The sequence below is a fragment of the Pinus tabuliformis genome, chromosome 1_2, assembly GCF_031772625.1.
Source record: "Pinus tabuliformis cultivar Carrire ecotype Pingquan chromosome 1_2, CPIR1, whole genome shotgun sequence".
NCBI lineage: Eukaryota > Viridiplantae > Streptophyta > Pinopsida > Pinales > Pinaceae > Pinus > Pinus tabuliformis.
In genome coordinates this window covers 846993178-847065266 of record NC_142298.1, presented here as the reverse complement: position 1 = coordinate 847065266, position 72089 = coordinate 846993178, and positions in this window count along the sequence as shown.

Below are 72089 nucleotides of genomic sequence, written 5' to 3'. Positions count from 1 at the left end.
TCTTGAAGGCATGATATTGTTGATTTGAGGTAGTATCAGATGTGCTCTAGGCCTCAAACTTTGCAAGGAGGCTCGGGGACATGTATTCCAAAGAACCCAGAAAGTGTTTTGGGAAATTCCACCCAAAAACAATTTTATTAAAATAATTAATATTTTTAATGGGCCCCTAAGTCTAAACTTGGGAAATTAAAAATATTAATGGGTATTAATCTAATCATAGGTGAAACTTCTAGAAGAAGAAAAGGATCAAGCTAAAATGATCTTAGCCATTGATTAGCTTTTAATCTGGGTCGTTGAATGTCAACGAGAAGATTATTTAAAGAAGCTTGTGGGTCATTTGCAAAACACACCAAGAGATCAAAAGATGGAATTTCTGAAGTGAGAAGTTCTCAGGAGGAAATTCTGATAACACCTTGTCATCAGTCAAGCGCGTCTCTGTTGGGAACACCTTGTCGTGGTCAAGCACATCTAGGCGAGCCACGCCTTGTCTTCAGTCAGGTGCACCTTGACTAGGCACCCTCATCATGTTGACTCTCCAATTTGTTCCAATCATTCCACCAAACTCATCTCGAGTGTGTTCTTCTTGTACTTGTCTCACCGAATTCTTTCCATTGAACACCCCTCGGACGAGCTCTGTTGAGAAATCTAGGGCATTCAATGTTAACAAATTCTCCGCTTGATAATTGCTTGTGATATGCTTGTTCTTCAATTACTTATGATCTTTCACTTTGTTAGTCTATTAGCGTATTCTTTTTCATCAAGACAATTACCAAAATAAAGACAAGTGACACAAAATATAGGCTTCTCCAGCTAGGGCCAAAACCTCTCACCTCTAGAGACGAAAACCCAATAGAATTCTTCTTCTAGATCTTCAATTGATAAGTACCAAGACCATGACACTGATCCTTGACTCTTAGTATCCTCTTTCAAGAACCTTGTCACTAACCTAGTCTTCCTTGTCCTTCCTTCTCTTGCTTCTTCTAGAGATACTCGATCTCTACTTCTTATGGTGCACCTTTCCAATTGCCCTAGAGAATCTCGGTCTCTAGGTCTTCTAGGGAAACTCAATCTCTACTTCACTATTCCAGAGGATTCCTTCCTTCGCTATCCCAGAAGAAACTTATTCACTGCCTTCCAAAAGATTCCTTATTCGCTGCCGGAGAAGATACTGCTGCCCCAGAAGAATCTACTTCATTGTCCTAGAAGAATCTACTTCGCTGTCCCAAAAGATTTTGCTTCGATTTTCCCAAAGGATTCTTCCTTCGATACCCTAGAAGGGTGTCCTTTTTATCCTAGAGTAAACCCTTTCTTACTGCCTCCTTTTCGCACTTCCTTCTGCACTTCCTTGCTCGAATTGAGTTCAAACTTGATGCTTAGAATGGAGGGCAAGTTCCCCTACTTATACACCTCTTCTCTGGGTCTTTAGGCCAACTTTACAACTGGATGTAGGCAAACTTGTCTTGGCCGCTTCTTTAATGTTTGTAGGCCGACTTGAAGAGATTTGGTGACGAGTTCTTTAGAGGATACTTTACATAGACAAGATGAGCTTTTACATAATGTAACATGGCTTCATTTACATTACAATGACTCTTATATTTTATGACTAGACGACACATAAATCCTTATGAATCTCAATGGGAGTCTTGACTCAAAAACAAAATCCTTGCTCATGAAACCCATGAAGCAAGTCAATATAATAATTTTCATTTATTTACATCTCTTTATATAAAATCATAATTACATGTCATTATGAAGACCGAACCTAGTTACAATTTTCAACACGCTCTTCGTGTCGACCAAGTCATTCCATCGAACTCGACTCCCCGTAAATTAGGCGTGCTCAAGTGCCTAGCCTAAGGGCTTCATATCCCCCCTCCCCCCCACTTCAAAATGGTTGTCATCCTCGACAACGCACCCCTTAACAAACTTCTTAAGCAAAGCCCGAAGATTGTCCTCATCATGAACAACCTCTACGTCAACTATCTTCATCAATACAAAAGAATCTCATCTCCAACATATATACCATGTCTATCATGTATCGCAACCTGTAAGAATGACATGTGTTGTATCCCCTCGTGTAATCGATTAGTCAGGTACGTAATTTGACAGTAGCATCAACTCCACAACAACACATGCACCCAAACATGTGCATCCATTGTCACCTCTTCCCTGTCACACAATCTCTCCTCTGGTTCTGCTCATCATGAGGTGCCATTCAATGGCATCTCAATCTCCCAAGGGTCTCAACATCTCAAGCAAGTTCTAGTGAGTCTATCTCCTTCATGAGCTCCAAAAAGATGGTGGTGTGGGGAAGTCATACGACTTCCCTTTCTACATCACATGGCCATCTCTCTTCATCTCCGAGAAGAATCCACCCATACCTGGTATGACCCCTTCATACTTCTCTACAATACAATTTATCAAAGGAGGATAGGAACACCTACCCATACTCTCTTCCATCAACTTCATCGAAACTAGATCGTTATGTCTTAGTGTCTTCAGACTTCCACCCCAGTCAACGAACATCACTCCATCTTCATCCTCGTATCGGTTTGATTATTACTCCAAACTCTCAATCCATCTATCAACATCTTCTTCCTCCAAATCGACACTAGGGTGGTACTTGAAAAGTCAAGGAGCAAAATATTAGAGGAAGGATGTGTTGGATAAATGATTAAGCAATCTCATAGATGCAGTCTACAAGATGCAACAACCAAAACCAACGTCCCAAGGAAGTAACAAGGAGGAAGGAGCATGTTGACTAAAACCATCTAGGAAGAAGTATCTCAAGTTGGGCCCTACTCATGATAATGACTTAGAGGGAATCAATCACTAGTGTGGTGACCAAAAATAGATTTGAAAAAATGAGAAAATATAGAGAGAGTCAAGAAGAAAAAAATGGAAAAGACTAATTCCCGCCATTGGCATGAATGATTCACCAGCGGGAGACTACTATTGCATGCGAAAAATTCAAGCATGGTAATCTCATTGTCCAAAAAACCTATATACATCCACTAATAATATTTTTGGGGTGGCTCAACTAGAGGCAAAGTCAACACCGACTCCTTAACCTAGAAAATTTACAAGAAAGTCACTTGGAATCCACAAGGTAAAGGAGATTAGGACAATAAGTGTTAAAATTGGCAACTAGGGCCAAACTCCATGTGGGTCATCTTATTTATGGCAGCTGATATTTTTCTCGGATCCCTCTCATCGAGAGGTGTACGATTGATCTAAGGATCATATGATTCCGATAAGTATTTATGAAGATATGAATTTATTTTGATTATGGACAAACTGTCAAGTCGGCCAGCAACTTATGTAGGCTCAGAAGCCCAACAGTCATGTCTATTCAACCTCTACGTTTTAGTATAAATAGAAGGGGACTTGAAGTCATTCGTCACACACACACTCACTCTTGTGATCTCACTTCATCCTGTTTTGGGTTTGATGAAGATGAGAGCTAGAGGGAGTGCCCTACGGTATACGCTGCCCTAGATAACATGCCCTAGATCTAAATGCAGTCATGGGAGAATAAGCTCTATGTTGCCCAAAAAGCCGAAAAAGCCGGAAATGCCGAAAACGTTGGAACTGTGATAACTATCAGAAAAGCCAGAACGACTGGAACTGCCGGAAAAGACGACACTGCCGAAAAAGCCAGAAAAGCCAGAAATGCCTGAAATGCCGGAAAAGTCGGAACTGCCAGAAAAGCCGGAACTGCCAAAACTGTCGGAAAAGCCAAAACTACCGGGACTGCCGGGAACAACCGAAACTGTCGGGAACAGCCGGAACTGCCAGAACTGTCGAGAACTATCAAAACGGTCGGAGCATCTGTCTCCGAAGGAGAGCAGCATGCAAGGGACAGCTAACTAACATTGGGACAGTTGTATGGTACTTAGCAGCAAATACACCAAGCATGCAATGTTACAGCTACCATGCAACAACAAGCATGCTAGGGACAACAAGCAAGCAAGAAATACACCAAGCATGCAATGTTACAGCTACCATGCAACAACAAGCATGCTAGGGACAACAAGCAAGCAAGAAATACACCAAGCATGCAATGTTACAGCTACCATGCAACAACAAGCATGCTAAGGATAACAAGCATGCTAGGGACAACAGGCAAGCAAGGGACAACAAGCAAGCAAGGTGCAACCAACACATAAGTCAGGATGGCAACATGGTGCAGCAATGGCACATAATGCAGTACAGTCATGGGTACAGTCATGATTAATGAAGCGTGATGAGATGCAACATAGTGATGATGGGTGCAACATGGTGCAGCGCAGTGAGGTGCAACATGATGACGAAATGCAACACAACGATAGATGAAGGAGTCACCTTGGAGAATTAGTTGAAGCAGCATGTCTTCAACTGATCTCATGTATCATCTTCTTAGAGATGATCTATGCTCTTATCTAGATAAGTCAAAGTGTTGACTTCTGTTGTAAATGTACTATCTCTCTCTCTCTCTCTGTATTGAACTATTGAAGAACATATAAGAAGAATTGATCAAGGGTTCCCCACATTAGGGTTTGTCCCTGGCTAGAGCCCATCTTGTGTCCTCTTGTCTTGGTTTGTCTTCTGCGATTTATATTTATGTCCTATCTGCAGTTTACTTTAATGTTGATGTGATTGCTAATCTGGAAAAGATATTGAGCTAACTATGAAAATTGAAATAAATTGCTCTAACATAGAACATACCTAAAATATAACATGGTATCAGAGCTAAAGTGAAGACAATGCCCAAGCAAGAGTGAAAGAGCAATCACCAAAGACAGTTGGGAAAGGACAAAAGAATCAGTGGATTCCTCATCCCTCTTCAAATTCACCGAGGGTGAAGTCGAAGCAGAGAATATTATCAGAATGGCACAATGGAAGTTTCTGATGGCCTACATAAAGATCACTTCATTGGGAAGTTCGGATCTAAGGGTGGAAGGAAAGGCGGATGCCTTGGTTGCAATAAGTTCGGCCATTATGCGAAGGAGTGTCCGAATGGCAGAGACACATCTCTTGATGAAGATAACAATCATTCCAGGGACATCTTCAATGATCAAAGGAATGAAAGGTAATGTAGGTCATCAAGGAAATGGTCGACTCTTCAAAGAAAGCAAGGAACCACAGGTATGAAGAATCAAATGTTGTTTCTGACAAGATAAAGAAGCATTATCTTGTATTGGCCCTCTCCTTCAGATTCTTTGGGAATCTGGCTTATTGATTGTAGTGCTTCAAGGCACTTCATCGAATAGATGGGTGCACTCTCTAATTTGGTAGAGATGGAAACAATCGTGGGATTATACTTGGAGCCAATGCCACCTATCCCGGAAAGAGTGTAGGGAATGTCATCCTCAACTGAATGAGGGTAACTCAATTCATTTACAGAATCTCTTTTATGTACCTGATCACAAGAAGAACATGGTGTCCATTTCAGCAATGGAAGTCAAAGGTTTCAGGGTGGCACTCATCGATGGAAAGGTACGTGTTTGAAAATAGAATTTTCAAAAACGTTTTTGAGTTCAGGGTTGTATCAAGTTGCAAGAAGTCCACTGGGGACCATGTCCATTGACACATAGCACCGAAGGTCTGTGAGTCAGATGGTGACAGGGATGCCTGAATTCAAAAAGAGCATGAAAGTACATGTCTGAGATGTACCAAAGGAAAATCTTCCAAGGGGACCATTCCCCTCATATAGCGGGTCCACAGGTTTGGAACAACCCGAGGAGTTTGTGTTAAATTGGCAACTAGGGCCAAACTCCATATGGGTCGGCTTATTTATCACAGCTGATTTTTTTATTGGATCCGTCTCGTCGAGAGGTGTAGGATTGATCCAAAGATCATCCAATTCCGATAAGTATTTATGGAGATATGAATTTATTTTGTTTATGTAATTATTATCAAGCCGACCAACTATTATGTAGGCTCTAGAAGCCCAACCGACGTGTCTATTCATCATCCTTGTTTTGGTATAAATAGATGAGGATTTGTTATCATTTAGCACTCACTCTTCATGTGATCTCCTCTCCACGTCTGGGTTTTTGGAGATAGAGAAAACACTAAGAGTATTTGCTATGATGCCCTAGCTGCAGTAGCATAATGACCTAGATCTAAACTCTGCTATGGAAGAAACCCTAGATGTCACTAAATACGCAGCAACCGGAAGGCTAGATTTTATAACGCAGTCCAAAAGGGAACCTACGCACCAGGCAACGTGTAATCTGGGCAGCCATGACATTTATGGTGACAGTCAGGATCACGCTAAACCATCACATATATGGAACGCAGATAGATAATGCAGTCCTGGATAACACCATCGTGAAACAAAAGGTAGCTGCAGTAACATGGTGAAGCCATAGTTAAAAGAAACGTTGTTCTAATGAAGAATCTTACCACGCTGTCCCTACACGCTGAGTAGACAATCCATACGCTGTGATGAAGGCATATCCACGCAACAGATGGTGACCATATCCACGCAGGGCACAAGATTATTAACATGCAGGTAGAGACTCATACGTTGGATCATGAATTCGCAGGCACTAGATATGCTGGTCTCTGATGATGCTTATACGCAGAATCATACACGCTGTAAATACACGCTATCATGGCACTGGGCAAATACACAGGCATAGAACACAGTCTATGATGACTCAGACCTAGCCGCAGGACATAATGAAGAATCAGTCACGCTGGGCATATTCATGGTTATATATATATACGCTGGTAATATACCGCACACTGGGCAGTCACGTTGGTGCCGCAGTGATGAAGAGGTGTCGCAGTACAACACAGTCTACACGTTGTTCATAATTTGGATTCAACGCAGTCAATGAAGACTCCATCACAGCAATAGCTAGATATACGAGGGCTATGATATATGAATATATATACGCATAGTATTCTTGGATATATATACTCGCAGGTGGAAAAATATAAATTGTTATACATAGCAAATGTATGTGGTTGACAGAATGGATATATATATACTTGCAGGTGGAAACATATAAATTGTCATATGCAGCAACTTCATAATAAAGGGTCTATACGCTGTCATGATAACTACATGATACATTGGTTCATGGAGAAACCCTATATGAGGAGACCTGTTAACGCAGTAAGAACCAGTTTAAGAAGTCTGCCGAATTAGAACTATAGTCTAGCTGCTTTGCTAGGCTGCAAGCCATAGCAAGCAGATAAGGCTGATAACAGTATTATAGCGCTGCAGCATGATGATGCACAGGCAGCATGATGACTATGATTCATACTAGCAGGGACAGCATATGCACAGGCAGCATGATGACTATGATTCATACTAGCAGGGGCAGCATATGCACAGGTAGCATGATAACGATGATGCATGGGCAGCATGATAATCATGATTAGTGCAGCATGATGCAGTATGCAGTGGTGCAACTTGAGAACCTGATGTAGGATGATGATAGGTGAAGGAGTCACCTTGGAGGATCAGTTGAAGCAGAATGTCTTCAACTGATCTCATCGTTATAGAAGATGATCTATGCTCAGATCTAGACAAGTCAAAGTGTTGACTTCTGTTGTAAATGTATTCTCTCTCTCTTTCTCTGCTGAACTTTGAAGATAAAAGAAGAATTGATCAAGGGTTTCCCCACACATTGTGGGGTTTGTCCCTGGCTTGCGCCACATCTTGTGTCCTCTTGTCTTGGCTTGTCTTCTGCGTTTTATATTTATGTTCTATCTGCAGTTTATCATAATGTTGATGTGATTGCCAACTGTGAAAATTTAAATAAATTGCTCTGGCATAGAACATACCTAATCTTAACAGTTTGAGATTCATGATCGGAAATCTCATGTATATAGGTGGAAGAAAGCCCTCTATGGCTTGAAGCAAAACTCCCCGGGCATAGTATGAGAGGATTGATAGCTATCAAATGAAGCTGAGATTCACTAGGAGTGAAACCGATCCAAACCATTACCCGAAGGTTGTGGATGATAGACCTCTCATACCAACACCTTATGAAGACGAACTATTTCTGACAACTGCAGACCCTCTCATTTGCAGAAGTAAGAGGGAGTTGGATTCCGAATGTGGAATGATAAACTGCAAACTTGTGACTACCTCGAGGATATTAACTTTCAGAAGTTATATGGTAGTGATGTCGGACCAGATTTGGGAAATGCCTCTGAGTTTCATAAACTCATTTGCGTTGATGTTCTTGGTGAACTTCCGTCCGGACATATGTTTTGCAGTTAGCATGGTGAACTCATATTTGGTTGAGCCTCACTGGATTGGTGCCAAGAATCTTCTAAGATATCTTCGGGGTACAATCTCTCATGGATTGAGATACACTGCCGGAAATATGAAACTGCATGATTATTTGAATGTTGAGTGGGCAGGCAGTGTGGAGAATCACTAAAGCACTTCCCAGTGCTGGTTCTCTTTGGATTCTGCTTCGATATCATGGATGATCAAGAAGTAGAAATCAGATGCTATAAGCACCGCTGAGACTGAATACACAGCTACGAGTATGATCTCGTGTGAAGCTGCATGGTTGCAAAAGCTCTTAAGTGAGCTGTTTGTACACATGATGAATACCACTGTGATTCTCTGTGACAACCAGAGGTGGGATTCAATTATTGAGGAATCTCGTATTCGATGATTGCTCCGGCAGATAGACATCAGATACTGCCTTATCTGGGATATGGTAAGTCGATGAGCGAGGAGGCTCCATCACATTGAGACTGATGTATAGGTTGCAGACATTTTTTGTCAAAGCCCCAAGGAAAGGTCAAATTTGTAACTTTCCCAAACGACTTGGAGTCGTTGAGAGACCTTCTTATGAGGGTCCTGCATGTTGCATGCATTGAGCTCTGGGAGCTCTGGGGGGCTTGGGGTACTTAATGGAGCAACATGCGACCACAAGGCCACTCACCCTCCCCCCGTGGTGCGCTATGGAACAGGATGATTCGTTCTCCGTGGCGACTGTGGAACAAGATAATTCGTTCTCCTGTGGGCCAGGATGATTCGTTCTCCGTGGCGACTGTAGAACAGGATGATTCGTTCTCATGTGGGCCATGATGATTCGTTCTCCGTGGCGACTGTGGAACAGGATGATTTGTTCTCCTGTGGACCAAGATGATTCGTTCTCCGTGGCGACTGTGGAACACGATGATTCGTTCTCCTGTGGGTTAGGATGATTCATTCTCCGTGGCATCCACTGACAAGATGATTCGTTCTCCTGTGGACAGGATGATTCGTTCTCCTGTCGAGACATCCTACCCACGCAGTCTGGGACTCATGGGAAGTACCTCTCATCTGATCAATGAGCAAGGAAATGAGGATAGGGACCATAGTAGTTCTATCGATGGACGCATCGTTGTATCTACCGTACTCCCTATGCTAGGATGACCTCCATTGATCTGGGATCAATGAAACTGATTTGGGATCAGTATGAGTGGTTTGAGACACTCTCTTGTGATATTGATCCGGGATCAATAAAACTGACTTCGGGTCGGTAAGAGTGATGTGACACACTCTCTTCAAATGAAACTGACTTTAGGTCAGTAGAGAATGGTATGAGATATTCTCGATCAATTCTTCTTCTTCATGGTTCAGCAAAGCATAGCAGAGCAGAGAAAAGTAGAGCTTAGCAGATCAGAGCAGAGCAGAGCAGTGCAGCGCACTGATGGCAGAGATAGTACAGTCAGGCATATGGATCAACGGATGGAGTTCTCCCTAGTTGAGAGGGAGTGTTAAAATTGGAAACTAGGGCCAAACTCCATGTGAGTCATCTTATTTATGGCAGCTAATATTTTTCTTGGATCCCTCTCATCGAGAGGTGTACGATTGATCTAAAGATCATCCGATTCCGATAAGTATTTATGAAGATATGAATTTATTTTGATTATGGACAAATTGTCAAGTCGGCCAGCAACTTATGTAGGCTCAAAAGTCCAACAGTCATTCTATTCAACCTCTATGTTTTAGCATAAATAGAAGAGGACTTGAAGTCATTTGTCACATACACACTCACTCTTGTGATCTCACTTCATCCTGTTTTGGGTTTGATGAAGATGAGAGCTAGAGGGAGTGCCCTAGGGTATACGCTGCCCTAGATAATATGCCCTAGATCTAAATGCAGTCATGGGAGAATAAGCTCTACGTTGCCCAAAAAGTCGGAAAAGCCAAAAATGTCGGAAAAGCCGGAACTGCCAGAACTGTCGGAAAAGCCAGAACTACCGAAACTACCAGAACTACCAGAAAAGACGGAACTGCCAGAAAAGTCGGAACTACTGGAAAAGCCGAAAATAACAGAAACGCCGGAAATGCGGGAAAAGTCGGAACTGCTAGAAAAGTTGGAAAAGCCGGAAAAGCCGGAACTGCCGGGACTGCCGGAAACAACCAAAACTGCTAGGAACAGCCGGAACTGCCGGGAACAGCCGGAACTGCCGGGAACAGCCAGAACTGCCGGGAATTGCCAAAACAGTCGGAGCATCTGTCTCCGAAGGAGAGCAACATGCGAGGGACAGCTAACTAACATTGGGATAGTTGTATGGTACTTGTTACATAGTAATTTGTCACTGGCCTCATATCCCCTGATCCCGGGTAAAGTCAGTGTCTGAGCGACATCTTCTTTGTGTCATACATCAAATAAATATGTCCACATCTTCTCAATCATTCAAGAAGATTAACAAGTGCTCTTTATCCTGAAGATTGACCCCTTTTTCCCATGTTTCAAGATTGTCGCAGCTAAACCTTATCCTCCCTGCGAAGATTCTTTGTGATGAACCAGAACGTCACAACGTCATCGCAAGGGTACATTTGTTTCCTACAACGGTCGAATTTTAGGGCTCGGCGCAAGTTCTCAAAATCTTTCTTGCGACGATGGCTTTGAATACACTGTCTCCTTGAGACGTTGTCGCTAAGCCCCAGTGTATGACTTGCGACGATCCAGATATGACGAATTAGTTCGAACAGAATGCTTCTGGGTGGTTCTGGAACTGGTTGTTGGGTCAAGGAAGTTCGCCTTTCCTCCTCTGGGATGGTGGTTCCGCCTTTTGAGAAACCTCCCTTGAGGATAAGCTCCCTCTCCCTCATTTATGGAGGCTCTTCCTCTTATAAAACCACTCCCCATTGCTATGATCAGCTAGTTTTTTGGTATTGAGAAAATTAGCTAGCTTTGGTGTGAGTTTGATAGTTTGTAGTGTGAATCGCTGATAGTTTAGCAATTGGTTGTGGATTGCCTTAGCGTTGTAATAGTGTTTTGAGTGATAGAGAGAGTTGTCATCTTCTTGGGAGACCCTTTTGAGAGTGAATGCTTGAAGAAACATACTAGTTGGACCCTTCGAGAAAAGCTTGCGACATCAAGGCTTGGTTGTAAGCTTTGCTTTTGTTCATCTTAATACAATCAATGGTGTTTTCCTATGTCATGTGTAAATGATAGCTTATGATTCCTTGACTTTGTAAGTAAATAGATCATTGTTGTACTTTGTTACGTGTTCTATTGTTCTCTTGTGTTGTTTCAGGTGAATCGCTCATCGAGGAGAAGGAAACTATAGCTGAAGCAGTACAATGAAAACTCCATCGAACACTGGTTTGAGGTAGGCTCTTTCAACAATCACTGTGTAAGGAAAATAGTTGTTGCTTTGTTTTGTTGTAACTAGATCCACTCTAGGGCTAGAGGGGTTGCCTCTATCCGCAAAGGGAACATTACCTACATCACAAGTTGGCGACTCCGTTGGGGAGTCCTTTGTGTGTTGTCTCTTGTTTTGCTCTTGATTTGTTTTTAATTGAATTATTTAGTGTCTCTTGATTTTGGGGCTGAGCCATCAGTGTTCTGGGTTACTTGAGTCAATCTGGTAGTCCCTCTCACTGTTTGAGAGATTAGTCTGGTGTCCTTCAGGTGTTTTTGCTTTGATTTTTCTCTTAATTGAGATCGTCGTTGTTTATAGCTTAACAGCTGTGACGACATCGCGCCTGTCCTCTTTGGTTAACCTGTACATCACGGATATCCAGTCATACAGTTGCGACAATTCCCGAAATCAGACCATCGCAGAAGACATGTGTACACCTGCGACGACGTCGCCCAGTTGCTAGTTTTATGCTTGCGACGATTTACCTTTCGTCTCAGGTTGCTAGTTAGAGCCTTGCGACGATTCCTATAAAAGTTGTTTTTCACAACTTTACTTCCTAAATCAACCAGTGCTGCTTGTCCCCTGCTGTCTCTTGTCTCTCATCAACTTGTTTTGGTTGTATTTGGTTAAGGCACTTTCTTCTTGGTATCTTTTGGCGAGTCTTGTGTTTTCAGACCATGTGACCTGGCTCTTTTCAAGGTTTTGTCAAGAAGTCGTTTGTTTGGGTTACTCGTCCGTCCAAGATTCATCCACAACCATCTGATTGATTTGTTTAAGGTTGTTTTACTACTTGTCTCCTTTCTGATTGGTCTCTAGTGTTTGGTTATTGAACCAGTCTCTAGTATTGATTTGATTTCCATACTATCAAACATAGATTACATTTGTTTGGATCAATCAGGCTTACACTTGTTTGTTTGCCATTAAAATCCCAAAATAAAAAATATTGCATTCATACAGCGTACGAAAGTGAAAGCTCATTTACATTACTGAATTTTCATGATTGAGAAATTAGAAAGCAAAGTTCAAATCTTTCATTAGTAGTTGCGAGATAAGTGTATTGATGCATTGTGTTTCTTAGTGCTTGCATTTGCTTGTCTTGGTTTGTGTTCGCTTGGGAACGAACTTCTTACGCTCATCTAGGTAGTTGTCCATAACTTCATCGAAAGGAATGGTGTTTTACTCATTGTAGTTGCATCCTAGGAATTGTTGAAATACATTTGGTAGGGCCTGAAAACCGAAACTTAATCCAAGATTAACTCTTAAAATCAATTGAATGAACCTAACAATGCATTGGAACTTAACGCACATTTATCTAGAGGTCTAGGCTAGAGACGTGCTCTGGCGTCGTTAAACCTAGTCACTATTGTTTTCACTAAGGTTGGGTGATTCCTCCTTCTGTGATTCAATAGCCACTAGTACGGACTTGTGCTCCCCGTACCGTCGAGTATATATTGGGAGACCCCACTAGGTTATCAGCCTATTATCCATAGGAAGCTAAGTCTGCCGCCTTACGAACCGTAATGCACCGAACACGGCATTTGGGAAGATTGACTGTTGTACGGAAAGTCTATGGTCATTTTTCTTTCATTTTGATCACCAAAGTGTATATGCAGTTTTGTGGTTTGTCTGGTAAACCTTTTGTCTAGTACTCCATAGTAGTCACTTTCGTTCCTTTTCGACTCCTTAAAAGAAAAGGATCATCTGAGCACTTGTCCTTTCAGGCTCATTAAACATTCAAAGGCGACTAGAGTCATCTTTTGTCCTTTTTCTCGACTCTTTAAATATGAAAAGGTCAAGTTTCGTTCCTATGTCTTAAAAATTTATTTGACCACGCTCACATTTTCCCTGTTAATCTTGACTATGTTTTTGGTTCGCGTAGAGTTGTGACCCTACTCGATTATCTCTTTTCCTCGGATTTTGAGTTAAGTCATCCTAGCGGACTCACCGATCTCGTCCCCTTTACCAAGCGACCAAGACTCTGCATCCCCTTTTTCTTCTGAGGTATCGGCTGTTAGTGACACCCTTCCTATTATCCGAGCATTCAACCTCTTGACTCTCGAACTCCGAGAAGGGAACCCTACAATATCAATTGGAATCCTCTTTGGGAACCTTCAGAAGAGGACCTCCCGTTTACTCCCCCTGGTGTTTTGGTTGCGATGTCTTCTTTCGACATGGATGAGACGAGCCCCATTGTCGGTGAAGAGAACCATGTGTCAAGTGGACGAGCCCCGTTGCCGGTGAAGAGAACCATGTGTCAAGTGGAGAAATTCCTCTTTCTACGGAGGGTTTCCCTTTTCACTCGGCTCTTGGCGTGACGTTACCCCTACGTTATCGCACCTTGTCCAACGTCATGAGCTCCTTGTCTCTAAACCGGAGTTCTGTGTGGTCTCGTACTATAGCCCCAACCTCAAAACCTTTCATACCTCATATTCATAATCTATCAGTCACGTATGTTCCGTCAATACCTACAGTCTGTGTGGCCTCTACAGCTCTTGCTGTTAGTGTCGTTATTGCGTCTTCGGTGGTTACCACTGTTATTGGGCCTTCAGTTGAACCCACTAGTGGTGGTCCTTCAACCTCGACGTCCGGAGTTGTAAATCCTACAGGTAGTATTCCGCTCTCTTCCGGTTCCATTCCAGCAGGGTGGTCGTATAAGCAATACATGTTTTCTCTTCAAAACCCGGATCCGCACAATTCGTTGCATTATTATGATTCTCGAGGGGCTCATATTTATCATATTGGGTCCCACCCTCTTCAGCCCACGATTGAAGTTTCCGTTCCATTATCCATTCCCTGGGCTCATACTGCCTACCATGGTTTCCAAAGGCTGCCATATCAAGGGCAACCGTATCAAGGGCAACCTGCAGGCCTACAAGGACAACCCTTACAGGGACAACCTTCGGCCCTTACAGGTTCCTCTTTTGTTTACTTAGGGCAACCTTCTGGTCAACCAGGTCAGCCTCAATTCCAGCCAGGCCAACCCGTTGCTCAGCAAGGTCCACCCTCTGGACAAGTAGGCCAGCCTCAGATCCAGCAAGGCCAACCTACTGTCCAGCCAGGTCCACCCTCTGGACAAGTAGGCCAACCTCAGATTCAGCAAGGCCAACCTACTGTTCAACCAGCTCAACCCTCTGGTCAAACGGGCCAGCCTCAGCTTCAGCAAGGTCAATCTATTACCCAGCAAGTTCAACCTTCTGGGCAAATAGGTCAACCTCAGTACCAACAAGGCCAGCCTTCTAGCCAGTTGGGTCAACCCCAGTTTCAACAAGGACATCAGTCCGGTCAAATCAATCCATCTCCTAGTCAACCGGGCGCTCAAGCACTCGTTGTTTCTCAAGCCCCACCCGGTTTCCAGACTCAGGCTGGACTCCAGACCCAACCTAGTCTCCAAACTCAAGTTGGATTTCAAGCCCAACCTGTTTATCAAATGCAGCCTGGGCCTCAGGCACAGTTTGGAGCTCAACCGCAATACGGTCTCCAAGCACTTCAGCAACCCCAAGGGCAACCTCAAGCTGCTCCGTATCAAAATTATCAACAACCGCAGGTCAATCCTTATCAAAATTTTCAGCAGCCTTATGCTGCTCCTGTTGGTCAAGCTGGTAACCAATGGGATGCTAATGGTCAAAACCCGGGTGAATCGTCCGGTTATACTTATAATCCCTATGGACTGAACCCTTACGGACAAAACCTTTATGGGCAAAATCCTTCTGGCCAAAACCCATGGGGGCAACAAGGGGCTGGACGAAACCCTAATGCTGGCTTCTATCAGAAGCCTATGATGTCCTTTAATCCTCAATTACCTTTCCTGGCAACCTTGAACTGCCTGATGTGTCCAAACTGACGAACGATCTAATCCTTCATAATCCGTATTGGCCACCAGTTCCGACCAAAATTCCTGGTGATTGTCCTAAATTTGATGGTAAATCTGGAGAGGACCCTCAAGCGCATGTCATGACTTATCACCTCTGGTGCTCATCTAACTCATGGCTTGACAATTCTATCCGCCTCCATCTTTTCCAACAGACTCTCACTAGTTCCGCCGCGAAATGGTATATTGAGCTTGCTCGTGAAACTTTCAATGATTTCAATTCGCTTGCAATGGCATTTCTTACTCACTTTCAGTTACCGATTCGTTATGAAACAAGCACACACCTCCTTACGTCTTTAAAGCAGGACACGGCAACGCCCATCTCTGATCATATTCATGAATGGAGAAGGTGGCGTCGTTTGATTAAGTTCTAGATCCCTGATCAGCTTCTGACTGACTGGTTTACTACCTCGTTTGTCGGCCCGATAGCCCGCGATATTGCCATGGGGGCATGTGTTACTGAAGAGCAAGCTATTGCGCGTGCTCAGTATCTCGATTTGGTTTATTCCCAATCTGGTACGCTGTATGATTATTTGCCCGATGCTCCACGACCCGGAACTACTAAGGCTCTGTCAACGCCATCCGTCGACGATGTCATTGGTTCTGTTACTTCATCCTCCCGAAAGTCTTCCGCGACCCCTACGAAGCAAAAATCTACTGCTCCTAGTGAAAATGCTTCTCAGGCCCCGTCTAATACTGGTAAAACTTCCGAAGTCAATGTCGTCCAGTCCACCGCGGCAAATAAAGCTTCGAAAGGTAAGAAAAAGGGGAAAGGAAAAAATAAAGCCGATCCACCGAAGCAGGACCCTCCTAAGCCTCCGGCCGATGATGGTACTAAACGCAAACCCAAGTACCCTTGTCTCATCTGTGACGAGGATCACTACACTAAAGATTGTCCTAGACAGTCTGAGGTTAGTCATTTGCTTAAGGGGACTCCTGGAACTCCTGCTGTGCTTAAAGAGCCTTTTCCCTCTCAACAAACCCAAATGGTGGTCGATCAACCTCAGTGCTCTTCCACTTTTGGCTCTCAAGTTTTTATGGCTGGGATTATTCCCATTCATATAAGTACTCAATCAAAAGAATATCCTCCACCCACAAGCAAGGAACCTGAAGTCCCTTCAAGTGCTCCTTCATCCAATTCTGACCCTCTCCATATTGAATGGCCTAGCACTGAGTCAGTCATTCGACCTCCTCCCAAAGGAGTGCTTTGGAAATCTTCTTATAACCCCAATGCTCGTGCCACACAGCACTATAGCATTGTTGAGGACTTAGCCCAAGCCCCTTCGGCTATGTCTGCTTTGGAAGTCCTCCAAAGTTGTCCCTCCCAAAGGAAGTCTCTGTTCTCAGCCATTGGTGGCATTGACTTGACCGATTCGAATTTAATTACCTTTGATCTTGACAATCATGTACCACGATTGCCTCATCAGATTGCTTTCCTCATTCAAGTCATCATTAACTCGAAGAATATTCACCGTACTGTTATTGATGAGGGCGCCTCCACTTGCATCATGTCTGTTGCTTGTTGGAAGGCCATCGGTTCCCCGACGTTGAGTCAATATCCTAATACTTTGGAAGCCTTCGATGGAAGAGATTCCTGTCCTTTCGGTATCCTCCCGCGCTTTCCCATCACTCTAGAGGGGAAGACAGTTGAGGTTGAAGTCGAAGTTGTTGACGCAAATTTGACTTACAACCTTTTGTTAGGACGAAGCTGGACATATGCCATGCGCGCTGTGGCCTCATCTCTATTCCGTGTCCTTCGTTTTCCCCACCAAGGGAAAATTGTCACGGTTGATCAACTGTCCTTCTTCGCCTCTTCTTCTTCAGATGGCAATGTTCCATTTGTGGAGCATACCTCCGTTCCCTATGAAAGTGTGGGCGCTAGACTTTTCAAAGATCCTGCCCTTATGGGTGTCTTTTCGCTCCCACCTCCCAACGTCACCCCCATTAACATGATTTCTATCCGTTCTGATCCTTGGGTCGTCCCTCCCGTCGATCAGGTAGACTCCTGGGGTGACGTCATGCCGTTGAGTCCTGCCGAGCTCAACTATGTAGAAATTGTTTCGCATCGGCTTCATCCTCCGATCCTGCTCCATTGAGCAGATCTCTCGACACCTATGTGCAATCCCCTTGGCTCAGAGATATTGTTTCTTCGGATCCGTTACAAGAGACTTTTCCTTCCGATGAAGCAATTTTAGAAACTATGTCTTTTGAGGATCCTCCTTGGTCTGATCATCACCATCGTTCCTCGTTTCTCCCAAGCCATGGGGCCATGACTACTTGTCTAGAGAACTTTGCTTCCTGTATTCCCTCTCAGCCACTTCAGATGCCTATTCAAATTCATGAAGTTTTCTCTGAAGGCAATATGGGGAATATTACGCAAACTATGCCCATCGACATCTCTGTCAAACCAGGGATTGTTGAGAATATTCACATTGGAGTTACCTGTACTCCAGAGGAGATTCAACTTTATACCGATCTTTTCAGAGAATTTTGCGACGTGTTCGCTTGGTCATATGAAGAAATGCCCGATATTGATCCTAGTATCGTGGTACACGAGATCCCTACGTATCCTGGTGCCAAGCCTGTTCGACAACATTTACGCCCCGTGCACCCGAGAAAAGCGCGGCTATTAAGGGAGAAGTTGAAAAACTTCTCAAGGCAGGGTTCATTTACCCTATCCCATTGATTGATTGGGTCTCTAATATTGTCCCTGTGACCAAAAAGCAAGGCACTATTAGGGTTTGTGTTGATTACCGTGACATCAACCGTGCGTGTCCAAAGGATAATTATCCTACCTGCTTTATCGACCAGCTCATCGATGATTGTGCTGGGAGTGAGATTTTCTCGTTTATGGACGGCTTTTCTAGTTACAACCAGATTAATATTTCGCATGCCGATCAACACAAAATGGCCTTCATCTGCCCGTGGGGTACCTTTGCTTACAAGAAGCTTCCTTTCAGCCTTAAAAATGTCGGTGCCACCTTCCAGCAAGCAATGTCCAACGCCTTTCATGACATCCATCACATTGTTCAACCATATCTAGATGACCTCCCAGCTCATTCAGCTAAACGTTCTAACCATCCAAACCACCTCTGTGAGATTTTTCTTCGCTGTCGACATTATCGTATTCGTCTCAATCCGCATAAGTGTGTCTTTTGCGTCGAATCTGGCAGACTTCTCGGGTTTTTCGTCTCTAAAGAGGGCATTCGTCTCGACCCCCTCAAAGTTGAGGCTATCTTGAATCTCCCACCTCCTACTTCTTTGCATCAGTTGTAGAGTTTGCAGGGAAAAGCCAATTTCCTACGTCGTTTTATCCCTAACTATGCCGAGATTGCTAAAGGTTATACGCGTCTCCTTAAGCGTGACACTCCCTTTGTTTGGGATGACACTACCCAAAAGTCATTCAAGCAACTCAAGACACTTCTTGTTTCTACTCCCTTATTGCGTCCACCTGATTACCATTGTGACTATACTCTTTATCTCGTTGCTGCCGATAGCACTATTGGCATGGTTTTGGTTCAAGACGACAACGATGGTTCCGAGCACGTTATCTATTATCTTAGCCGCAACCTCCTTGACATTGAGACTCGATATGCTTATGTCGAGAAGCTCGCCTTGGCAGCCATTCACGTTGTCCAACGTTTCCATCACTATATTTTTGTTGCGCACGATGACAGTGATTTCGAATTGCAACCCGATGACATACATCTTGTCACGTCAATTGCTGGGGGGCAAGTACTCGAAATGGATCATTATCCTTCAAGAGTTCGATTTGGAGTTTACAACTGCAAAGTCCAAGAAGTCCCTCGTCTTCATTGAATTGATTTGCTCGTTATCCTCTGCTGTCGCTCCCTCTCGAATAGAGGATCACATTCCGGACGATACCCTTTTCTTAATCAGTACCCTCGATTATTGTCTACCTCCAGACGTCTTCTTTCCGTCCTGATTTGTCTAAGGACGCTCGGCGACGTATTCATCACCATTCTCAGCGTTATCGTATTGTTGGGGACACCTTGTACCGTCTCGGCGTGGATTCAGTTCTCATTTCCGTGGTCATATGATGGCTGAGTTAACAACCCAGTTAGGCTTGCGTCACGATAGTTCGACGCCTTAATACCTTCAGGCCAATGGCCAAGTCGAAGCCGTCAAAAAGGTGTTGGTTACGATGCTTCAGTGTACCATTGGAATGCACAAGTCTAATTAGCATTTGATGTTGTTTTCTGCCTTTTGGGCCTACTATACCTCAGTGAAGGATGCAACCGGATTCACACCGTTTCAACTCATTTATGGTCTGGAGGCTACCCTTCCAATTGAATGCGAGATACCTTCTCTCAAGTTAGTTGTCGAATTACTCCTGAATACTACTCCTGTAGAAGAATGTCTTCTTTACCTAGAGCGGCTAGACGAGACTTGTCGACTTGCTTCTTTAGTCATCGAAGCACAGAAGAAGAGAGTGAAAACTCACTTCGACCAGACTGTTACTCCTCGTTCTTTCATTGAGGGAGATTTAGTCCTATTGTACGATCAAGCGAATGATAAGCTAGGGGCAAGCAAATTCGAACCTATGTGGCATGGGCCTTATATTGTGAAATGTGTTTTACAAAAAGGGGCCTATGAGCTAATTGACTATGAAGGAAACCCTTTAGATAAGCCTCGAAATGGGCTTTATCTTAAAAAATATTATGCATGAGTTTTTCGTGCATCTGCTGTGTACATACATGTGTTTTTTCAGTGTGTGCATGTGTGGCTTGGTGTGTAGGCGTTATTGCTGCTTATTGTGTCTATTTACTTCTTGTGCAGATAGATGTTTGTTGCACCTTATATATATTTCGCTGATGGTGTTTGTCGCAGTACCCAGAATCTTTCCGTCGCGGCATGGGTGATCTACGATCCTCACGGTGAGTTAGTAGACCTTCAAGGTGTTTGTCTAGGGTGTACCACGAACAATGTCGCTGAATATAGCGTCATCATTGAATTATTGGCTAAGGCTGTTGACCTCAATATTCATGCATTGATTGTGAATCTGGACTCTCAACTTGTTGTTCTTCAACTTAACGGGCGTTATTCCGTCAAAAACCCTCAAATTTTAAGATTGTATTTGCGTGTTCGCTTACTGGAAAGAAATTTTGATTTTATCACATATCAACACATTCCTAGAAGGCTAAACACGTTAACTGATGCATTGGCAAATCATGTATTAGATAGACATTTACGCAATTTATAAAAAACATTATATGCAAGTATTCAGACACAATAATAAAACATAGATAGTTGTATATCGTGTGGCGCACCAAGGCACTCAAAAAATAATGTATATGTTCATGTTACAATCTGAGACACATGTCTCCCAAAACAACAGAAAAAGAAACCTAGGAGACTACTGTAGGTGCTGCTCTATATAGGAATCTACGAATCCTGTTTGACACACCCGCGGTGTGTCGCTAGTACTGTCTAGGGATCTCATCAAACCCTCGGTAATCAGGGATCCCTTCGGTCAAGCCCTCCAAGTTCTGGGCTATCTCCTCCTCCACGTCACCTCCTGGAGGTGGTAGGGCTAGCTCTCTATTCTCCCTCCGTGCCATAGGAGTGAGACCCACCGGTCTCTCAGGTCCAACATCTGCAAAGTTGAGCATAATTATTAGGGCATATATGTTTAAAATCCAAAAACAATAAAAAATTGAAATATAAAAATTTCGGTGATCAACCCAAGTATGTTACCTCTCTCGTCCCACTGCTCTCCGGGCAGAAGCAGCATATTCGTATCTCCCCTGAAATCTATACCTACATAGGGCCAGTCCTCAACCACTACCTGTTGACGATGCAACCACTCCATGAAGTCAGGACCCCATGATACTGGTTGACCGCCACCTCCTCGTGGCATCACAAGGGCCCACCTAGTGATTCGAATCTGCCGTGGTCCCAGCAACGGGACTCGCATATCCTGCAACTGAAGAATGGGTACCCGCTCCAACATGAGCGGTACCAGAATGAACCCGTACTCGAACTGCTTTGTCTCTCCTCGCTGGCATTTAGTCAGTTGCCTCTTCATATTCAGAGACACTACCTCTACCCAATCGAACATGGTAGGATTGAGGCAATCTAAAGCCAACCGTAGTTGGGTTTTGGTTGCCTCATGTTGTACCTGAGAGCCTGCTGCCCTCGTTATAGTGAACAATAAAACACGCAGTGACAGGTCGTTCACTGTAGGGATCTGTAGCTTCCCGCTAGTGGGTGACTTGTGTGCCCCTAGGCACAGTCGTGCAATTAACATGTCTAACGACTCTCCAATGACCCGCACACCACCCATGCGGGGTCTCTCTCCTCGTCGAGATAAACCAGTGAGGAAATATATGTCTGTAGAGTCAAACTCAACCTCCTGCCCCAGATGATGAATTTACCTTCAGTCGGGTTCCATGACCGAAGCAAGAACTCAAGGAGGTCCAATTTTGCTCTTAATAGCAGCGTGAGGAAGAATTTGAGTAGTCCACAGTTCCGGAGTACCTGCATGCATTGAGGATCTGTTGCCCCTCTTTCGTCATCGGCATCATGTGTATGTTCTTGCCACAAAAACGCCATTTTACAACCTGCATATGCAAACATCCTCTTCTTAGAAACTGTTTGGACCATTTTTATATGCTTTAATGATGTATGATGACGTAGAAATAAAATTTGTCTGTTTTCTGCGCTCGTCGCCGCTGTTTCTAAAATAACTGCGACACGCTGATATGAGCAGTTTAAATTTTCTCGGCTCGTCGCAAGAGTACACCACTCTTCTGCGACGATGACAATTTTGGCCAGTTGTAAATTCACGGTCGTCGCAACCACGTGGGGAACTTCTGCGACGACCAAAGCGATTTTTTGGAACAAAAAATCCTTCCAAACTCAGCCAAAATGCAGGAAATTAGAGCTAAAAGCACTTAAAATACAAGGGCAAAGGCGAGATACTTACTTGGCAAAAGATTGGCACGAAATGAATCAACCAGGCTATATAAATCGAACCCCAAATTTCAACAGGTACGCGTTGTTTTGAATATTACCACGATTAAAAATTAAAACAATGTAAATTATGTTTTTTACCATGTCCCTTATATAACCTTTTTTTTTAAATTTAGGGTTTTTAACTACAGGATTTTGGGTTTTACTATAGATTTTTTTGGGTCTTCCTTATGGTTTTAGAGTTTTTGACTTAGGTTTTTTCTAACATTAAAACATGTATCCTTGTCGAATAGGTCTTATGCTTGGGTTTCCCTGTGCAGGAACAGGTGTGTCGGATGCAGGTACTACTCGATACGTGCTTGGAAAAATGCCACGAGTCCTCTTTAAGCTCTTTTTTGACTCGTAAAACATGAAAAGATTGCAGTCTTTTTCCTTCTTTGACTCGTTAAAGAGAATAAAAATTTCAACTCTTTTCCGACCGTTTAAAAACAAAAAGATGGTCGAGCTCTTGTCGTTTCGAGCTCGTTCCTGGATACGAAACGTCATGTATCCAGTAAGTTTTCTACTTTTTTAGACTGGAAACATTATTTAATAAAAGTACCCCTTGACCAAAATGGTCAAGCGGTTCTCTCGAGTATTATTTTCTACCTTTTCGGGCTTGAGAAACACAAATTTACAAAAGGGCCCCCCCCAAAGTTTTCTTTTCTGTGTCTTTTTCAAACTCTTTAAACATGAAAAAGACTCTGAGTTTTACCTATGTCGGACTCGTTAAACCCTAGCGACATTGGACTCGTCACCATGATGAGACCCGAGCTTCCTCCCTAGGGCTCGTTAAAATTTCAATAGGTTGGATTTGTCCGAAGGGCGAACTTATATCGCAAGCATATGCTATCCCCTTCAAGCTTGTTTTGCAAAAATAATTGGGGTAATCGCCAGCAATGGTGGGGGAAAATTTTGGAAATATATCATTGGTTACCTACAGCAGCTAGTCACTCTTGAACATCGACACTTTTGCCTCTTATCGGGTTTGGGATATCCTCACATTGTCATTGGCCTTCCAGGGTTTGGGTTGTCATTTTGCCTCATTCCATTTGATCCTTGTCCTCTCCGTCGGACCTTCGATCCCTTGGTACCAAAATGTTGCCGCTTTCTGGAGTCGTGTCGCCGATATGTTCAAGAGTTTAATCCATCTGCAGTTTGTACCCTTACCTCCTCCTCTGATCCTCTGCTTCATCCATCGTCATCTTGTTCCTTGTCTCGTGTCGTTGATGTGGGAAACATTATGGCCCTCCTACGACGGGTCGCTTCCTGTCGACATCAACTCATTATCCAAGAAGTTGATCTAAAGATTCCTTTCGGTACCTTGGAGCTTGCATGCCTCAATGGCAAGTTCTTCGCACTCGACAACAAACTTGCATTATTGGTCTTCGATCGGGTGATTCCACGAGTGTTCGACTCCAGATCATTCTTCGCACTTTGTGGATTGTATTAGCGGTACCTTGAGAACCATTGACATTACAGGTGGTCCCTCTCGCGCTTGTTAACGGTTTACATCATTGGCCGGTAATCAAGCGACTTTCTAGTATGTTCGACTTCAGCACATCTATTCGCATATTAGAGATTGTACCATGATCGGTTGGGATTCAAGACCCCAAGCTCAAATTACATAAGTTCGGGTTGCGTGAATTGGTTCGTGATTGCATACATGACTCTTTGATTGGATGGTTGCGACCATACCTCTATTTTTATATATGGTCTTATCGATTGGATGGTTGCGTCCATACCACAGACCAATTCTATCTATCTTTTGGATCTCTGCACCCATGCCTAGACTTCATGTATTTCTTTCACTGTCAGAGATATCAGTTGTACTTGCGCCTGCAGGCTCTCAACGATGGTGTTCCAGTTCGGTTATGATTTCATAAAGCATTTCACCCCTCCCACTCTCTCGGCCTTCATGCTTTAGGGGGCATCTGTTACACAGTAATTTGTCACTGGCCTCATATCCCCTGATCCTGAGTAAAGTCAGTCTCTGAGCGACATCTTCTCTGTGTCATACATCAAATAAATATGTCCACATCTTCCCAATCATTCAAGAAGATTAACAAGTGCTCTTTAATCCTGAAGATTGACCCCTTTTTCCCATGTTTCAATATCGTCGCAGCTAAACCTTATTCTGCCTGCGATGATTCTCTGTGATGAACCAGAACGTCGCGACGTCGTCGCAGGGGTACATCTGTTTCCTACAACGGTTGAATTTTAGGGCTCGGCGCAAGTCCTCAAAATCTTTCTTGCAACGATGGCTCTGAATACACTCTCCTTACGACGTCGTCACTGAGCCCTAGTGTATGACTTGCGACGATCCAAATATGGCGAATTAGTTCGAACGGAATGCTTCTGGGTGGTTCTGGAACTGGTTGTTGGGTCAAGGAAGTTCGTCTTTCCTCCTCTGGGATGGTGGTTCCGCCTTTTGAGAAACCTACCTTGAGGATAAGCTCCCTCTCCCTCATTTATGGAGGCTCTTCCTCTTATAAAAGCACTCCCCGTTGCTATGATCAGCTACTTTTTTGGTATTCAGCAAATTAGCTAGCTTTGGTGTGAGTTTGATAGTTTGTAGTGTGAATTGCTAATAGTTTAGCAATTGGTTGTGGATTGCCTTAGCCTTGTAATAGTGTTTTTTGAGTGTGAGAGAGAGTTGTCATCTTCTTGGGAGACCCTTTTGAGAGTGAATGCTTGAAAAAATATACTGGTTGGACCCTTCGAGGAAAGCTTGCAACGTCAAGGCTTGGTTGTAAGCTTTGCTTTTGTTCATCTTAATACAATCAATGGTGTTTTCCTATGTCATGTGTAAAATATACTTAATAGCTTATGATTCCTTGACTTTGTAAGTGAATAGATCATTGTTGTACTTTGTTACGTGTTCTGTTGTTCTCTTGTGTTGTTTCAAGTGAATCGCTTATCGAGGAGGAAGGAAACAATAGCTGAAGCGGTACAACGAAAGCTCCATTGAACACTGGTTTGAGGCAGGCTCTTTCAACAATAACTGTTTAAGGAAAATAGTTGTTGCTTTGTTTTGCTATGACTAGACCCATTCTAGGGCTAGAGGGGTTGCCTTTGTCCGCAGAGGGAACATTACCTACATCACAATACTTAGCAGCAAATACACCAAGCATGCAATGTTACAGCTAGCATGCAACAACAAGCATGCTAGGGACAACAAGCAAGCAAGATGCACCCAACACATATGTCATGATGGCAACATGGTGCAGCAATGGCACATAATGCAGTACAGTGATGGGTACAGTCATGATTAATGAAGCGTGATGAGACAGAGCATAGTGATGATGGGTGCAGCATGGTGCAGCGCGGTGACGTGCAACATGATGACGAAATGCAACACAACGATAAGTGAAGGAGACACCTTGGAGAATTAGTTGAAGCATCATGTCTTCAACTGATCTCATGTATCATCTTCTTAGAGATGATCTATGCTCTTATCTAGATAAGTCAAAGTGTTGACTTCTGTTGTAAATGTACTATCTCTCTCTCTCTCTACTGAACTATTGAAGAACACATAAGAAGAATTGATCAAGGGTTTCCCCACATTGGGGTTTGTCCCTGGCTAGCGCTACATCTTGTGTCCTCTTGTCTTGGCTTGTCTTCTGCGATTTATATTTATGTTCTATCTGCAGTTTACTTTAATGCTGATGTGATTGCTAATCTCGAAAAGATATTGAGCTAATTGTGAAAATTGAAATAAATTGTTCTAGCATAGAATGTACTTAAAATTTAACAATAAGCAAGGTATGCCAAATGTAAACAAAACCATCGAAGATAAAGGGTCATCCACCAAAGGATGAAATCTTTTAGGATCAATAGGCTCAACATCCCTCCAGACGGAATGTTATAACCCTCAAAACATGGTGAGGTTTCCCTCCTAAAAATAACTTCCCTCAAGCAAGCTAATTAGTAGCCTCAAAATCTAGAAGTCACGCCACTAGGGCACACCTCTGAGCTATGAAATTCATGAGTCCCCTGACGTGTGCGACACCAACGCACTTTCTCCTCAATGGTGAAACCAACTTGAGTTTACTAATGCTCGTACTATGCCTCTAGCCCATGTACCCTATGCCGAGACTGATATCTTATAATTGCGAAATTCTTGTTCAATTAAATCTCACTACAATAGCCACTTCAAAGCTTAACTTCAATTATAGTTTACTTCAATTAACTTAATTTCAGCTATAATCGCATTCACTCATAAACAACACGAATCATGTACATAAATAACACTTCAATAAACGAGAGGGGGAACTCCCAAAACAATTTCCCAACTGCTCTATGACTATAAAACTTCCATACACAAAACTTCGGTTTATAATGGACTTCAATTCGATTGGGAAGAACTCCAAACAATTCGCTGACACAAGCCCTCACAGATACAAATATACAATAACCCAGTTACAACCCTTCAACTAGCAACACACAACCAAACCCAATAAATATCCAAGTTGTGGCCTTTCAACCTACACACAACCTCAATACACAAATACCCTACGGTGTACCACTCTCAACAATAAACAAGCTTGCACAAATTCCTTCCACAACTTTCTTTAGAGAGCGAGCTCCTTCGTGAGACCCAACTCTCTTCTTCTTTCATTGTCTCATTTTCTAGCGATGACAGGTTGTTGATCTTCGATTGATTGATGTTCTAACTCCTTTCCTATCATCTTATATATATGAGTCACCCTCCATGAACAGTCGTGTCTCTTCCAAGAGACGTGTCGATTGGGCGTTCGAGCCAACCTTCCTTCGTTTGAGCCAACCATAAACTCCAAATTATGTCACATCATTTGTCGCATACAAACTTTCCTTCAGTTCACCTTCGGTCGTGTGCCTTCGCATCTCATCCTCGGTCGTGTACCTTCACAACTCGGGCGGACGCGTCTCATCTCGGCACACCTTACCTTCGGTCGGGCGCATCTTGGCTAGGTGCACCTTGTCTTCGATTGGGTGCGCCTCGACTAGACACCCTCGTCGTGCCGACTCTCAAATTTGTTCTAATCATTCCACCAAACTCATCTCAGGTGCGTTCTTCATGCACTCGTCTCACCAAAGTCTTTCCATTAAACGTCTCAAGCGCACCCTCCATGCCAACCAACTCATTCCATCGAACTCGACTCGGCCTAACTCAGGCGTGCTCAAGTGCCTAGCCTACGGGCTTGACATCCTCCCCCACGTCAAAATGGTTGTCGTCCTCAACAACACACCCCTCGGAAAATTTCTTAACCAAATCATAAAGACTCTCCTCATCATGAACAACCTTCAATTCATTTGTCTTCATCAATACAGAAGAATCTCATCTTTGACATATATCCCATGTCTATGCATGTATCGCAAACTGTAAGAATGACATGTGTTGGATCCCCTTGCGCAATCGACTAGTCAGATAGTTGATATGACTGTAGCATCAACTCCACAAGAACACATGCACCCAAACATGTGCAACCATTGTCACCTCTTCCATGTCACACAATCTTTCCTCCGAATATGCTCATCGTGAGGCGCCATTCAATGGTATCTCAAGCTTATAGAGGTCTCACCATCTTGAGGAAGTGACAATAAGCCCATCTCCTTCATAAGCTTCAAAAACATGGTGGTGCGTGAAATTCATATGACTTCCCTTTCCATAAAACAATGCCATATCACCTAGTCTCCGAGAAGAATCCACCCATACCTAGTATGAACCCTCCATACTTTTTTGCAATATACTCCTCTTCACTTGATCCTCGGTCATGTTCCTTCACAAATCGGACGGGTGCATCTCAGTTGGGCGCATCTTATCTTCAGCTAGGTGTGCCTTTTCTTCAATAGAGCGTGCCCTGGCTGGGTACCCTTGTCGTGCTAACTCACCAAGTTGTTCCAATTGTTCCACTGAACTCATCTTGGGCTCAACATCCCTCCAGAAGGCATGTTATAAGCCTCAAAACATGGTGAAGTTTCCCTCCTAGAAATGACTTCCCGCAGGCAAGCTAATTAGTAGCCTCAAAATCTAGGAGTCATGCCACTAGGACACACCTCTGAGCTATGAAATTCATGAGTCCCCTGAGGTGTGCAACACCAATGCACTTTCTCCTCAATGGTGAAACCAACTTGAGTTTACTAATGCTTGTACTATGCCTCTAGCCCATGTACCCTCTGCCGAGACTGATATCTTATAATTGCGAAATTCGTGTTAAATTAAATCTCACTACAATAAACACTTAAAAGCTCAACTTCAATTATAGTTTACTTCAATTAACTTAATTTCAGCTATAATCGCATTCACTCATAAACAACACTAATCATCTACATATATAACACTTCAATAAACGAGAGGGGTAACTCCCAAAACAATTTCCCAACTACTTTGTGACTATAAAACTTCCATACACAAAACTTCAGTTTATAATGGACTTCAGTTCGATTGGGAAGAACTCCAAACAATTCGCTGACACAAGCCCTCACAGATACAAATATACAATAACCCAGTTACAACCCTTCAAATAGCAACACACAACCAAACCCAACAAATATCCAAGTTGTGGCCTTTCAACCTACACACAACCTCAATACACAAATACTCTACGATGTACCACTCTCAGCAATACACAAGCTTGCACAAATTCCTTTTGCAACTTTCTTTAGAGAGCGAGCTCCTTCATGAGACCCAACTCTCTTCTTCTTTTGTTGTCTCCTTTTCTAGCAATGACAGGTTGTTGATCTTCTGTTGATTGATGTTCTAACTCCTTTCCTATCATATTATATATATGAGTCACCCTCCATGAACAGTCGTGTCTCTTCCAAGAGAAGTGTCAATTGGTCGTTCGAGCCGACCTTCCTTTGTTTGAGCCAACCATAAACTCCAAATTATGTCGCATCATTTGTCACATACAAACTTTCCTTCAGTTCACCTTCAGTCGTGTGCCTTCACGTCTCATCCTCAGTCGTGTACCTTCACAACTCAGGTGGACGCGTCTCATCTCGACACACCTTATCTTCGGTGGGGTGCATCCTGGCTAGGTGGACCTTGTCTTCGATTAGGTGCGCCTCGACTAGACACCATCGTCGCGCCGACTCGAAAATTTGTTCTAATGATTCCACCAAACTCAACTCAAGTGTGTTCTTCATGCACTCGTCTCACCAAAGTCTTTCCATTGAACGTCTCAAGCGCGCCCTCCATGCCAACCAAGTCATTCCACCGAACTCGACTCGGCCTAACTCAGGCATGATTAGGTGCCTAGCCTAAGGGATTGACATCCGCCCCCACGTCAAAATGGTTGCCGTCCTCAACAACACACCCCTCAGCAAATTTCTTAACCAAATCATAAAGACACTCCTCATCATGAACAACCTTCACATCAATTGTCTCATTAATATAGAATAATCTCATCTTTGACATATATCCCATGTCTATGCATGTATCGCAACCTGTAAGAATGACATGTGTTGGATCCCCTTGCGCAATCGACTAGTCAGGTAGCTAATCTGACTGTAGCATCAACTCCACAAGAACACATGCACCCAAACATTTGCAACCATTGTCACCTCTTCCATGTCACACAATCTTTCCTCCGACTATGCTCATCATGAGGCGCCATTCAATGGTATCTCAAGCTTCTAAAGGTCTCACCATCTTGAGGAAGTGACTATAAGCCCATCTCCTTCATGAGCTTCAAAAATATGGTGGTGTGGGAAAGTCATACGACTTCCCTTTCCACAAAACAATGCCATATCACCTCGTCTCCAAGAAGAATCCACCCATACCTGGTATGAACCCTCCATACTTTTCTGCAATATACTCATCTTCACGTTGATCCTCGGTCATTTGCCTTCGCAAATCGGACGGGCGCGTCTTGGTTGGGCGCATCTTATCTTCAGCTAGGTGTGCCTTTTCTTCGATAGAGCATGCCTTGGTTTGGTACCCTTGTCGTGCTAACCCACCAAGTTGTTCCAATTGTTCCACCAAACTCATCTTGGGCGTGCTCTTCATATGCCCAACTCACCGAAGTCGTTCAACCAAACTCATCTCGGGGGCACTCTTCGTGTCGGCCAAGTAATTCCACCAAATTCGACTCGGCCTAACTTGAGCACATTCAAGTTCCTAAGCCTGAGTGCTTAACGGTGGGAGGTCCACATGCATCAAGTGAAAAGGGCCAAATATGTTGAAAGCTCCTCCAAAATAGCTCATAAGTTCAAGTAGAGGTTTCGAACATAAGAACGTATACTAAAAATCATGAAAGTGACCACCAAAAATTATGAAATGACCCTCTCCAAGTCAAAAATAATGAAGCCACATGTTCGCAAATAGCAAGTAGATGTGTCCACAAAGCGTTGGGAGCTCTATTCCAAGGTAAAATACCTAGAAAGATGATGAAATATGAAGGCGTTCAAGGATATTAACCATGAAATGTCAAGAGGATGTCCATGCATGCAAATTTTGCCTAAATGGTCCATAAATGAAGTGACCAATGTCGTCGCATATGTGTACTACCATGTCAACTATGAAATTGCCCCATGAAATGTGATGCCACATGAACAATCATAGAATCATCTCCCATTGTCCCAAGCCAAAACATGTCAAATACATAAAATGGGGTCCATGCTAAACAAGCCAAATAATAAGAGTGTTAAGCAAGAAGCATACATGAAATGCAAAAAGCCAAGCAAGAATAGTTAGAATTGTGATACTTATAATTCACTAAAAAAAGAGATGTCTTGATGTTGGAGCTTGTTCAAGGATGTTTCCAAGGTAAGAATATATCCTCATAATCATCCAAGTGACCTCATCAATTGCAAAATAGATGGAAATAAAGGTCATCTAAAGTGGCAATGTCTGTGAAAAAGCTATGAAACTATGAGATAGCTATGCCCATTTGTAGCTACCTAGGGTGCAAGAGATACAAACACTGGTAAAGCACCAATGAAGGCAAGATCTGGAAATATGATCACCATTGTAGCTCTAGCATGAGAAGAAGTGACTTTGGAAAGGCAAAAGCAAAGGCTACATGAGATAATGCTATCACAAAACAAGCAAAGATGTGAGCTGTGTTGAACTAGTGACATACTAGTGAAGACAAAAATATCTAAAATGAGTATGTAGATGTTGAGAGAATGAGAAAAGAAGAAAGAAAACAATAGAAAAAGGTAGATATAGAAAGAGAGAAAATCGGTTACCACACTAGAGTGGTACTAGCTAAGTCAAGAAGCAAAATATTAGACGAAGGATGTGTTGGATAAATAATTAAGCAATCCCATAGCTACAGTCTAAAAGGATGAAACAACCAAAACCAACGTTACAAGGAAGTAAAAAGGAGGAAGGAACATGGTGACTAGAACCATTTAGGAAGAAGCATCTCAAGTTGGGCCCACTCATGACAATGACTTAGAGGGAATCAATCAGTAGTGAGGTGACCAAAAATAGAGTTGACAAAATAAGAAAATATAGAGAGAGAACCAAAGCGAAAAAAATGGAAAACACATTCCCACCATTGCCATGAATGATTCAGAAGTGGGAGACTATTATTCTATGATAAGAATCCAAACACAGTAATCTAATTGTCGAAGCAAGTTGTATACCTCCACTAATAATAATTTTGGTTTGGCTCAAGTAGAGGCAAAGGCAACACCAACTCCTAAGCATAAAAAAATTACAGGAAAGTCACTTTTCATTCACAAAGTAAGGAGACTAAGATAATAAGCAAGGTATGCCAAATGTAAACAAAACCATCAAAGATAGAGAGTCGTCCCCCAAAGGATGGAGTCTTTCAGGATCATGTGACTCAATATCCCCCTTGAAGGCATGGTATTGTTGATTTGAGGTAGCATCGGATGTGCTCTAGGCCTCAAACATTGCAGGGAGGCTCGTGCACATGTATTCCAAAGAACCCAGAAAGTGTTTTGGGAAATTCCACCCAAAAACAATTTTATTAAAATAATTAATATTTTTAATGGGCCCCTAAGTCTAAACTTAGGAAATTAAAAATATTAATGGTTATTAATCTAATTTTAAGTGTAACTTCTAGAATAAGACAAGGATCAAGCTAAAATAATCTTAGCCATTGATTAGCTTTTAATCTGGGTCGTTGAATGTCAACAAGAAGATTATTTAAGGTAGCTTGTGCGTCATTTGCAAAACACATCGAGAGATCAAGAGATCGAATTTCTCCAACCAGGGCCAAAACCTCTCACCTCTAGAGAGGAAAACCCGATAAAATTTTTCTTCTAGAACTTCAATTGATAAGTACCAAGACTGTGACACTAACCCTTGACTCTTAGTATCCTTTTTCAAGAACCTTGTCACTAACCTAGTCTTCTTTGTCCTTCCTTCTCTTGCTTCTTCTAGAGATACTCGGTCTCTACTTCTTATGGTGCACCTTCACAATTGCCCTAGAGAATCTCGGTCTCTAGGTCTTCTAGAGAAACTCGGTCTCTACTTCACTATTCCAAAGGATTCCTTCCTTCACTATCCCAGAAGAAACGTATTCACTGCTTTCCAGAAGATTCCTTATTCGCTGCCCTAGAAGATACTGCTACCCCCAGAAGAATCTACTTCGTTGTCCCAGAAGAATCAACTTCGTTGTCCCAAAAGATTTTGCTTCAATTTTCCCAGAGGATTCTTCCTTCGATACCCCAGAAGAGTGTCCTTTTTATCCTAAAGAAAACACTTTCTTACTGCCTCCTTTTCACACTTCCTTCTACACTTCTTTGTTGGAATTGAGGTTGAACTTGATGGTTAGAATGGACGGCGAGTTCCCCTACTTATATGCCTCTTCTCTGGGTCTTTAGGCCGACTTTACAGCTATATGTAGGGAAACTTGTCTTGGCAACTTCATTAATGTTTGTAGGCCGACTTGAAGAGATTTGGTGACAAGTTTTTTGGAGGATACTTTACACAAACAAGATGAGCTTTTACATAGTGTAACATGACATCATTTACATGACACTAACTGTTATATTTTATGACTAGATGACAAATAAATGCTTAAGAATCTCAATGGGAGTCTTGACTCAAAAACAAAATCCTTGCTCATGAAACCCATGAAGCAAGTCAATATAATAATTTTCATTTATTTACATCTCTTTACATAAAATCATAATTACATGTTATTATGAAGACCAAACCTAGTTACAACTTTCTACATGCTCTTCGTGTCGACCAGGTCATTCCACCGAACTCGACTCCTCCTAAATCAGGCGTGCCCAAGTGCCTAGCCTAAGCGCTTGATATCCCCCCCCCCACTTCAAAATGGTTGTCGTCCTCGACAACGCACCCCTTAACAAACTTCTTAACCAAAGCCCGAAGATTGTCCTCATCATGAACAACCTCTACATCAACTGCCTTCATCAATACAAAAGAATCTCATCTCCAACATATATACCATGTCTATCATGTATCGCAGCGTGTAAGAATGACATGTGTTGGATCCCCTCATGTAATCGACTAGTCATGTAGCTAATTTGACAGTAGCATCAACTCCACAACAACACATGCACCCAAACATGTTCAGCCATTGTCACCTCTTCCTTGTCACACAATCTCTCCTCTAGTTCTACTCATCATGAGGTGCCATTCAATGGCATCTCAATCTCCCAAGGGTCTCACCATCTCAAGCAAGTTCTAGTGATCATATCTCCTTCATGAGATTCAAAAAGATGGTGGTGTGGGGAAGTCATACGACTTCCCTTTCTACATCACATGGTCATCTCTCTTCATCTCCAAGAAAAATCCACCCATACCTGGTATGACCCCTTCATACTTCTCTACAATACAATTTATCAAAGGAGGATAGGAACACCTACACAAACTCTCTTCCATCAACTTCATCGAAACTGGATCCTTATGGCTTTGTGTCTTCAAGGTTCCAACGCGGTCCACGAACATCACTCCATCTCCATCCTCTTATCGGTTTGATTCCTGCTCCAAACTCTCAATCCATCTATCAACATCTTCTTCCTCCAAATCAACACTAGGGTGGTACTAGCAAAGTCAAGGAGCAAAATATTAGAGGAAGGATGTGTTGGATAAATGATTAAGCAATCCCATAGCTGCAGTCTACAAGATGAAACAACCAAAACCAACATCCCAAGGAAGTAACAACGAGGAAGGAGCATGTCGACTAAAACCATCTAGAAAGAAGTATCTCAAGTTGGGCCCTACTCATCATAATGACTTAGAGGGAATCAATCACTAGTGTGGTGACCGAAAATAGAGTTGAAAAAACGAGAAAAAATAGAGAGAGAGTCAAGAAGAAAAAAATGGAAAAGACTAATTCCCGCCATTGGCATGAATGATTCACCAGTGGGAGACTACTATTGCATGCGAAAAATTCAAGCATGGTAATCTCATTGTCCAAAAAAGCTATATACATCCACTGATAATATTTTTGGGTTGGCTCAAGTAGAGGCAAAGGCAACACCGACTCCTTAACCTAGAAAATTTACAAGAAAGTCACTTGGCATCCACAAGGTAAAGGAGACTAGGACAATAAGCAAGGTATGCCAAATGTAAACAAAACCATCGAAGATAAAGGGTCATCCCCCAAAGGATGAAATCTTTTAGGATCAATAGGCTCAACATCCCTCCAAAAGGCATGTTATAAGCCTCAAAACATGGTGAGGTTTCCCTCCTAGAAATAACTTCCCTCAAGCAAGCTAATTAGTAGCCTCAAAATCTAGGAGTCACGCCACTAGGGCACACCTCTGAGCTATGAAATTCATGAGTCCCCTAAGGTGTGCAACACCAACGCACTTTCTCCTCAATGGTGAAACCAACTTGAGTTTACTAATGCTCGTACTATGCCTCTAGCCCATGTACCCTATGCCAAGACTGATATCTTAAAATTGCGAAATTTGTGTTAAATTAAATCTCACTACAATAGCCACTTCAAAGCTTAACTTCAATTATAGTTTACTTCAATTAACTTAATTTCAGCTATAATCACATTCACTCATAAACAACATGAATCATCTACACATATAACACTTCAATAAACGAGAGGGGGAACTCCCAAAACAATTTCCCAACTGCTTTGTGACTATAAAACTTCCATACACAAAACTTCAGTTTATAATGGACTTCAGTTCGATTGGGAAGAACTCCAAACAGTTCGCTGACACAAGCCCTCACAGATACAAATATACAATAACCCAGTTACAACCCTTCAACTAGCAACACACAACCAAACCCAATAAATATCCAAGTTATGGCCTTTCAACCTACACACAACCTCAATACACAAATACCCTATGGTGTACCACTCTCAGCAATACACAAGCTCGGACAAATTCCTTCCGCAACTTTCTTTAGAGAGCGAGCTCCTTCGTGAGACCCAACTCTCTTCTTCTTCCGTTGTCTCCTTTTCTAGTGATGACAGGTTGTTGATCTTCTGTTGATTGATGTTCTAACTCCTTTCCTATCATCTTATATATATGAGTCACCCTCCATAAACAGTCGTGTCTCTTCCAAGAGACGTGTCAATTAGGCATTCGAGCCGACCTTCCTTCGCTTGATCCAACCATAAACTCCAAATTATGTCGCATCATTTGTCACATTCAAACTTTCCTTCAGTTCACCTTTGGTCGTGTGCCTTCGCGTCTCATCCTCGGTTGTGTACCTTCGCAACTCGGGTGGACGCATCTCATCTCGGCACACCTTATCTTCGATCGAGCGCATCTTGGCTAGGTGCACCTTGTCTTCGATTGGGTGCGCCTCGACTAGACACCCTCGTTTTGCCGACTCTAAAATTTGTTCTAATCATTCCACCAAACTCATCTCAGGTGCGTTCTTCGTGCGCTCGTCTCACCAAAGTCTTCCATTGAACATCTCAAGTGCGCCCTCCATGCCAACCAAGTTGTTCCATCGAACTCGACTCGATCTAACTCAGGCGTGCTCAGGTGCCTAGCCTAAGGGCTTGACATTCTCCCCCATGTCAAAATTGTTGTCGTCCTCAACAACACACCTCTCAACAAATTTCTTAACTAAATCATAAATACTCTCCTCATCATGAACAACCTTCACATCAATGTCATCTGGTCTCATGGCCAAGAGGAGTTAGATCTCTTCTTCGATCATCTCAACAATCAATCCTCGGCCATTAAGTTCACTAAGGAACAAGAAGTCGATGGTTGCCTCCCTTTCCTTGATATTCTTATTTCTAAGAATAGTGATGGTTCCCTCTCCCACCAGGTGTTTCGGAAGAAAACACATACGGAACAGAATCTTCGCGCTAGTTCCCACCATTTCCCGGCTTAGAAGATGGGTGTTCTCAACACCCTTGCTACTCGTGCCCTAAGGATCTCTGATGAAAAGAGCTTCGAGAGGGAGAAATCCCATCTCCTCGATGTCTTTGTCGAGAATGGTTATAGTAGATTCTTGGGTCAGAAAGCTTTCCTCAAAGCTACCAAGAATTCACTAACTAAAAGAGAACCGAAGGAGCGGATTCCAGGTGTCCATCTTCCATATGTTCAGGGGACCACTGAAAAGATTGCAAGGATTTAAAAAGCATAATGTCCCCGCGACCTTTAGGCCCCTTAACACCATTCGTAAGTCCCTCAGATCAGTGAAGGATCCTATTGACCCTAAGGATATGAAAGGGGTATATATTATCCCTTGTTCCTGTGGGGCCCCCTATATTGGTGAGACTGGTCGCTCCATTAATCAAAGGATTAGTGAGCATGCAGTGGACCTTAAACACAGGAGAACCAAGTCTTCCGCTTTAGCTGAACATGCGGAAAGAACCAAGCATCATGTGTGTATTGAGGAGGCTACTGTGATTGCTAGAGTTTCACAATTCCAACATCGGAAATTTAGGGAAGCCCTTGAGATTGAAAAAAGGTCGAGCAATCTCAATAGAGAAGATGGCTGGAAGATTAGTAGTAGCTGGGTCCCCACACTCTCTTCCTAGTCGTTTTCTTCCCTTCCTCCCCTCCCTCGTTTTTTGGCTTGCTCATGTCCTTTGGTGGTTTTTTTTTTTTCCAATTTAATTATATGTTAATTTTAACAATTAAGATAAACAATTAATTATACTATTTTCTGTCTATCATTATATTTTTGTTTATACTAACTTTTATCTTAATAAATTTATATATATATATATATATATATATATATGTATGATATATATTAATAAAAAAAAAATATATATAGATATATAGATATTTATAAATGAAAATTTCATAAAATAGTGAAGACCTTTAGGTAAATTCATATAAACAATTAAATTAGTTAACACCTCTAGGTTAATGTGACAATTAATTAAATACGAATATTTAAAATCTTATTTTTTCTAACACTTGACTTATTCTAATATTTATATTATATATTTTTATTAAATAGTTAATACTTTTTATAACTAACTATCTACTTAATAATCTTTTAAAATTAATTTATTATTTATATATATGTTTAAAACCCCTAAGATAATTATTTGTCGCTTTGACCTTTAGTTTAATAATAATATAACTAACTAGCTATGAAATTAACTTATTTTTATACCCCTGGTCTAGCTAACTATCCCCCAGTCATATATAGCCGTTAGTCAATATCGCCATTGCCTAGTCAAGGATTATAGCCGTTGGAGGTTCTGCTGGGACTATTTAACATGCAATGCTGGATCTGATTCTTCAACTTGCCCTGACGATGAACCACACGAGTTGGTTCGAAACGCGTCGACAAATGAAATATCATGTGATTTATGCCGAAAAATCTCTCATAAATTTGATATGGATCACAGAAGCCTCAATTCAACAATCAATTGTCTCATCAATAGAGAAGAATCTCGTCTTTGACATATATCCCATGTCTATGCATGTATCGCAACCTGTAAGAATGACATGTGTTGGATCCCCTTGCGCAATCGACTAGTCAGGTAGCTAATCTGACTGTAGCATCAACTCCACAAGAACACATGCACCCAAACATGTGCAACCATTGTCACCTCTTCCATGTCACACAATATTTCCTCCGACTATGCTCATCATGAGGCGCCATTCAATGGTATCTCAAGCTTCTAGAGTTCTCACCATCTTGAGGAAGTGGCAATAAGCCCATCTCCTTCATGAGCTTCAAAAAGATGGTGGTGCGCGAAAGTCATACGACTTCCCTTTCCACAGAACAATGCCATATCACCTCGTCTCCGAGAAGAATCCACCCATACCTGGTATGAACCCTCCATACTTTTCTGCAATATACTCCTCTTCACGTTGATCCTTGGTCATGTGCCTTCGCAAATCGGACGGGCGCGTCTTGGTTGGGCGCATCTTATCTTCAGCTAGGCATGCCTTTTTGTAATGCTCTAAATAATTTAACCAGATATTTAATCTAAATAGAATATGAAATCTACATGAAACCTGCTTTAAATTTTGACCAAAATTCATATATCAAAATTAATTAATTTGATGTGGAATACCTACTTGGGTTCCTGTGGATGAAGATGCTTCAGAATTGCTTCCGCTCTCGCTCCCATTACCAAAAGACCATAACCTCCCAGCGAAATTGGGTACAACCTAAGTACTCAGTCCAGAATGCTTCTTAATTGTTGCAATCTGTTTCCCCCATGCCCAAAAACTTCAGAACAAACAAGGCCCAGTCCTTACTGTCGGTATTCTTGTGTTACAAATTTTCCTCCTCTCAACTATGCTTCCTCCAACAGTAAAAGATTTTCTCCCCGTTCTAGTCCTCCTTCCTTCTCCTTTTATTTCTTATGACCACCGCTCATTCATCCTTCATTGCCTTAGTTGTATGCTCCCTGTCTAATACGTGGCTCCTCATAGTGAATTAAAGAGGTAGTCACACTTACTATGAACACTCATCACTTTATAAGGTTGTAGGTGATATCAACTATATTACGTAGTCCTTTTGTTAATAAGTTTTATTTAATATTTTATTATATTATACCTCATTTAATGTTTAACCTTTAATTAAGAGTTAGTATTTTTATAATAATATAACTCCCTTTAAACTTTTATAATTTAATTTAGAACTTTTGGATAATGTTCTATGGTTACCTATTATGAATGATGACTCATACTAAAATACATATTCCAATATGTTTTGCCAGTTAGATATTTATTTAATATCTTCAACAACTACATATTTTATCCTATATTTGGAATTTCTTCATAATTTAATACCACTAGTGCAGTGCAGGAAACGAATGCATATGTAGCTATCATATGCATGCTAATAATTCACATTTTGTTTGTGCTGGTAGATGGGTCATTACACTTTTCTTCGATAGAGCATGCTCTGGCTAGGTACCCTTGTCGTGCTAACCCACCAAGTTGTTCCAATTGTTCCACCAAACTCATCTTGGGCGTGCTCTTCATATGCCCAACTCAACAAAGTCGTTCAACCAAACTCATCTCGGGGGCACTCTTCGTGTCGTCCAAGTAATTCCACCAAATTCGACTTAGCCTAACTTGAGCACATTCAAGTGCCTAATCCTGAGTGCTTGACGGTGGGAGGTCCACACGCATCAAGTGAAAAGGGCCAAATATGTTGAAAGCTCCTCCAAAATAGGTCATAAGTTCAAGGAGAGGTTTCAAACATAGGAACGTATCCTAAAAATCATGAAAGTGACCTCCACCATTGCCATGAATGATTCAGAAGTGGGAGACTATTATTCTATGATAAGAATCCAAACACAGTAATCTAATTGTCGAAGCAAGTTGTATACCTCCACTAATAATATTTTTGGTTTGGATCAAGTAGAGGCAAAGGCAACACCAACTCCGAAGCCTAGAAAAATTACAAGAAAGTCACTTTTCATTCACAAAGTAAAGGAGACTAAGATAATAAGCAAGGTATGCCAAATTTAAACAAAACCATCGAAGATAGAGAGTCGTCCCCCAAAGAATGGAGTCTTTCAAGATCAAGTGGCTCAATTCCCTCTTGAAGGCATGGTATTGTTGATTTGGGGTAGCATCGGATGTGCTCTAGGCCTCAAACTTTGCAAGGAGGCTCGGGCATATGTATTCCAAAGAACCCAGAAAGCATTTTGGGAAATTCCACCCAAAAACAATTTTCTTAGAATAATTAATATTTTTAATGGGCCCCTAATTCTAAACTTAGGAAATTAAAAATATTAATGGGTATTAACCTAATCGTAGGTGTAACTTCTAGAAGAAGACAAGAATCAAGCTAAAATGATCTTAGCCATTGATTAGCTTTTAATCTGGGTCGTTGAATGTCAACAAGAAGATTATTTAAGGTAGCTTGTGCGTCATTTGCAAAACACACCAAGAGATCAAGAGATCGAATTTCTGAAGTGAGAAGTTCTTAGGAGGAAATTCTGATCACACCTTGTTGTCAGTCGAGCGCGTCTCCATTGGGAACACCTTGTCGTGGTCAAGCACATCTAGGCGAGCCACGCCTTGTCTTCGGTTAGGTGCACCTCGACTAGGCACCCTCGTCGTGTTGACTCTCCAATTTGTTCCAATCATTCCACCAAACTCATCTCGGTGTGTTCTTCTTGCGCTTGTCTCACCGAATTCTTTCCATCGAACTCCCCTTGGGCGAGCTCTGTTGAGAAATCTAGGGCATTCAATGTTAACAATTTCTCTGCTTGATAATTGCTTGTGATATGCTTGTTCTTCAATTACTTATGATCTTTCACTTTGTTAGTCTATTAGTGTGTTCTTTTTCATCAAGACAATTATCAAAATAAAGACAAGTGACACAAAATATAGGCTTCTCCAGCCAAGGCCAAAACCTCTCACCTCCAGAGAGGAAAACCCGATAAAATTCTTCGTCTATATCTTCAATTGATAAGCACCAAGACCATGACACTAACCCTTGACTCTTAGTATCCTCTTTCAAGAGCCTTGTCACTAACCTAGTCTTCCTTGTCCTTCCTTCTCTTGCTTCTTCTAGAGATACTTGGTCTCTACTTCTTATGGTGCACCTTCACAATTGCCCTAGAGAATCTTGGTCTCTAGGTCTTCTAGAGAAACTCAGTCTCTACTTCACTATTCCAGAGGATTCCTTCCTTCGCTATCCCAGAAGAAACTTATTCATTGCCTTCCAGAAGATTCCTTATTTGCTGCCCCAGAAGAATCTACTTCATTGTCCGAGAAGAATCTACTTCGCTGTCCCAAAAATATTTTGCTTTGATTTTCCGAGAGGATTCTTCCTTCGATACCCTAGAAGAGTGTCCTTTTTATCCTATAGAAAACACTTTCTTACTACCTCCTTTTTTGTTAATTTTAGGTATGTTCTATGCTTAGAGCAATTTATTTCAATTTTCATAGTTAGCTCAATATCTTTTCCAGATTAGCAATCACATCAACATTAAAGTAAACTACAGATAGAACATAAACATAAATCGCAGAAGACAAGCCAAGACAAGAGGACACAAGATGTGGCGCTAGCCAGGGACAAACCCCAATGTGGGGAAACCCTTGATCAATTCTTCTTATATGTTCTTCAATAGTTCAGGAGAGAGAGAGAGAGAGAGAGAGTACATTTACAATAGAAGTCAACACTTTGACTTATCTAGATAAGAGCATAGATCATCTCTAAGAAGATGATACATGAGATCAGTTGAAGACATGTTGCTTCAACTGATTCTCCAAGGTGACTCCTTCACCTATCATTGTGTTGCATCTCGTCATCATGTTGCACCTCACTACACCATGTTGCACCCATCATCACAATGCTGGACCTTATGACCATGTTGTACACATCATACTGTTGCACCTTATGTTGCACTGTTGTCCCTGTGTTTAGCACTGTTGTACCTTGTGCCACTGTTGCACCATGTTGTCACCCATGTGCTTGTTGCACCATTGTTGCTTCGTGTACTTGTTGCAACCAAGTACCATACTGTTGTCCCAATGTGCTTGTTGCACCTTGGTTGTTATTGATGTCCCATCTACCATATTGTTGCAGCACCATGAACTTGTTGCACTAAATACTAGTTGTCCCATGTACCATACCACTATGTATAGCCACCAATTTGGATCCCACAGACTGCCCAACAATCTGGTCCAAACTGATCCTCAACACCTACAAGAAATGTCATAGACAACATACATTAGCTCATTGTTTTTGAGGTCTGATTTGTTTGCTGCAACTTAGGTCTGGTTAGGGCATATCACAGTCTCTTTGCCAGCCTTCTTTTCCGCCTAGATTTGCTCCAAGGTGATGCGGTTGCCCTTCCTTGTGGGGATGAGACCCTTCACAATAATCCTGGGCGGTTCTAGCCTCTACAAGGTCCACGGCCTGCCCTCAGAGCAAGCTGTCATAGATTTGTAGCAAACTGGTTAAGGGTTTGCCCGTCCTCTAAATAGTTAATGTGGCTACCCTTCCTTGCAATAATTCGGTCACCTGAGATGGCCTAAGACAACCCTTCAAACCTTCGTTGGAATGATGTCTTAGTTGCGGCCTAGTCATCCCTTTACTCGGCCTGTTACAAAGAACAGTCATCAAATACATCCATTTCTCGGCCTCCTTCATCTCCTCCTCATCAGGATGTCAAAAAACTCCTCGGCCTTCTTAACAGCCTCCAAAACCCACATTGTTCTGTCCCATTTTTCCTGCGGCTAAAACAGAGAATGTTAAGGGTGGCTAAACAATGTTTAGGGCAACTTCGATCTGGACAGTGTATAGCCTTGTGTCCACCATAAGAGTTGCCCTCCATGTAAGCTACCACATTAGGACGTAGAGCCTTCTCTTCATTGCCTACATCTAGATCTAGGGCATGCCTTCTCTATGACAGCGTTGAGCCAGGGCATCCTCTCCTTAAGGCTGTGTAGATTCTTAGGATCTCTTCCTCCCACCAAAAACCCAAAGACAAGTGGAGAGGAAGAGAACACAAGAAGTGTGTGTGAGAAATGACTCTCAAGTCATCTCCTTTTATACTAAAACGTTGAGCACATGTGGGGTTTATTTGGTTGTTGGCTGACCTTGACGAATTGTCTTATAACACAAATAAATTCATAACTCCATGAATACTTATCGGAATCGGATGATCTTTAGATCAATCCTACACCTCTCGATGGGAGGGATCCAAGGAAAATATCAGCTGCCATACATAAGATGACACACATGGAGTTTGGCCCTAGTTGGTAATTTTAACATTTTTGCACTTCCTTTTGCACTTCTTTGTTGGAATTGAGTTCGAACTTGATGCTTACAATGAGGGTGAGTTCCCCTACTTATACGCCTCTTCTGTGGGTCTTTAGGCCGACTTTACAGCTAGATGTAGGCCAACTTGTCTTGGCAGCTTCTTTAATGTCTGTAGGCTGACTTGAAGAGATTTGGTGACAAGTTCTTTGCAGGATACTTTACAAATACAAGATGAGCTTTTACATAGTGTAACATGACTTCAATTACATGACAATGACTCTTATATTTTATGACTAGATGACAAATAAATCCTTAAGAATCTCAATGGGAGTCTTGACTCAAAAACAAAATCCTTGCTCATTAAACCCATGAAGCAAGTCAATTTAATAATTTTCATTTATTTACATCTCTTTACATAAAATCATAATTACATGTCATTATGAAGACCAAACCTAGTTACAACTTTCAACACGCTCTTCATGTCAACCAGGTCGTTCCACCGAACTCGACTCCCCCTAAATCAGGCGTGCTCAAGTGCCTAGCCTAAGGGCTTGATATCCCCCCCCCCCCACTTCAAAATCGTTGTCGTCCTCCACATCGCACCCCTTAACAAACTTCTTAACCAAAGCCCGAAGATTGTCCTCATCATGAACAACCTCTACATCAACTGTCTTCATCAATACAAAAGAATCTCATCTCCAACATATATACCATGTCTATCATGTATCGCAACCTGTAAGAATGACATGTGTTGGATCCCCTCGTGTAATCGACTAGTCAGGTAGCTAATTTGACAGTAGCATCAACTCCACAAGAACACATGCACCCAAACATGTGCAACCATTGTCACCTCTTCCCTGTCACACAATCTCTCCTTTGGTTCTGCTCATCATGAGGTGCCATTCAATGGCATCTCAATCTCCCAGGGGTCTCACCATCTCAAGCAAGTTCTAGTGAGCCTATCTCCTTCATGAGCTTCAAAAAGATGGTGGTGTGGGGAAGTCATACGACTTCCCTTTCTACATCACATGGCCATCTCTCTTCGTCTCCGAGAAGAATCCACCCATACCTAGTATGACCCTTTCATACTTCTCTACAATACAATTTATCAAAGGAAGATAGGAACACCTACCCATACTCTCTTCCATCAACTTCATCGAAACTGGATCGTTATGGCTTAGTGTCTTCAAGGTTCCACCCTGGTCCACGAACATCACTCCATCTTCATCCTCTTATCGGTTTGATTCCTACTCCAAACTCTCAATCCATCTATCAACATCTTCTTCCTCCAAATCGACACTAGGGTGGTACTAGCAAAGTCAAGGAGCAAAATATTAGAGGAAGGATGTGTTGGATAAATGATTAAGCAATCCCATAGCTGCAGTCTACAAGATGCAACAACCAAAACCAATGTCCCAAGGAAGTAACAAGGAGGAAGGAGCATGTTGACTAAAACCATCTAGGAAGAAGTATCTCAAGTTGGGCCCTACTCATGATAATGACTTAGAGGGAATCAATCACTAGTGTGGTGACCGAAAATAGAGTTGAAAAAACGAGAAAATATAGAGAGAGAGTCAAGAGGAAAAAAATGGAAAAGAATAATTCCCGCCATTGGCATGAATGATTCACCAGTGGGAGACTACTATTGCATGTAAAAAATTCAAGCATGGTAATCTCATTGTCCAAAAAAGCTATATACATCCACTGATAATATTTTTGGGTTGGCTCAAGTAGAGGCAAAGGCAACACCGACTCCTTAACCTAGAAAATTTACAAGAAAGTCACTTGGCATCCACAAGGTAAAGGAGACTAGGACAATAAGCAAGGTATGCCAAATGTAAACAAAACCATCGAAGATAAAGGGTCATCCCCCAAAGGATGAAATCTTTTAGGATCAACAGGCTCAACATCCCTCCAAAAGGCATGTTATAAGCCTCAAAACATGGTGAGGTTTCCCTCCTAGAAATAATTTCCCTCGGGCAAGCTAATTAGTAGCCTCAAAATCTAGGAGTCACGCCACTAGGGCACACCTCTCAGCTATGAAATTCATGAGTCCCCTGAGGTGTGCGACACCAGCGCACTTTCTCCTCAATGGTGAAACCAACTTGAGTTTACTAATGCTCGTACTATGCCTCTAGCCCATGTACCCTATGTCGAGACTGATATCTTATACTTGTGAAATTGTTGTTCAATTAAATCTCACTACAACAGCCACTTCAAAGCTTAACTTCAATTATAGTTTACTTTAATTAACTTAATTTTAGATATAATCGCATTCACTCATAAACAACACGAATCATCGACATAAATAACACTTCAATAAACGAGAGGGGGAACTCCCAAAACAATTTACCAACTGCTCTATGACTATACAACTTCCTTACACAAAACTTCGGTTTATAATGGACTTTAGTTCAATTGGGAAGAACTCCAAAAAGTTCGCTGACACAAGCCCTCACAGATACAAATATATAATAACCCAGTTACAACCCCTCAACTAGCAACACACAACCAAACCCAATAAATATCCAAGTTGTGGCCTTTCAACCTACACACAACCTCAATACACAAATACCCTACAGTGTCCCACTCTCAGCAATACACAAGATTGCACAAAATCCTTCCGCAACTTTCTTTAGAGAGCGAGCTCCTTCGTGAGACCCAACTCTCTTCTTTCGTTGTCTCCTTTTCTAGCAATGACAAGTTGTTGATCTTCAAGTAACTGATGTTCTAACTCCTTTCGTATCATCTTATATATATGAGTCACCCTCCATGAATAGTTGTGTCTCTTCCAAGAGACGTGTCGATTGGGCGTTCGACCTGACCTTCCTTCGTTTGAGCCAACCATAAACTCCAAATTATGTCGCATCATTTGTCGCATACAAACTTTCATTCAGTTCACCTTCGGTCGTATGCCTTCGCATCTCATCCTCGGTCGTGTACCTTAGCAACTCGGGTGGACGCGTCTCATCTCAGCACACCTTATCTTCGGTCAGGCACATCTTGGCTAGGTGCACCTTGTCTTCAATTGGGTGCACCTCGACTAGACACCCTCGTCATGCCGACTCTAAAATTTGTTCTAATCATTCCACCAAACTCATCTCAGGTGCATTCTTCGTGCACTCATCTCACCAAAGTCTTTCCATTGAACATCTCAAGCGCGCCCTCCATGCCAACCAATTCGTTCCATCGAACTCGACTCAGCCTAACTCAAGCATTCTTAGGTGCCTAGCCTAAGGGCTTGACATCCTCCCGCACGTCAAAATGGTTGTCGTCCTCAACAACACACCCCTTGGCAAATTTCCTAACCAAATCATAAAGACTATCCTCATCATGAACAACCTTCACATCAATTGTCTTCATCAATACAGAAGAATCTCGTCTTTGACATATATCCCATGTCTATGCATGTATAGCAACCTGTAAGAATGACATGTGTTGGATCCCCTTGCGCAATCGACTAGTGAGGTAGCTAATCTGACTGTAGCATCAACTCCACAAAAACACATGCACCCAAACATGTGCAACCATTGTCACCTCTTCCATGTCACAAAATCTTTCCTCTGACTATGCTCATCATGAGGCACCATTCAATGGTATCTCAAGCTTCTAGAGGTCTCACCATCTTGAGGAAGTGACAATAAGCCCATCTCCTTCATGAGCTTCAAAAAGATGGAGGTGCGGGAAAGTCATACGACTTCCCTTTCCACAGAACAATGCCATATCACCTCGTCTTCGAGAAGAAACCACACATACCTAGTATGAACCCTCCATACTTTTCTGCAATATACTCTTCACGTTGATCCTCAGTCATGTGCCTTCGCAAATCAAACGGGCGCGTCTTAGTTGGGCGCATCTTATCTTTAGCTAGGTGTGCCTTTACTTCGATAGAGCGTGCCCTGGCTGCGTACCCTTGTCGTGCCAACTCACCAAGTTGCTCCAATGTTCCACTAAACTCATCTTGGGCGTGCTCTTCATGTGCCCATCTCACCAAAGTCGTTCAACCAAACTCATCTCGAGGGCACTCTTCGTGTCGTCCAAGTAATTCCACCAAATTTGACTCGGCCTAACATGAGCACATTCGAGTGCCTAAGCTTGAGTGCTTGACGGTGGGAGGTCCACACGCGTCAAGTGAAAAGGGCCAAATATGTTGAAAGCTCCTCCAAAATAGCTGATAAGTTCAAGGAGAGGTTTCGAACATAAGAACATATTCTAAAAATCATGAAAGTGACCTCCAAAATTATGAAATGACCCTCTCCAAGTCAAAAATAGTTAAGCCACATGTTCGCAAATAGCAAGTAGATGTGTCCACAAAGGGTTGGGAGCTCTATTCCAAGGTAAAATAGCTAGAAAGATGATGAAATATGAGGTCGTTCAAGGATATTAGCCATGAAATGTCAAGAGGATGCCCATGCATACAAAATTTTCCTAAATGGTCCTTAAATGAAGTGACCAACGTCGTTGCATATGTGTACTACCATGTCAACTATGAAATTGCCCCATGAAATGTGATGCCACATGAACAATCATAGAATCATCTCCCATTGTCCCAAGCCAAAACATGTCAAATACATAAAATGGGGTCCATGCTAAACAAGCTAGATAATAGTAGTGTTAAGCAAGAAGCATATATGAAATGCAAAAAGCCAAGGAAGAATAGTTAGAGAATTGCAACACTTATAATTCACTTAAAAAAAGAGATGTCTTGATGTTGGAGCTTGTTCAAGGATGTTTCCAAGGTAAGAATATATCCTCATAATCATCCAAGCGACCTCATCAATTGCAAAATAGATGGAAATAAAGGTCATCTAAAGTGGCAAAGTCCATGAAATAGCTATGAAACTACGAGATAGTTATGCCCACTTGTAGCTACCTAGGGTGCAAGAGATACAAAGACTGGTAAAGCACCAATGAAGGCAAGATTTGGAAATAGGATCACCATGGTAGCTCTAGCATAAGAGGAAGTGACTTTCGAAAGGCACAAGCAAAGGCTACATGAGACAATGCTATCACAAAACAAGCAAAGGTGTGAGTTGTGATGAACTAGTGACATACTAGTCAAGACAAAAATATCTAACATGAGTATGTAAATGTTGAGAGAATGAGAGAAGAAGGAAAAAACAATAGAAAAAGGTAGATATAGAAAGAGAGAAAATCGGTTACCACACTAGAGTGGTACTAGCTAAGTCAAGAAGCAAAATATTAGATGAAGGATGTGTTGGATAAATGATTAAGCAATCCCATAGCTGCAATCTAAAGGATGAAACAACCAAAACCAACGTTACAAGGAAGTAACGAGGAAGGAGCATGGTGACTAGAACCATTTAGGAAGAAGCATCTCAAGTTGGGCCCACTCATGACAATGACTTAGAGGGAATCAATCAGTAGTGAGGTGACCAAAAATAGAGTTGACAAAATAAGAAAATATAGAGAGAGAACCAAGGAGAAAAAAATGGAAAAGACATTCCCACCATTGCCATGAATGATTCAGAAGTGGGAGACTATTATTCTATGATAAAAATCCAAACACAGTAATCTAATTGTCGAAGCAAGTTGTATACCTCCACTAATAATAATTTTGGTTTGGCTCACGTAGAGGCAAAGGCAACATCAACTCCTAAGCATAAAAAAATTACAGGAAAGTTACTTTTCATTCACAAAGTAAAGGAGACTAAGATAATAAGCAAGGTATGCCAAATGTAAACAAAACCATCGAAGATAGAGAGTCGTCCCCCAAAGGATGGAGTCTTTCAGGATCAAGTGACTCAATATCCCCCTTGAAGGCATGGTATTGTTGATTTGGGGTAGCATCGGATGTGATCTAGGCCTCAAACTTTGCAGGGAGGCTCGTGCACATGTATTCCAAAGAACCCAGAAAGTGTTTTGGGAAATTCCACCCAAAAACAATTTTATTAAAATAATTAATATTTTTAATGGGCCCCTAAGTCTAAACTTAGGAAATTAAAAATATTAATGGGTATTAATCTAATCATAGGTGTAACTTCTAGAAGAAGACAAGGATCAAGCTAAAATGATCTTAGCCATTAATTAGCTTTTAATCTCGGTCGTTGAATGTCAACAAAAAGATTATTTAAGGAAGCTTGTGGGTCATTTGGAAAACACACCAAGAGATCAAGAGATCAAATTCTGAAGTGAGAAGTTCTCAGGAGGAAATTATGATCACACATTGTCGTCAGTTGAGCGCGTCTACGTTGGGAACACCTTGTCGTGGTCAAGCACATCAAGGCAAGCCATGCCTTGTCTTCAGATAGGTGCGCCTCGACTAGGCACCCTTGTCGTGTTGACTCTCCAATTTGTTCCAATCATACCACCAAACTCATCTCGGGTGTGTTCTTCGTTCGCTTGTCTCACCGAATTCCTTCCATCAAACTCCCCTCAGGCAAGCTCTGTTGACAAATCTAGGGCATTCAATGTTAACAATTTCTCTGCTTGATAATTGCTTGTGATATGCTTGTTCTTCAATTACTTATGATCTTTCACTTTGTTAGTCTATTAGTGTGTTCTTTTTCATCAAGACAATTACCAAAATAAAGACAAGTGACACAAAATATAGGCTTCTCCAGCCAGGGCCAAAACCTCTCACCTCTAGAGAGGAAAACCCGCTAAAATTCTTCTTCTAGATATTCAATTGGTAAGTACCAAGACCATGACACTAACCCTTGACTCTTAGTATCCTCTTTCAAGAACCTTGTCACTAACCTAATCTTCCTTGTCCTTCCTTCTCTTGCTTCTTCTAGAGATACTCAGTCTCTACTTCTTATGGTGCACCTTCACAATTGCCCTAGAGAATCTCGGTCTCTAGGTCTTCTAGAGAAACTCGATCTCTACTTCACTATTCTAGAGGATTCCTTCCTTCGCTATCCCAGAAGAAACTTATTCACTGCCTTCCAGAATATTCCTTATTCGCTACCCCAGAAGATACTGCTGCCCTAGAAGAATCTACTTCGTTGTCCCAAAAGAATCTACTTCGCTGTCCCAAAAGATTTTGCTTCGATTTTCCCAAAAGATTCTTCCTTCGATACCCTAGAAGAGTGTCCTTTTTATCCTAGAGAAAACCCTTTCTTACTGCCTCCTTTTCGCACTTCCTTCTACACTTCTTTGCTAGAATTGAGTTCGAACTTGATGCTTAGAATGGAGGCCGAGTTCCCCTACTTATACCCCTCTTCTCTAGGTCTTTAGGCCGACTTGACAGCTAGATGTAGGCCAACTTGTCTTGGCAGCTTCTTTCATGTTTGTAGGCCGACTTGAAGAGATTTGGTGACAAGTTCTTTGGAGGATACTTTACATAGACAAGATGACCTTTTACATAGTGTAACATGACTTCATTTACATGACAATGACTTATATTTTATGACTAGATGACAAATAAATCCTAAAGAATCTCAATGGGAGTCTTGACTCAAAAACAAAATCCTTGCTCATGAAACCCATGAAGCAAGTCAATATAATAATTTTCATTTATTTACATCTCTTTACATAAAATCATAATTACATGTCATTATGAAGACCGAACCTAGTTACAACTTTCAACACGCTCTTCGTGTCGACCAGGTCGTTCCACTAAACTCGACTACCCCTAAATCAGGCGTGCTCAACAGCCTAGCCTAAGGGCTTGATATCCCCTCCCCCATTTCAAAATGGTTGTCGTCCTCGACAAGGCACCCCTTGACAAACTTCTTAACCAAAGCCCGAAGATTGTCCTCATCATGAACAACCTCTGCATCAACTGTCTTCATCAATACAAAAGAATCTCATCTCCAACATATATACCATGTCTATTCATGTATCGCAACCTGTAAGAATGACATGTGTTGGATCTCCTCATATAATCGACTAGTCAGGTAGCTAATTTGACAGTAGCATCAACTCCACAAGAGCACATGCATCCAAACATGTGGAGCCATTGTCACCTCTTCCCTGTCACACAATATTTCCTCTGGTTCTACTCATCATGAGGTGCCATTCAATGGCATCTCAATCTCCCAAGGGTCTCACCATCTCAAGGAAGTTTTGTGAGCCTATTTACTTCATGAGCTTCAAAAAGATGGTGGTGTGGGGAAGTCATGTGACTTCCCTCTCTACATCACATGGCCATCTCTCTTCATCTCCGAAAAGAATCCACCCATACCTAGTATGATCCCTTCATAGTTCTCTACAATACAATATATCAAAGGAGGATAGGAACACCTACCCATACTCTCTTCCATCAACTTCATTGAAACTGGATCTTTATGGCTTAGTGTCTTCATGGTTCCATCCCAGTCCACGAACATCCCTCCATCTTCATCCTCTTCTCGGTTTGATTCCTACTCCAAATTCAACGAGCAAAATATTAGAGGAAGGATGTGTTGGATAAATGATTAAGCAATCCCATAGCTGCAGTCTACAAGATGCAACAACCAAAACCAACGTTCCAAGGAAGTAACAAGGAGGAAGGAGCATGTTGACTCCATCTAGGAAAAAGTATCTCAAGTTGGGCGCTACTCATGATAATCACTTAGAGGAAATCAATCACTAGTGTGGTGACCCGTAATAGAGTTGAAAAAACGAGAAAATATAGAGAGAGAGTCAAAAAGAAAAAAATGGAAAAGACTAATTCCCGCCATTGGCATGAATGATTCACCAGTGGGAGACAACTATTGCATCCAAAAAATTCAAGCATGGTAAATCTCATTGCCCAAAAAAGCTATATACATCCACTGACAATATTTTTGGTTGGCTCAAGTAGAGGCAAAAGCAACACCGACTCCTTAGCCTAGAAAATTTACAAGAAAGTGTTGATTTGGGGTAGCATCGGATGTGCTCTAGCCACGAAATTTGGTGGAAAGGTTGGGGCACATGAGATCTCCAATACCTGGGTTCGGGCAGATTCTAAACAAATCAGGAGATATTAAAATAATTAATATTTTTAATGGAGTCCCTAAGTCTAAACTTCGTGAAAAAAAATTATTAATGTGTATTAATATGAATTTGTGTTACAATGGTCCAAAAGACATGGATCAAGCTAGATCTAATCTTAGTCGTTGATTAGGGACTTAATCTCGGCCGTTGATATGTCAACAAGAAAAGTATAAGAGGAGGCTTGAGGGTCACTTGGAGAGTACACCCGAGTGATCAGTCATTCTATTCTCTAGAGCGGGTTTTGCTAAGAGAGATAAAATCAGTTATCGGAGAGCAGCTGAGGGGCATTGAGTACAGAGAGGCAGAGATAGTGCCGGGAGTGCAACAGAGCAGCCAGAGAGAGTGATGCAGGAGCAACCAATGCTCATGTAGGGCCACGCAGAGCACTAGAGAGGCCAGCGTAGCTAACGCAGAGAATCAGAGAGCTGACAAATGGCCTCCTTGGGCTGACGCAGGCCAAGATACGTTGACGCAAGGCCAGTGCTAGGCTAGGAGAGGCCGACACAGTCCAAATTGGGCAGACGATGTGGTTTCTAGTGCAGATTGGTGCTGAGTAGCTGCCAGAAGGATTATCCGAGGTTTCAGCCAGTAGATTTGTCAGCAACTGTGAGGTATTACTGGCAAGGAAATTCTCTGTTGGGTAAGCCAGTTTTGGCACCTAGATTGTACTCTGATATTGCTTAATAAGAAAACCCTCAGATAGCTGCACCGGTTTTCCCACATTGGGTTTTTCCGGGGACATTAGTCCAAAAATAATGGTGTCATATGGTGTGTTTGTTTCTGTTTCTTGTAGTTGTTGATCTGTAATATGTTGAGCATGCACTAGTGTTTATTTTCAGTATTTACATTGTAAATAACTTGTTAAGGAAAATAACAAGTAGGTAGAAATAAATCAGATAAAGTGCATGGAGGGTTTCTAAGTAAGTAAATTTAGAAACTTAAACAGAAAGTCACTTGGCATCCACAAGGTAAAGGAGACTAGGAGAATACGCAAGGTATGTCAAATGTAAACAAAACCATCGAAGATAAAGGGTCATCCCCCAAAGGATGAAATCTTTTAGGATCAATAGGCTCAACATCCCTCTAGAAGGCATGTTGTAAGCCTCAAAACATGGTGAGGTTTCCCTCCTAGAAATAACTTCACTCAGGCAAGCTAATTAGTAGCCTCAAAATCTAGGAGTCACACCACTAGGGCACACCTCTGAGATATGATATTCCTGAGTCCCCTAAGGTGTGCGACACCAGCACACTTTCTCCTCAATGGTGAAACCAACTTGAGTTTACTAATGCTAGTACTATGCCTCTAGCCCATGTACCCTATGTCGAGACTGATATCTTATACTGAGGATATATTCTTAACTTCAATTATAGTTTACTTCAATTAACTTAATTTTAGCTATAATCCCATTCACTCACAAACAACAGGAATCATGTACATAAATAACACTTCAATAAATGAGAGGGGGAACTCCCAAAACAATTTCCCAACTTCTCTTTGACTATAAAACTTCCATACACAAAACTTCGATTTATAATGGTCTTCGGTTCGATTGGGAAGAACTCCAAACAGTTCGCTGACACAAGCCCTCACAGATACAAATATACAATAACCCAGTTACAACCCTTCAACTAGCAACACACAACCAAACCCAATAAATATCCAAGTTGTGGCCTTTCAACCTACACACAACCTCAATACACAAATACCCTACGGTGTACCACTCTCAGAAATACACAAGCTTGCACAAATTCCTTCCGCAACTTTCTTTAGAGAGCGATCTCCTTCGTGAGACCCAACTCTCTTCTTCTTTCGTTGTCTCCTTTTCTAGCGATGACAGGTTGTTGATCTTCAGTTGATTGATGTTCTAACTCCTTTCCTATCATCTTATATATATGAGTCACCCTCCATGAACAATCGTGTCTCTTCCAAGGGACGTGTCGATTGGGCGTTTGAGCCAACCATAAACTCCAAATTATGTCGCATCATTTGTCGCATACAAACTTTCCTTCAGTTCACCTTCGGTCGTGTGCCTTCACGTCTCATCCTCAGTCATGTACCTTCGCAACTCGGGCAGACGCGTCTCATCTCGGCACACCTTATCTTCGTCGGGCGCATCTTGGCTAGGTGCACCTTGTCTTCGATTGGGTGCGCCTCGACTAGACACCCTCGTCGTGCCGACTCTAAAATTTGTTCTAATCATTCCACCAAACTCATCTCAGGTGCGTTCTTCGTGCGCTCGTCTCACCAAAGTCTTTCCATTGAACGTCTCAAGCGCGCCCTCCATGCCAACCAAGTCATTCCACCGAACTCGACTCGGCCTAACTCAGACGTGCTCAAGTGCCTAGCCTAAGGGCTTGACATCCTCCCCCACGTCAAAATGGTTGTCGTCCTCAACAACACACCCCTCGGCAAATTTCTTAACCAAATCATAAAGACTGTCCTCATCATGAACAACCTTCACATCAATTGTCTTCATCAATACAGAAGAATCTCGTCTTTGACATATATCCCATGTCTATGCATGTATCGCAACCTGTAAGAATGACATGTGTTGGATCCCCTTGCGCAATCGACTAGTCAGGTAGCTAATCTAACTATAGCATCAACTCCACAAGAACACATGCACCCAAACATGTGCAACCATTGTCACCTCTTCCATGTCACACAATCTTTCCTCCGACTATGCTCATCATGAGGCGCCATTCAATGGTATCTCAAGCTTCTAGAGGTCTCACCATCTTGAGGAAGTGACAATAAGCCCATCTCCTTCATGAGCTTCAAAAAGATGGTGGTGCAGGAAAGTCATACGACTTCCCTTTCCACAGAGCAATGCCCTATCACCTCATCTCCGAGAAGAATCCACCCATACCTAGTATGAACCCTCCATACCTTTCTGCAATATACTCCTCTTCACGTTGATCCTCGGTCATGTGCCTTCGCAAATCGGACGGGCGTGTCTCGGTTGGGCACATCTTATCTTCAGCTAGGCGTGCCTTTTCTTCGATAGAGCATGCCCTGGCTAGGTACCCTTGTCGTGCCAACTCACCAAGTTGTTCCAATTGTTCCACCGAACTCATCTTGGGTGTGCTCTTCATGTGCCCATCTCACCAAAGTCGTTCAACCAAACTCATCTCAGGGGCACTCTTCGTGTCGTCCAAGTAATTCCACCAAATTTGACTCTGCCTAAATTTAGCACATTCGTGTGCCTAAGCCTAAGTGCTTGACGGTAGGAGGTCCACATGCGTCAAGTGAAAAGGGCCAAATATGTTGAAAGCTCCTCCAAAATAGATCATAAGTTCAAGGACAGATTTCGAACATAAGAACATATTCTAAAAATCATTAAAGTGACTCCAAAAATTATGAAATGACCCTCTCCAAGTCAAAAATAATGAAGCCACATGTTCGCAAATAGCAAGTAGATGTGTCCGCAAAGGGTTGGGAGCTCTATTCCAAGGTAAAATAGCTAGAAAGATGATGAAATATGAGGTCATTCAAGGATATTAACCATGAAATGTCAAGAGGATGCCCATGCATGCAAAATTTGCCTAAATGGTCCTTAAATGAAGTGACCAATGTCGTCGCATATGTGTACTACCATGTCAACTATGAAATTTCCCCATGAAATGTGATGCCACATGAACAATCATAGAATCATCTCCCATTGTCCCAAGCCAAAACGTGTCAAATACATAAAATGGGGTCCATGCTAAACAAGCTAGATAATAGTAGTGTTAAGCAAGAAGCATATATGAAATGCAAAAAGCCAAGGAAGAATAGTTAGAATTGCAATACTTATAATTCACTAAAAAAAAGAGATGTCTTGATGTTGGAGCTTGTTCAAGGATGTTTCCAAGGTAAGAATATATCCTCATAATCATCCAAGTGACCTCGTCAATTGCAAAATAGATGGAAATAAAGGTCATCTAAAGTGGCAAAGTCCGTGAAATAGCTATGAAACTACGAGATAGTTATGCCCACTTGTAGCTACCTAGGGTGCAAGAGATACAAAGACTGGTAAAGCACCAATGAAGGCAAGATTTGGAAATACGATCACCATGGTAGCTCTAGCATGAGAAGAAGTGACTTTCGAAAGGCAAAAGCAAAGGCTACATGAGACAATGCTATCACAAAACAAGCAAAGGTGTGAGTTGTGATGAACTAGTGACATACTAGTGAAGACAAAAATATCTAACATGAGAGAATGAGAAAAGAAGAAAGAAAACTATAGAAAAAGGTAGATATAGAAAGAGAGAAAATCGGTTACCACACTAGAGTGGTACTAGCTAAGTCAAGAAGAAAAATATTAGACAAAGGATGTGTTGTATAAATGATTAAGCAATCCCATAGCTGCAGTCTAAAGGATGAAACAACCAAAACCAACGTTACAAGAAAGTAACAAGTTGGGCCCACTAGAACCATTTAGGAAGAAGTATCTCAAGTTGGGCCCACTCATGGCAATGACTTTAAAGGGAATCAATCAGTAGTGAGGTGACCAAAAAAAGAGTTAACAAAATAAGAAAATATAGAGAGAGAACCAAAGAGAAAAAAATGGAAAAGACATTCCCACCATTGCCATGAATGATTCAGAAGTGGGAGACTATTATTCTATGATAAAAATTCAAACATAGTAATCTAATTGTCGAAGCAAGTTGTATACCTCCACTAATAATATTTTTGGTTTGGCTCAAGTAGAGGCAAAGGCAACACCAACTCCTAAGCCTAGAAAAATTACAGGAAAGTCACTTTTCATTCACAAAGTAAAGGAGACTAAGATAATAAGCAAGGTATGCCAAATGTAAACAAAACCATCGAAGATAGAGAGTCGTCCCCCAAAGGATGAAGTCTTTCAGGATCAAGTGGCTCAATATCCCTCTTGAAGGCATGGTATTGTTGATTTGGGGTAGCATCGGATGTGCTCTAGGCCTCAAACTTTGCAGGGAGGCTTGGGCACATGTATTCCAAAGAACCCAGAAAGCGTTTTGGGAAATTCCACCCAAAAACAATTTTATTAAAATAATTAATATTTTTAATGGGCCCCTAAGTCTAAACTTAGGAAATTAAAAATATTAATGGGTATTAATCTAATCGTAGGTGTAACTTCTAGAAGAAGACAAGGATCAAGCTAAAATGATCTTAGCCATTGATTAGCTTTTAAATCTGGGTTGTTGAATGTCAACGAGAAGATTATTTAAGGAAGCTTGTGGGTCATTTGGAAAACACACCAAGAGATCAAGAGATCGAATTTCTGAAGTGAGAAGTTCTCAGGAGGAAATTCTAATCGAGTAGATTTCTTGCAGTTGAGGGGCAGGGATAGCATCCAGAGAGAGATTTTCTCAGCTAGAAAATCATCAACAGAGAGAGGGAGAGAGTGATCCAGCAGATCTCACGCAGAGGCTGACGCAGGGCCACGCAGAGGCAGCGTAGAGGGTGAGAGAGAGTCCGAAATTTTGCAGCAGAGTCAGTTTCAGAAGCCGGGAGCCGAGGTGTGAGACCGGAAGGCTGAGAGCAGTGACTCCGGGCAGCAAATCGATCAGTTGGCTGGGTGACGCAGTGTCTAGAGGGGTTGATGCAGGGACTGCGTGAGGACTGCGCAAAGGCAACAAGGCCTACCAGAGGGACCTCATCCAGTGACCGGATCAACCAAGATTTTTCTCAGTGATTGTGTGAGGTAATCTCAAAAAGCTTTCTGCCAGTATTTCTCTCTCTGTAACTGAATAACCCTTGTGGTATTCAGGGATGTATTCAGAATTTGCTACTGCTTAATAATAATAAACCCTCAGATCTGTTGCACCGGTTTTCCCTCATTGGGTTTTTCTGGGGACATTTGTCCAAAAATAACGATGTTATTGTGTTGTATTTTCTTTCTTGCTCAGTCTCTTGTTTCTGTATAATATTTAATTAATTGAAGGTTGCAGTGTATGTATTTCGATATTTGTCGTAGGAAACTGCAAGTAATTTGTTTGAAGGAATTTAACAAATAGGAGAAATATCATCAGTTGCTGCAGTAGGAATTCCGGTTTAGGAATTTTCACAGGTACAAGTCTCAAAACATGGTGAGTTTCCCTCGTAGAAATAACTTCTCTCGGGCAAGCCAATGTCTAGGATCAAAATGTGTTATAGCTCCAATTACCACCCTTGGTACTTGTGATGCTTGGTTTATGGCCTAGGGCAACCCCTCCTTCCAGACTTGGTCCACGTACGCTACTCCCTGTACGCTACGCTACTTTGCCCTGAGATAAAAGCGTGTACACGCAGGTTAGTCCATACCCAACCGCGTATATGTGTTAAAACACTTAAAAAGAAAAAATTCCTTAACTATGGGCGGAGTTCACAGGTTTTACCTGTTGTTTACCTCCTAGTGCCCGTGGCCCAACTGTTTCCCAACTAAAAAACTAATTGGGAGAAGTATAAATAGACTTTGCCCTGATATAGACTTTTATTCCCTGTACGCTACTTTGCCCTGAGATAAAAGCGTGTACACGCAGGTTAGTCCATACCCAACCACGTATATGTGTTAAAACACTTAAAAAGAAAAATTCCTTAACTATGGGCGGAGTTCACAGGTTTTACCTGTTGTTTACCTCCTAGTGCCCGTGGCCCAACTGTTTCCCAACTAAAAAACTAATTGGGAGAAGTATAAATAGACTTCTATGGGAAGGCCTTAAGGAGGAGAAGAGATAGAATACTATATTGAGATTATCCCAGACTGAGTCTGAAGTATCCCTGTGCTTCAAGCACTTCCCCAAGTTTCAGGAAACCCTTGTTTCCTTGAGTGTTGATATTCTCCCACTTGCTTGAGATATCATGGTATGGTTATGGATGGAGGTTGTTGAAGACTGGGACTAGAGGGATCTGGAGGACGATTTCGCTTGGAGCCGAAAGAAAAAGACTCAAGTGAATTCTCTATGTGTTAGTTATAGCTTTCTACAATTAAAAAAAACGCTATCTTGTTCCTGAAATTAACCTTGTTTATGCATCAAATGTTGTTGTAATTCATCTATGAATGTCATTTTGATGTATAACTAATCATTTTCTTATATGATATAAAATTGATTTCATTAAAATGCTTTATCTATATGCTGCTATGTATGTTCGAATTGGTTAATTTTGCAGATTCGAAGATCATCAGAGTTGCAAAGGGTTTGAACCCTACTGGAACTACCCAAACGAAGGATATCCGAGTATGATCGCTATCGCATAGTTTGTTTATATAAGCATGTTGCCTGAGTTGTATGTGTGTTTCTTACTGTATTTTGCTCTTGCTCTGTTGGGGTTCCAACCCAAAGCCCTAGGGTACTTATTCCGTAACAAAATGACAAAATGTGGGTATCATGCCCCAATGGTGCACCTCTGAGCTATGAGCTTCCTGAATCCCCTGAGGTGTGTGGCAACGGTGCGCTTTCTCCTCAATGGTGGAACCATTTTGATTTTACTAATGCTCATATTATGCCTCTAACCCATGTACCCTGTAGCGAGATCAATATCTTATACTTGCGAAATTACTATTCAATCAAATCTCAGTACAATAGTCACTTCAATTACAATTTACTTCAATTAACTTAAATTCAACAATAATCACATTCATTCATAAACAACATGAATCATGTACAAAAATAACACTTCAATAAACGGGAGGGGAAACTTTCAAAACAATTTCCCCACTGCTCTTTGACTATAAAACTTCAATATACAAAACTTCAGTTTATAATGGACTTCAGTTCGGTTGGGCCAAACTCCAAACAGTTCCCTGCCACAACCCTTCACTAATACAAATATACAGTAACCGAGTTACAAACCCTTCAACTAGCAACCCACAACCAAACCCAAAAAATAAACAAGTTGCAACCCTTCGACCTGCACACAACCTTAATACAGAAATACCCCATGGTGTACCACCCTCAACAATACTTCGTTCCACAAGCTCGCACAACTTCCTTTCGCAACTTGCTTTAGAGAGCAAGCTCCTTCGTGAGACCCAACTCTCTTCTTCCTTCATTGTCTCCTTCTTGTCTTGCGATGAGAGGTTGTTGATCTTCGGTTGATTGATGTTCTAACTCCTCTCCTCTCATCTTATATATATGAGTCACCCTCCATGAACAGTCATGTCTCTTCCAAGGGATGTGTCGGTTGGGCATTCGAGCCAACCTTCCTTCGTTCAAGCCGACCATAAACCCCAAATAATGTCGCATCGTTTGTCGCATACAAACTTTCCTTTGGTTCACCTTCGGTCATGTGCCTTCATGTCTCATCCTCGCTCGCGTACCTTTGCAACTCTGGCGGGCGCGTCTCAACTGGGCACACCTTGTCATCGGTCGGGCGCATCTCGGCTAGGCGCGCCTTGTCTTCGGTCAAGTGCGCCTCGACTAAGCACCCTCGTCATGTCGACTCTCCAATTCGTTCCAATCATTCCACCGAACTCATCTCAGGTGCGTTCTTCGTGTGCTTGTCTCACCAGATTCTTTCCATTGAACTCATCTCGAGCGCGCTCTTTGTGCCGACCAAATCATTCCACTAAACTCAACTCGCCCTAACTCAGGCATGCTCGGGTGCCACGCCTAAGGGCTTGACATCCCCCCCACCTCCCCCCAACTTCAAAATGGTTGTCGTCCTCGACAACACACCCCTCGACAAACTTCTTAACCAAAGCCTGAAGATTGTCCTCATCATGAACAACCTTCGCATCAACTGTCTTCATTAATACAAAAGAATCTCATCTCAACATATATACCATGTCTATTCATGTATTGCAACCTGTAAGAATGACATGTGTTGGATCCCCTCGTGCAATTGACTAGTCAGGTAGCTAATCTGACCATAGCATCAACTACACAAGAACACATGCACCCAAACATGTGCAACCATTGTCACCTCTTCCCTGTCACACAATATTTCCTCTGGTTCTGCTCATCATGAGGTGTCATTCAATGGCATCTCAAGCCCCCAGGGGTCTCACCATCTCAAGAAAGTTACAGTGAGCCCATCTCCTTCATGAGCTTCAAAAAGATGGTGTGGGGAAGTCATACGACTTCCCTTTCCACATCACAAGGCCATCTCTCTTCGTCTCCAAGAAGAATCCACCCATGCCCAGTATGAACCCTCCATACTTCTCTACAATATAATTTATCAAAGGTGGATAGGAACACCTACCCATACTCTCTTCCATCAACTTCATCGAACTTGGATTGTTATGGCCTAGTATATTTGTCTTTATGGTTCCATCTCGATCCACAGACATCCCTCCATCTTCATCCTCTTCTCGGTCTGATTCCTACTCCAAACTCTCAATCCATCTATCAACATCTTCTCCTCCAAATCAACATACTCCTCTTCACGTTGATCCTCATCCCCTCTACACTTTAACGGTAGAAGTTTGGGCATCAATAGCCTCGCACTCTCCAGTGAAAGTCCCCACATCCATCATCTCTGCCCTATCCAATAAACTCAAAATACCATCTAACAATGTTGCTATCAATTTCAAGTGTTCCATGAGAATGGACTCCACCCGATCCAACCTCTCATGAACCTCATATTCCAGTTTTCCTACCTCCACACGAATGGCTCCTCTCATGAACCTCATATTCATGTTGTCCTACCTCCACACAAATGGCTATCATCCTGCATTCTCCTACCATAGCTCCCACGGTAGGAACGATCATTGGCTCCTTCATTCCTACATGAATGAACAGTTTCCCCAAGTGCGGTACTGGCACAGCCTCCTACTCAATCGTAAAATCTATGCCAAGTACAACTTCATAGTCATCCATCCTAATGATAGTGAAGTCCACCTTTCCTTGCCAACTTCCAATCTTCATCAAAACATCTGTCGCTATCCCAAGGACTCTGCTTCCTTCTGAATTCACCGCTTTAAAAGATGCATGGGTTGGAACGAACCACAGTCCCAATCTCCTAGCCACATCTTCTTTCATGAAGTTGTGAATGCTCCACTATCCAAGATAGCCATCACTGGACTCCCAACTACATCCATCTTCACGAAATTTAGCTTCCTCCTTTCCGGATCATGTTTCAAGGTAGCTTCCTTCACCGTAGTTGCTCCTAAAACCTGCATAACTCCTGATGCACAAGAACCTTGTTCTCTCTCTTCCTTCTCAACTTGCTGCAAAGTTTTCGCCTTCTTCATTAATGGAAAATGCTTGGTCATGTGCTCTTCACTGCACAACCAACACACAAGAGGTTTCTTCCCCTTCGAAAAGCCACCCGACTTTGTTCCATCTTCCTTCGAAGGCTTCTCTTTCCCTTTATCTGCTTTCTTCCTCCTCTCGCCTTGCTCCTTCCCTCATGTCTTGTATTCACAGTAATCTAGAAGCTTGTCTGCAACAATGATGGCTTCTTCAAGAGACTATACCTTCTGCCTCTTTACTTCAACTTGAGCCCATGGTTGCAACCCAATCACAAAATTGAACAAACTATCCTTCTTCTTGGCCATATCTAAAAGCTTCAACATTAGACTTGAATACTCTCTCACATGTGTTTGCAGGCTCCCTGTTTGCTTAATGAACCTCTCCTTCGCTCTCACACCCCAAGTCTCATCTTGTGGTCCAAAATGAGCTATCAAGGCTTCCTTCATCTTCTCCCATGTGGTGATGTCCTCTGTCATGTTACCAAAAGCAATCTGTTTTGCTTGCCTTCTCCACCACAACAATTCTTATTTTTCCCCCCCTCCGAAGTCACCCCAAATCAATCCAAGTACTGCTCCATATCCCAAACAAAGTTGCCTAATATATTTGTGTTCCTCGCACCATCGTATGATTTTGGTTCCTTTACTTTCACATGGACAGAATTGTTGAACGAACCCTTCCCAACAACCTTCTTCAAAACTGCTAACTCATCCGTCACAGTAGTATAAAAAAGAAGGTTATAGAGAAGATGGCTATGTCAGTTTTCCCTCTATGGGAGAAAGGCTATCCTATCCTCTAGATATGGCAAGAATCAGCAAATGGTTAGAACTTTGGGGTAACACGAATAGAAATCGACATAATTGTTGATGTTGTTTTAAAAATAAAATAATACAAACTTTAAGAAATCCACTTAGAATGCTAGTCGATTCTATTTTCTACAACAACCACATAACATTCATGACATAAATCTAGGTTAAATTATATTCACAAATTTAAAGAAAATTTCCCAATTCTTTTTTTAAACAAAATTCTCTCTAAAAAAATTCACAACTATCTTTTATTTTCAACAAACTTCTCTATAAAAAATTTCACAATTATCTTTTATTTTCATTAAATGTATATAACACTCTATAAGAATTTATTATATATATATATATATATATATATAATGGTTTCAAAAATTCTGAAACAAAATTAGTCTTCAAAGGACTACAGGAACATGGGAACAAGAGAAAAAAATATATCAAGAGAAAAGTATCACTTGAATGTATACAATTGTTATTGTTATTCTTACTCTTCCCCAATGGATTTGCAGGGTTTAGAGAGGTGAATGGGCATATTAGAATATGAAATTGAGGATTGTTTATTAGTTTGACATTGCGGCAAACGTATATAAATCCTATCAAACAATCGAGGTCAATATTACATTAACACAGCAAGAAAAGAGGAGAAGCAAAGAAAATCTGCATACCTAGATATCATTGTGTTATGAAATGACCAATATTTTTAGGATTCTAATTCCAGTGGAATAAGCTTACTATGAGATGTAATTCTCACTTACATACATAAAAGAATCTCCAGGGTGCATACATACAAGAATCTCTGCTGATATAGGACAATTAAAACAAAACCACCTAAACTGACAAAGAGGGTTGGCTTGATTTTCAAGGAAGATTTGAATCAATCTGTAGCATTTGATTCAATTAGGAGGCTATACCAGACCTTCACTTTGATGATCAACACAATCATCCCTACCACCTCAAGTACCACGACAATTACTACTACAATTTGTTTCATAGGTTTTCGAAGAGCTTATATGGAACAATAATTGATGAGTGAAAGTAAATTTTGAAGGATCCTACTAGGATTCCTCAAGAAAACCTATTGATGTACGTACAGAAGAAGATAGATAAAAGTGATATCAATGTGTGTGTCAGGGAATCAGGTATCCATGTTGTTTTGGCAGCTATAAAATGAAAATAAGACCAATTGAGAGGTGCAAAGAGAGTGAAAGATTGGATGAGGGTGATATCAATGTGTGTGTCAGGGAATCAGGTATCCATGTTGTTTTGGCAGCTCTAAAATGAAAATAAGACCAATTGAGAGGTGCAAAGAGAGTGAAAGATTGGATGAGGGTGATGTCAATAGGTTCCAAAATGATTGGGGTCTCCAGGAAATGAAAATCGGGATTTCTCATCATGAAGTCCAAACAAACCTGAATAGGAATAGGTTATTTGCCCTGTCTTCAAAGCTGGCTAAGAAGAATGAGTCGTTGTTATTTTCATTAAATGCTTACTCACATATTCATCTACCACGTGCCTAAACGATCATTGGCTTTAAGTTGTGGCGGTGTAATCTAATACAAATACTCTACAGTAGAAGGCAAGAGCTAACCTGCCATGCATTACAATTACTCTTTAAAATGGTCATTGGTAGTCGGAAAGCTTTCATTTACTGTGTTAGCTTTTCCTTCACTACCCAGCATTGGCATCCAGATATTTTCCAAACAACCCTTAGATCTCAAAGTTTCCGACATTTAAAGAGTTGAAAAGGTTGAGCAAAGAAGTGATGGAAAAATCTGAGCAAATGGCCCAAACTAATTTAAATCTGAGTGCTAAATATTTGAAATATGGTGGAAAAAATTGTTGATTGCCTTGGCATCTTGGTACTATTCTTTTCTTCGACTATGAATGCACACTTCGATGCAAAACCCTTTAGCAACGCCTAAATAGCAATAATATAATTTAGGATAGCAGGGATTGAAAAGAGGGGTTTGAGATTGTACCGTTTTTCATCTACAGTGTGCTCGGCCGGGGTGTGCCAATGGATTTGACGCAATGTGAATCTTTTCCCTTCTATCTCAACACTGCCGGCGCCTTCCGACCAGTTCACCTGATGCAATACAGCCATAGGTGTAAGACAGATCGAACCCTAAACCTTTAGATGGCAAAAGCGTTAAAAGAAGGTTCACTTACTGACCATGATGTCGTGGCCCCTGTTGACAAGGGTTGCTTTTGGAGGGTAATAGATTCTGCGGAGCCTGCCCAGGTTCGGATAAATTATGGCATGTCTCTTCACCACATCGATGGGAGACTGATGCGTCCCGTTCCCGCGGGCCTTCCATTCCTCCTTGAGTTCCCCCCAGTGCTCAGGCCCCTTCGGACCCTCTTTGTACTCAAACTCACTCTCGTCCTCTGTTCGTTCACGCCAACAATATCGAGTTTCAGATTAGTTTATGCAGATTTCTATACGAAAATTTAGAAAAACAGAGTTATAAAAGATACGAGACAAATTACCAGCTTCCTGAGACGATAGTTTATGAAGAGGATGAGGCCATAGTAAGGAAGCGAAACAAAGAATGAGCGGGACAGTAGAAGGTTTGGGTGAAAAGAGGCAAAATATAGAAAACGAAATAACATAAAACCCAGACAATGAAGCTTACCTGGTAGTCAGTTGGCTTCCTCAATCGCCTCGCCGGTTATTTATTTCTTCGATTGGGAGAAGAAGGGGCTGGCGTGTAATGTGATACGGTGGGAAAACAATAAAAATGATAGAATTTCTTTCAACGTTCGTCAGTGACTGGGCTGTGCATCCATGATGTGGAAAGCAGAAACACATCTAAATTAGGTTCTGAATAAATCCTTTAAGAAACCCCGGTGGATGGGCTGTGCATCCATGAAAATAATAATTCCTATCCCACAGCCAATCATCCCTACTCAAGAAAAAATCTCTATAGCAAGAAGAGAATAGGTGTAATCGATTAAAAACAGGTGAGGAAATCACGTCAAAACAGGGGAGGAGAGTCAGTTCAATTGCAGGGATGGCAAATTGATAGGGTGGGTCATGGCTTTGATGAGGAAGGATAAGAAAATTCTGCTCTAATCTAGGGAACCAAAACCAAAGAATAAATCATGAATATGAATATAAAATAAAAACAAGAAATATACCTGTCATGGCTGCAACGTCTGTGCTTCCATGAAAATGTATCCTAGATATGGAAATCAGAAACAAACACATCTAAATTAGGTTCTGAATAAATCCTTGAAGATAATAATTCCTATCCCACAGCCAATCATCCCTACTCAACATACATTAGGCACTAAATAGACCGCAAATTGCATCCATCCATCCATCGTAGACTGCAAATTGCATATGCAAAATACCAAAGAAGAGAAGAAAATAAATATAATAGGTAGAATACAAAATTAAACAAATCTAACAGACATTATTACAGAAATTTGTTGGAAAAATAAAGTATCCATTACCTGACCCTGCATCCACAAAAGCATGAAAGAATCCCTTTAGCTGATCAGCCGCTCCATGAGTGCATTGATTCTTGCAGCCTCCCTGAGTGCATTGATTCTTGCACCAGTGCATCTTTATTCAGCTGGCCTAAAATTAAAATTAAACTCCCAGACTTCGGCTCTTTCATTTCCGTCGGAGAGATTTGAATTAAATTGGCGAACAGGCGAGGCGAAGGATTTTATAAACGGAGCGGATGGCTTTTTAGTCGAAAAAGCTTTTCTCGGCTTTGAATGTCAATTCTTTCCCTCACGCCCTTCCACCATACTTACTTACGCTCCCACTCTGCAATCCAACGGCGATTATCATCCGGCTGGCTTACACGTGAGAAAAGCTATTTATCGTGCGCGTGTGTTTTCTTGGTTATCTCATCAATCGCTTTCTCACGGTAAATTACAATTTACTCTTAGCTCATCAAACACCCTTGAACAGTCGCCGCCACAGTAAATTACAATTTACACACCACATAGCAATTCAATATTCTATTCGCCCTATGAAAAAACCCTTTTTACCGATGGTTGGAATTATAAATTGAAGTGGTGAAACTTAAAACTAAGTTGGTGCTTTTTTGGGAATGTAAATTATAAAGGTGGATATATAAATTTAGTAAGTGTTTTTGCTGGAAGGTAAATCAAGTTAAATTTAGTAAGATCTTTTCCTCATTAAAGTAAATTTAGTAAGTGTTTTTCTTGGAATGTAAATTAAGTTGTGTTTTTTTAAGGTATATTATATAATTTCAAAAACTTATTTTTACTCTTCATATTTATGTTCTCACTCATACTTATTCAAAATACATAAGAAGTCATGAATTTGTATATAAGTTTGTTTTTTTGTTTTTTTAGACTTCTCACTTTTTTTTAAAGCCATCTTCTTTTTTATTTTGGGGACTAGTTTAGGTTGTCATATTATCCTTATAGAATCATTGGAAAATGTTTGTATTCATAATAGAAAGTCACATTTAAAATATATTCATTCATAATCTAAAAAATATTCACTCATAATCAAATTTTTAAAAATGATCTAATATCTTATTTGAATTTTAATAGCAAATAAGCCACTTTCATAAATCTACTTCAATAGATATTTGAGTGCATGTGTATATTCATAATGGTTTCAGATATGTTTATGTATTTTCCAAACATGTTTTTTGTTTGGGATAAGGTTGTTCATTCCATGGTTGTAAGGGAAGAAAAATAATCTAAGATGACTTAGTTGGGATTTTTTCTTCAAGGTCAAAATCCAATGACTAACATTTTTGGTATAACCAATTATCTATGAGGAACAAAACACTCCTTAAAATTTTTATCTTTGTCTAATTTCACTTTAAATAGAAATGAGAAAAAAAAATATATTTATCATGACTTCCCTTTCCTTGTGTGAGTGGAAGCCATTGAGCTTGAAGCCATGCTTCAAATATTTTTGGACATGGCCATACCTAATTTCCTTTACCAAAGAAGGGAATTTATGCAAATAAAAGGGCATTGGTTTAAGGAATCTCACATGTAGGCTCGTTCTCTTCTCTTTTCTTGACAGACAAAATGGTTGGTTTACTTCTTTAGTATGGTTTTTTTGTTTTTGCAATAAATATAGTCATAGCATTTAAGGTTTATATTTCTTACCTCCAAGGATGGGACTAAGAAGAGAGGGGGGTTAAATCAATATTCATTTACATAAAAAGAATATAAAAAGAGTAAAATATATATATATATATATGGAATATTTAAAATTGAAAGTTATATTAATATAAAATTAGGGAATATATTACTATGAATATATAATATATAATAGTTATGATAAGTTTTATCACCTTGTAGTGAAATGCCTTGATTGTAACTTTTTTAGTGGCTAGGGAAAACCTTATCCATCGACAACCTTTGAAACTTTTTGAAGAAACCTTTCTAGTAGTATATCTTCCTCCCCTTGTGTCAGTTGAAGGACTTGTGTACCCTTCCTAGAGAAGGGACATCATTAGCACTAGATTGTGTTTTTTGCTCATTAATGGTCTCTTTGGTTGTAATCACTTCCTCAAACCTACGTTAAAGGTCCATAATCACCATGGAGGTTTTTGATAACCACAAGGAAGAACCCTATGCTACTATGTTTAGATCTTTTGCTGGTGGAAAATGCCTGAAGAAGAGTAAGTTTGTGAAAAGAGTTGAGCCATCCCCAAGCTGGATATGCCTCTAGAGTTGAAGAGGAAAGCCATAATGTTGCACAAGGAAGCTCTTATTGAAAAGTTTACTAGTCTTTTTTTGCACCCTCAAGAAGTCCAAGCATGGATCTCAAAGCGCCAAGCTATTGTCCCATGTCAAATCTTTGGTCATTATTGTGGCCAAGATTATTATTTGTTTTTATTTGACAACAAGGAAGAACAAGATAAAATATTCAAATCAAGTCCCTCCTTCATCAATTCCAAGGGATAATTCCTTACCCACTAGACCTTAGACTTTGATTCATTCATGGAAATATCAATTATGCTAGTGTGAGTGAGATCGCCACATCTCCCAATCCTTTTATAAGACAAATATTCTCAAAAATAAATAGAAAACAATTTGGGTCATTGTATAGATTGGGTTTATCTTAAAAGGAATATTTACTCTTGTGCTAGAATTTGGTTAGAAATAGATATACAAAAGGGTATGCCAAAGGCAATCCAATTCAATATGGAGGGTTGGAGCTATGCATAGACCCTTGATGATGATTAGATTCTCTTTAGGTGTAACTCTTGTCATGATTATAGTCACTTTGTAAAAGGTTGTTAAAAAATCCAAGGAACACGACACCATTTAAAGTGGGGCTTTGTTTCCTTTAACAAAGAACATGAATCATATAAACAAGTACTGAGAAGGTATAAGAAGTGACAGCCCAAGGGATATTTGTGTGAAAAAAGACCTCCCAACCAACAACATATTTGGTGTAAATGAGCAAGAATATGAGGAAAAAGAAATTATGGAAATAAATGAAATTGATCCACCAAATCAAGAGGAACCCGCTAGAATCAAAACCCATGAGGACCAACTGGAAGTGGTAGAGAAAATTCCAAAGCCTCGGTCACTTTCTTCAATAAAAAGCTCATATATTTTAGTATCAAACAATTTGAAGGCATCTACACTTGTGGTTTTGACACCCTCCCTGTTACAAGTCATTTTGTCACATCCAATCAAATGGTCGTGAAACAGGATCAATCAACATCCATTGACACTTTGCATTCATCCCCAGCAAAGCCAAGAGCATCCTCTCTCCAAAAGTTCCAAGAATTCTGGGTTAAACAACTCAAAACCCCAATTTTTGGACCCATCACACTTAGCCTTCATGCAAATTTCATTGTTGCAAGTTGTACACAGAGAAACTACACTGACTAGTGCATGTTGCTTTCACTGCAAGTGTGATGGCCCTTGGAATTTGGTAAGAAAAAAAAAATATAATCTTCTCTTTCTAGAAGCTTCCCAAGTGGTTTTAGCTATTTACTATTGGATTAGATCTCGAACTCATACTCTTGAGGCCTTATCTCTTATTCATATAACTTATCTTCCCTCTAATGTGGATCTAAGTCCTAGAATGGTAAATCCAAAACCACCTCTTTTACCCTATAAATACACTACCTCCCATAGAGTCTAGGTTGGCTTTTGGAGACTCTTAGTTATGCCCTCATGTTGTTGCTTTTTGCCTAAGGATCCATTATCCATCCATGCATTTGAGTTGTGATTGAAGGCTTGCTTTTCAGCAAAGGAAGTACAAGATAGTTGGGATACATCTACAAGTTCAAGATTTGAAAGGGTTGTATCTTCTCCTACATTCATTAATATAAAAACTGTTGTTTTCCTATACTTATGTCTCATTTGTGCATATGTATAACGATGTCTTCTTGACTCATTGTTTAGAGATGTTATTATATGTTATTTGTATATTTTGGTTCTCTTTCATGTTTTAGTTGTTTTGCAGGTTCCATTTTTAGCATTTGGAGTTGGAGTTGGAGCTTACAAGCAAGGAGAAGAGGAAAGCTTGCATTGGATTCCAAGGAAGTCTTTCTTCCATATTCTAAACTCTCCAAGGAAAACATAAGTCATTTTTTCTATGTTTTTTCTAGATCAAGCCACTAGATCTAGGGAGTTTGCTTCTGTCCACATAAGGAAATTATTCGTCAAACAACTTGGCAAACATACTAGGGAACGAGATGTTCCTTTAGTGGTTTCCTTTGCCTACTCTTTTAGGACCTTTGAAAATGACTCAATTTGACTTGTTCAAACAGTTATCAGTCTTAGGAAAGTATAATTATGAGCTTGCTAGGGTTTGTTTTTCGTCTTTTGAGAAAAATCACCCCCAACGATTTTTTGTGCTGAGATAGAGCGACCTAGTGCACTTGTCTCTCTCTGTAAGTGTGATGAATCACACTGGTTATCATATATAGAATGTGATGGTCTTGTAGGATGAAAATATTTTCATTTTTATGCCTTTCTCTCAATTATTTTTTGATTGCAGTGATTTTTCCTGAGTCTCTGAACTAGTCAATGTCTCTGTAAAACCAACAATCCGTTTAAATTTGAGTGTGATTGTCTTTTGATGAGAGTTTGCTTGTTTTTGTTTCTTCTTGTCAATTAGGGTTTTTTATCACTTCTCTTAATTGTTGATTTGATAAAAGATTTTCGTATTATAGTTTCAGTCTGTGTGAATTCTTTTGATTCAATAATCTAGTCACATTTCATTTTTCATTGCATTTGAAAATTGAAAAGGAAAAGAAAATAATTTTTTCATTTTCTTCATGCATTAGGGCTTTGAATTGAATTGGAATAGTACATTTGAAGATCTTAATTAGGAAGTTCTTGTTTGTTGCATCATTGTTTGAAACTTCTTCCTTCCCTTAGATAGATCTTCATTGAATGAAAAAGAGTTCTTTTAATCATGTTAGTTGCATTATAGGAAGTTCAGGTGAATTTGTTTCATGAGCCTTGAAACTGAAACTTTAATCAAGATTAACTTTAAAATTTATTCAATTAACCTAAGGAGCATTTGGAACATTAATGACACACATAGTGGTCTAGGCTAGAAGACGTGTTTCGGTGTCGTTAAATGTAGGAGTTGTCGTTACTTGTCAGCATTACATCCCGAGCATGGTTGGTTTTCCACATACATTGGAGTATATCAGAACGTTCTTCCACGTACCTTCGAGTATTCAAGACTACGCTCCACATACATCTGAGTATCTCGAAA